The sequence below is a fragment of the Brienomyrus brachyistius genome, chromosome 7 (genome assembly GCF_023856365.1).
Source record: "Brienomyrus brachyistius isolate T26 chromosome 7, BBRACH_0.4, whole genome shotgun sequence".
In the NCBI taxonomy this organism is placed as follows: Eukaryota; Metazoa; Chordata; class Actinopteri; order Osteoglossiformes; family Mormyridae; genus Brienomyrus; species Brienomyrus brachyistius.
The window spans coordinates 13,638,991-13,711,079 of record NC_064539.1 but is presented as its reverse complement, the minus strand read 5'-3'; the positions used below and the strand labels follow the sequence as shown (position 1 = coordinate 13,711,079).

Below are 72,089 nucleotides of genomic sequence, written 5' to 3'. Positions count from 1 at the left end.
ACACATACACAGTCCGTGAATGGCTTTGAGAAACAGGCACCTAGAGGACAAACTGCTATTTTAAATTCACCCTTTTATGTAAGCCACTGCAGCTCTTTGCTGGCCCAGTAAGGTACAAGTTACCCTCCCAGCAGTGACTCCCCTGTACCAGCCTGCCAGGAAGCCTCTCGCTCGCCTCCCCTTCACAGCGAAGCCCTCTACTTATTCCTCCAGAATATGATAAGAATTTGCCTGTTCTTCACAACTTATGCGGCTTAGGCCCTTGTGAAAGCATTTGTTCTGTTCACCCTGGATGCTTCGCAGCTGGCTGCTGGCTGCACCTTCTGCCTCTGCCAGGCGGCGGTTGGCTGTTAATTTCTCGGAACAGGCACTCCCATCCTCTCCTCACTTCGCTGGCAGCCCACATCCCGCTTCAGTCCCTGGCACCAGCTTAGAAGGCAGTAAAAGCCATAGCTTCTGCAGCCTGGAGCTGTAAGCAGACCTTACTCAAGCCTTCAGCAACCTCCCTGATCAGCCACATAGCTATTATCAACAAATAGAACTGCCAAGCCTTCTTTCATTTTAGAGCAATCTAACCTTAAATGACACATATTATGCCATAATTATAAATAATCCATTAAAAAGTTTTTTTTTTTCCTACGGTTGCTTTTTAAAGTTAAGACTTGCGTCATTTTAGGAAACAATGACAATATTGTATATTACGTGAAAGTCGCTGTAAATAGGATATCTTGTACCAAAGATGACATAGTAGGACTCCTGGAAGAGAATATGCATATAAATGCACAATTTGCAGGCAGAATTTGTAAAATGCACATGAAATCATGTTGATCACGGCTGATGGTGACTAGGGTTTGGCTGCAGAAGACTGGATCAGAAGATTGGATCAGGCGAAAGTGTCTGATGTCTCTCTTGATACTGTTGCAGACCAGATGTCTAGATACTGTTGGTGGTCAACTGAGGTCACAACCAGATGGCCGAGAGCAGGAGGCAGAGCAGAAATAGCCGGAAAGAATGACTGACTTTCTTTGGTTTTGCCTTTTATAATAGTATAGGTATTAAATGGATGCTAAACAAGACGGCAAAGATCAATACAAAATAATCCCCACAGACTAATTGATAACAGCATAGTTTTAAAAAATAAAGGGTTAAGAACATTAGGAATGTCGGCATCAAATTATGAAGCTGACCACCTAATAGGTGACAGGGTGAGAAAATTAACTGCTTGTCTCAAAAACAGCTGTATGATCAACTGATGAGCATTATAGCTACTGTATGGGACACATAAATTCATTATTTAGTCCACTAATAAAAAGAACTGAATTCCAAATATAAGCAAAAAGACTATAATTTTCTTGCCAGACTGACAGTATGGACAATCTGCTCTTTTCATGTCGCACAAAAAAATGTGATAATCCAGCACCTTTACATTTACATACAAACTTTTTTTCTTTTCTAATCCACAGGTTTTATAACATTCTATTTGCAATAAAATGACCCTTTTAGTTAATGAAAATACAAGTGGAATCTAAATGTTTTCATTAAATATTGTTTCATTAAATATTTGGAAAGATCGAGCTCCGGTTAAGCAGGTATTTAAGCACTCATACATTCTAATGAATGCATGACCCTATTACGCATAGCACATAGTTAAAACGTATTACCCATATTGCACAGTTATTCATTTTATAAAATATTTAAGCCTGAGAGCCAGGGGGACATGCAGCGCAGCGCAATATTAAGCTACACTTGGCTTTTCGTTTGCAAGTAAAGCAACAGACTAATATGGTCATTTCACAGTTTGGGCTGTTTTGTTTGCTCTTGGTGCCATTGTAGGGCAATATTATTCAGTTAAATAATTCCCATGCCAGATTTCAGTCTCATTTCATGAGCTGAGGCAGAGCTGGCTTGCTGTCATATGTAGACTTACTTTCAGTTTAGGGATTCGAGGAGAAATGCACTTTGTGCTCTGTTTATGAAACACGACGAAGTGCACTCAATATTTCAGAGACGTGCGAACGTCCTTTTAAAGTGCACTTAAAAAGAAATAAACATCCAAAACAAAAACAATAAACCGATGCATTTTAATGTGAAAAAAAGCAATGCTTCTGAAGAACAGAAGCAGTTTGTAGGTTTGTCTTTGTGTGTTTTTTTTCCACATGCCTTCGAACAGCTGGGATGACCGAGTTGTAATAATTAAAACTGCACTGATTTCTAGCTTGTTTGCCCAATACAGCACTGCCTAGGTTAGTATAACTGTAAGAAGCAATATGTAATCAAACATTACAAAAATGCTTAATCCTAAAGGATATGATAGATTAATGGCAAATGCATACTCTGAGCCAATAAAAGCATTTCTCACTTTATTCCAGCAGGCCCCACCCCCTCCTGTCTGTGTTCTTAAATTGGTAGATAAAGGTTCTTAGTTCTGTCCTGTAATGGAAATAGTGGTGGATTGTTTCACTGCACTCACAGTAATCCTGTTTTATGGTATTTAATCGGGATGGATAAAAAAAGCTTATCGTTTAACACAAGGGATGTTGTTATTATGTTTCTTCTATCTTAACTGACATATTTCCAAAACCATTTTGGTCACATTGTAAAAGAGAATGACTGTTTGAAACTGTAATTATAGCATATTCTTTGTGGACATCCTTGCTTTTATTTCAAAAGAAGATTAAAATATCCAAAATGTATGTGAAATCGTTTAAATCTTCACGGATGACCACTGTTTGATCCAGTAATGTAGCAATGGTGCTTTGAAATGCTTTATACTGAAGCATATACTTTTATATGGGAATAATAGTCTGCCACAATAATCTTCTTTTCTAATTCACATATGTACAGTCGTATGTGTTTCATGGGCTCACCACTGACATGGGAGTTTTCTACAGAATGATTTACATGTTAGTTCATACTATTCCATACTTGTTTTAAAACTTTGACTTTACCTAAAATGGAAGTAATCAAATAGAAATAATGTTTTTAATATTTATTTTACATTTTAAAACCATTATCACAGCAGAATGGAGTGAATGAGGAAAAAAGAAGAGTTGAGAAACAAAAGCCAATCAGATTCAAGAATTTAGTCTTTAAAGATGCTTCTGCAGCCTTAGGTTCTCTGCATTTAACATGATGCCAGTAAGTTGCCGTACTTTAATTTAACAAGACATAGTCCAACTGATGAGAACTTCTGTTACATGTTACCAGCATAAATAATTTGAACAAAGAGAGGAAAAGCAGGTGGCTTTTGGAAGCAAGACGTAATCATAGTTGATGTGGAAGATAATGCAAAAGTAGCCATCTGTTCTCCACTGCAGGAAAAACACGCATTACCATATCGTCACAAGCATTATGAAACATAGAGTTAATAATTAACCTATCATGTCATCCTTCTGGAAACTTGTTTAAGGTATACATATCAACAGGGGGGTCTTGTTGTCAAACAAAAACCAACAGTGACTTTGTTTATCTCATTATTATTATTTTAATTTTAATTATTTATTGGCAGAAAAGGTAGCATATTGGTTAAATACTTGAAAGGTTGCCAGAGCAAATCCCAAGAGTATTCCACCCAGAAAAAAATACACTAAAAAGCTTCATTAACAATTTCTAGTGATACAAGTGTAAAATCCATCTATTCAACTTCTAACTGCTTATCCTGGTCAGGGTTATGGGGGCCTGGAAATGATCCCAGGCAGCACAAAGCAGAGGGTTGGCATACACCCTGCATGGGATGCCAGTCCATCATAAGGCACACACACACATACTCACTTCCCCACATACACAGTCATATACACCTACAGTAGGGGTGTGTCTTATGCTGCCTATGATAGGTTTCAGGCAGCAGCGTTCAAAAATTTTGGGCACCAAGCATATCATATTGGCCCCAACCCAGACCAATGCAGTTATGTCACTAGGGGCCATGGAATTATACCCCCCCCCCCCCCATGAATGACACCCCTGCCTCTATGGATGGATGATAATAAGAAGAGTAATAAGTATTTTTAGGGTCTTGTTTCTTTCATGAATATATATTCCATACATTTATTTCTCTATATATCAATATATTTTGTAAAAGCTATTCACTCTTCTCCAAGTGGCTGTATGCAAATTATTTTGAGGAAGGTGGAGAAATCCAAGTTTGCAAGTTAGGGAAAAATACTGGAATGCTTTTCAGTGCTAGAAGACATATTGAAAATTACATTAACAGTGCATTGCCTCAGTGGTGGAGGGAGAGTTCACTACAGGCACAGCCATTACCCAGAACAACCAGTACAGCCAGAACACCCAGACCAGTAAATTTACTTAATAAGTAATGCTTGGGAACAAAAAACTTGTAATATAGGACTTGGTATTCCCTGGATTTTTTTGTGACCATTTTTGGTTAAAAAGTGATTGTGAAAAAACAGTGATACATAAACAGCAACTTCACTAATTAGAGAGAAATAGCTTCTGTCTCTGAAATAATGGAGCAGGGATTTTTTTCAACATGAAAAAAACCCTTAACAATCACAACAAATGCTTGTAATTCCGAGTCATTCCTCAAGGACAGCTATGTTACAGCTGGCTGAAGAGGTTGAGCTTAACATTTACAAAACAAGAATCAAATGGTTTGTGCCAGGTATGTTATTCCAAGGGGTCTTTGATGTTTGTACAGATTTGTCAGTTTCCTGATATATTTATGAAAATATTTCTTTGAAGCGCCTGCACTCATGAACAGCTGCGGTATATCAATGAAGTGGTTTGCCACTTTAGTCTTCCCATTTATATTCTGGTGGCACAATTAGCCACGAGCAAAAGCAGCGCTGCGGAGGTGCGTTCCTAGCTTTGTCAACAAGTTAAAAATTAATTGCACCTTTCTATCTGGACCAGACGTTCATCACAAATAGTTAACCATGGCATAAACACACATTGCAAATATATGATAAAATGCAACTCACATGGCTTACCACACTTAATACATACACAGTGCCTTTTCTTGCTTTATGGAGAAATTCAGTGTGTAGCATGTTTACAGTATTGTTTCAGTTAAAGGTAAAATGTTGCATAGCAATGCAAACAAAAAATGGGTCTGGGTTACTTTATAAGGTTCTGCATATCGAGAAGGAAACATTATTTCAAAGAATATGATAACATACACTGCAGCTCCTTTGAGAATCACTTATGCCGACATGGAAAAAAGCCATTATATCTTGTACGAGAAGATTTAATAGGTGTCATAATTTATCATGTGGACTGAAAAGTGTTTCTTAATTAAGTGTGTGCATTAATGAATTTTTTAATTTGATCCTTGTAAGTACTTTCCAGTGCTAATTGCAATATTCCACACATTAGTTATCCACTATTGCCCTTGGCTATTTTCAACTGTGAGGAACTTTTTTAAGTTAATTAACTCATCCAGGCCCAGCATTCCGAATCTTATCAAAAAGTGCATTTCAGAAGGTAGCAAGAAAATAACTTTGGGTGTATTTTAAAACTTCGGATTTCAAGGTTAATTACACATTACAGCAATTATTACTGTACGCAATTAAGCAATATTAATATTATTTAGTAATATTTATGCTTACCTGTGAAATAATAATTTGTAAAATACATAAACCACACAAAATTAAATTTTAAAATGACAAGAACAAAGCCTAAATCTTATATATTTCTGGAATTAGTGAAGAGAATCATGAGACACAGTAATCTTCATTGGTTTGGAAAAATGCAGAAAAAGGAGAAAAAGGGTCAAATGTGTTATGAACTTATAAGGGACAAATTATTGTGGAAAAAAACTGAAGTATGCTGTAGATGCTAGCATTGTGACGAAATAACCCAATTAAACTCTTACTGGAAATTTAAGAATTATATGGATGGCAAAATATGCAAATCATCCCACAAAAGTCCTCCAGGAGAACAGTTCTCCAGAAGAACTGCTTCAGCCTTAAATCCGAGATTAAGTGTGTAACTAACCATGAACTCAGCGTTAGTTCATGGATTCACCAGTCAGTGGGTACAGCATCTCCTGACAAACCACTTCAGTGCCAACCTGACATGACTGATCAAGTTGTCCAAACAACAGGAGGGAACCACTAACGAAAGACTCATTAATGTAATTTGATTCTAATCAGGTGTTAATGAGACTAATTTTTGCAATAATTTAGGTGATTTGTGTAATGACTGTTCAGTGTACAGATTACTGCAATCAGTCACATATAATAAAAACCTAAAACAGTTTTTTAAAGAAATTTTGCAGTCAAGGTTCACTTAATGACAGGCCATGGATTCATCGTAGGATACAGTAAAAACTCTCTCTTGTTTAAACAAATGTAAAAATTTGAAAACAATGCTGAATTGTTCATTCATATCTAGTGATATGCCTCTTCTGATTTTCCACACTGAGAAATTGCATAATTGCATGCTGACCAAAAGTATAAGGTACTCTCTTCAACTGATAAAAGAATGTTTGCATAGGGTAGATAGTCTAGGCCCCTAGTCAACCTTGAACAAGATTTAGGTTTTCCATTTCCATTCTTGATAACAATGATTTTTAGCATTTAATCTAATTAATTAATCAATCAATTAATTAATCAATCGATTAATTAATTAATTAATTGTGTTAGGGAAAGATGGTGGCACGGGAGGTAGTGCTATTGTTCAGTAACCGGAGGGTCGCAGGTTTCAGCCCTGGTTCCTCCTGACCCCATCAAAGTGTCCTTGAGCAAAACACTGAACCCCAAATAGTTGCCGGTGTGCAGGTCGGCGCCTTGCATGGCAGCTTCTGGTGTGTGGAGGCATGAAATGTAAAGCGCCTTGAGTACTTATAAGAGTAGAAAAGTGGCATATAAATGCATTCCATTTATTCAGCTTCTTACTCAACAGAATCCCTCTTAGAAAATACCACAGTGGTCTTAGGTATAAAATGGAAGAAAAGTACCAAAACAGAGGCATCCATGAATCCAGTCCTGGATACCAGTAAATGAACCAATGAGAATTATTTAAACCAACTAAAACAGTGACACTAATTTGAAACTTTTTTTTTAATTCTGTAATATGAAAAGTCAATTTCACTTACAGTAGAAGGATAGTGTGTATATGTATATGTGTAAACTGGATCAAATAATAAAATTTAATTAAGTCCAGGGTTCAGATTTCATATGAGATAGAACAATGATGGTTCTAACTTGTATGGAATCCCCCTTCAGCACCCTGTCACCCCCCCCCCTACAAAAGCAAAAGTGTGTGTCCATCTTCCACCCTTTACCCTCCACCCCAAGAAAAATTGTGCCGCCATCTCCCACCCTCACTGTCATTTGGAATAATACGAATAAAGAACAATCAAATTTCAAACTAAAAATAAACAAATTAACATTTAGAAACATCAAAAACAAGTAGCATAGACAAATAGAAACAAACTGTGGTATATAAATAAAAAAGAGATTAAAATTATTACACTATTACCCTATAGGCTAACAAACATACTAGTGTTATACTATCCTATTTCATTACATGCGTTACATTATACTCATAATAAGGGCACCTGATTTGACCTTTTCTTATCCATTTGTGTTAATCTGCCACTCGAGCTTCAATACATCACCAATCACCAAACACTGCCCATCAAGAGTCAAAACTAAACAAATTCACCTTGGTGATGTGCTGACTGGCATTATATCATTCTTATATATCTATAACAATTCTGCACAAGCCACAAAAAAGTACGTCTGTTACTTGGAAGTTTTTCATTGTGTGACTGATTTTACTAATTGCATTAAATATGCTGCGTGCTGTTTGATAGATGTCCCCACACCCTCGACCTCGAGTTTCCAGTTTGGCGACCTGGGATGAACTCACCCTCACACTCCTCTCTCTCATACTTCTGAGTGGTAGCCTGCCTAACTCACACACTAGAATCAGGACACACACTCACACCAGGTAAATTGACCCACATGGTGACATAATATGAAGTGCAAATGAACGATAGAAAAATTTTGAATTTTTTGTGTGGGAACTCCTTGAAAGATTGGGATAAGGATTTCATTTACTCGTATTTAACAACACAAAATATTAAATGATTTTCAATATTCAGTTTCATAATGTTTTACTAGCAATTTGATCATTTTTTTACAGTCATTTCAGTTCACAAGAATACAGAATTTAGTGTCCCGTGGGTAAAAAATTAAGCTCTCTCTCCTTGCCCTGAGGCAATGATTACAGTTAAAAATCCATATATTCTACCACGATGTCACCTACTCACCTAAAATACGATCCTTGACTGGAAGTTTAATTGATAACGTCAGCAGATGTTAATATTTAGATCGCATGTATAGTCCGGCCTCGTTGAGGTCCATTTACTACTGGAAGTCATTATCCAGGTATGTCAAGATCTATCTGCAATTTGCCAGCATTTTGAAACATTATTTATCTTCCTCACAAATAAAATTACTTTATACATCAATAGTAATAACAGTAATATAACCAGGCTATGCAATTCTTCTGAGAAAACACATTCATGGCCCTGAGAATTAGAATAGTCGAAATAAACAATGATTATGAAACTCCAAATAGATAGGCTGAAGGGGACCTCGTACTTGGTACATGGCTGGAATATGGATGGATAGACGGATGGATGTATATATATATATATATATCTTATTATATATATAATATATATTATTATATATCCTATATATATGTGCGTGTGTGTGTGTGTGTGTGAGTAAGATTGATGGTCAGTGCTGACTATCAAATGGAGTACCATGTTATTGGGGACTGGTCAACAGAAATATAAAGAACAAATTTGAAATTATTTATTTAAAAAAACAAAGGCATAAAAGTAGAATCCTGCACAGCATTTAGGTTTGTCTGATTTTTTTTTGTATGACAACCTTTGGTATATCAGCGAAATTGCCCCTTAAAATAATTGTGTTGATCAGCAAACCCATTTCAGCTAAAGCCTGATGCTTGATTAAACAAATCAAGGTGGTTAACTTAACTCATAAACCTCCCGTAATCTATATAATTCATAGAGCATCAGCCTATGCTGAATATAAAAACTGCCATACAGAGTCTCATCCTTAAGATTCCTTGCCACCCCCATCTCCATTATGATGCTGTGCCATTATGCAGACTAACAGTTTATCCCTGCCCCACATGTCAAGTGTTGATAGGCTTATATGTGTAGCTGGCCAAGCCTATTCTTAATCAGAGGCTTTAGGAGTGAGGGGTCGCTGCTACTCCCACATAGATACCGATCTCATCTGCTTTATGAGCAGCTGACTTCAAAAGACCTCATGCTAATCAACAGCTGAAAAGACTTCCTTATTAATATATTGCATGTTAAAAGTAATGGTCTAAATGCTATAGTTTACAGCACAGGGTTAATAAGTGTGTGCTTTTTGATATTTTAATCTACACTATTTTGGAGGCCATGCCTGTGATTGGATGGTTCGAATCCTGTTTGGCAGAGTGATTTCACTGTTGGGCCCCTGAGCGAGGCCCTTAACCTCCAGTTGCTCAAGAGACTGTCTGATCCTGTTTTCTCAATCATGCTTTGCTTTTGATAAAAGCTTCTGCTAAACAAATAAAATGTTAATTTATGACAACTTTTATACTTTGCCCAGTGTGGAATGTATAGACAATTATTTGTGTTTACTGTAATTAATTCTCTCATGAATATATGCTTCCACTGCTAATGTTAATGATGGATTAGTTACCCACTAGGAAAATAAGTAGCGTCTGGTACAGAAAGAACAGGAATTGATCTTGTTATCTAGATATGTTTTCTGTCTTTGACCTTATTCAATTCAATGGCAAGTTTAAGACTCATTTCTGGAAGTAAGGCGATGGTGATCTGCATTAGTAAGTTCTCTACTCGGCAGAAACATCTTGTTCATCCTAACGTCAGAAGTAAATTAAATTAAATTCTCTAACTCAAACACCAATGTTATTTATATTTTGTCAGAAATTATGGAGCTTTCCAGAGATAAGTGAATGTCTCTCAACAGCCTATTGAGAGCATTACAGCATATTATATTAGCATTAAACTGCTGGCCCAGAGGACAGCATAAATGACCATGTAAGAATACATATCACCTCTGTGACCTCACTGTTTATTTAATCATGCAACTAAGTTAATAAATGCTTAATTGAAAACTCATATAAAATATATCAGCCTGTGTTGAATGTTGCACATCAATTAAACGTGTTTTCCTCAGTTCTACTAGTTTGCATTAACAAGTTTCACCCGCCATTGTTAATTCTCAGTGGAAATAAATAAGCTTCACATGTCTGCTTTTCTTTTCTGTTACTGTATTATAACGATATTTGTAAACAGAATGAATGAGTCTAATGGTAAGAGAGTCAGTTGAGTGAGCTGTATGCAGGGCAACAATCCACCATGAAGTGTAGTATCATATTTCCAAAGGCATCGTTTGTTTTTGTTTGTGCACATTAAAAAAAACGTCAGTTTCAGAAAATGTATGTATGAATGTATGTATGGATGGATGGATAGATGTGTTTAGGAAAATGTGCCTTATTTTCAGAGTTTTTCAGGATGCTCCACATGCACCAAACTCTGGCTTCTTGGAGGACCCTGGACCAGGAGGCATTGGCAGCTGAGGAAGCACCACCCCCAGTCAGGACAACCAAGGTCAGACGCAGAGGGATGGCATGTGTATTGTTTACTGCAGCTACACTAGCTTCTTTTTCAGCAAGGACGATGGCACCCCGGATAATAAGCTGGAGTACCTCTGACTCATGTTCAAATAAGTCTCTCATCTTTATGAGTTCACTGGCCTGTGTATGTCTGCGCACCTCTATACTTACAGTATATGCTATCAGTTCCACAAGTTAATGTACATTTTTTTAGCCTTTTTTGCTACTAAAATACGAAACTATTAATAAGATTAATAAATAAATATGTAAATCCACAAGTAGTTTTATTTTGTTATTTTATTGAACTTGTGACATTGTGTTTAAAAAGGGTGCTATTGTGACAGTATGACATTTTCTGATAGAGTGACGGTTTTGCTGGGGGCAGAGAGTTAGGGCCAGCTGGGAAGGAGAAAGGGGTAGACACACACTCCAGTGCGGGATAAAACACAAAATGGCAGGCAAGCGAGTCAGTCTGTCCATCATTTTAGGAATTTTAGACTGACAGATTCAAGGTTACAGTGTCTAATGTACTCCAACTACTGGGAAAATATTCCCATCTGTGGAACCCATGTGGTCTCATAAGAAGGTCTCCGCCTGGGAATGACATGACGGGAAATACTTGACAGTCAGGAGTACATAGAAGGGTCAGAGTAACATTTAACTGACTCCTGCCAAAAAGTGTACCACGTTTTGGCAGCCCGCATATTATCGTTGGCTTCACGACCAGAGATTTCTTCTAGAAGATAATAATGTTGCCAAAGTCAATGCTGGAACCAAATGTTTCATTTTGGACACAGTCTCGAAGTATTATGCAAAGATGTGGGCTGGCTACCCAGGTTCAAGCAGCACTGCCATTTGTAAACAAGGCTTTTTTTATGTGGGTGTAACGTCTGTATCCAAGCTGTGTTTGCTCTGCTTTTGCTGAGCCTTGCTGGTAACTTGGGTGTCCTCCCTTTTGGAATGGGAAGTTGGTGGCGAGCAGTCTCTGGAATCCATCATGGCGGAGACCCCGGGATGGAACTCTGCTCCGGTGAAATCAGATTAAGGCGGCCCACTCTATTTCATCCTTTTTTTCAGTTGTGACCTTCTCTTGCTCTCCGAGAGCGGGGTTCTGGAAGCCAGGCAGCATATGACGGAGATTCTCAACCACTTCCCATTCACATGGGAGACCTGCTTTGTGAAGTCAGGGGAGAAGAATGGAAACTGCACACAGCTGTGACTCACATGCTTTGTAGCAGAAGTATGCAGAAGGAATCTGCCTCCTTCCCCAGTATTCTCTCTAATAAACACCACTTAGCGTGTCAACAGTGTAACAGCAAACTTTTTTTTTAACAATTTAGTTGTAATAGTTGGCCAACATATGTTATGCATATCTTCAGCTTGTAAAGCATACATATAATCAGGGGTGACGGTAGGGCTGTTTTAGGGGGGGTTTAGCCTGCCTAGTAAAGGCTTATCCTCCCCCATCACACACACACTTAATAAATTGTTAGTGATGCTCTTGAATGTAGTTAAAAACTTTTCATCAATTACAGGGCGGCAGTCAAATACCGGGATTCTAGACAGAGTAACTTTGCTATTGCCTATTATTTCAGCTGCCCTGTTCTAATCTTATATTCTGTCAATTTTTTACAAGTTATAACTAAGACTCATAAATGCAGATAACACTAAAATACATTTGATTTTAAATGTAATAGATAAAACAGCACACAAAATGTTTATTTTTGCATAAACCAGTTGACAATTCCCAATATGCATATTCTGTTAATATGCATAAATCAGTTATATAATACGAGATAAGCACTTTGTACTATAAGCACTTCTTCATTACTTAGTCTTTGCCAAAGGAATTATTGTGATGCATTTGTTTAATAAATGAAGGAATTAAAGGAATTGAATACATTTGTAACCTCTGAAGTTCTTGAATATTGCTAAAAAGCCACTAGAATCTGTTGTCAGGATAGACAAAATATCAGGCCCAGTCTATCCAGCATTTATTCCATCAAGAAATCAAGTAAACAGCGACACTTTATTGCAGCTTTATTGTTTTATTCCTGATAATGTAAAAACACAAATGCATAATTCTTTACAGAAACACCTAGTTTTGCAACACCAAACTTCAGGAAGGTTTTTTTTTAACCTAAATTGCAAATTTGTGTTTACACTACAGTCTCAAGGAACAACAGTACAGGAAAGAGCAAAGCTAAAAATATTTCTGTGCAGAACATCCATTCATCTTCCCCCTGCTTACACTGCTTGTCCAGTTCAGAGTCAGCCTGGAGCCTCTCTCAAGAAGCACAGGGCACAAGTCAGAGGAAACCCTGGGCTGGATGCCAGGCCGTCATAAGGAACACACACACACACACACACACACACACACACACACACACACACACACACACACACACACATACCACAGGCCAGCTAGGCTCACCTAACAGCATAGTGTTGGACTTTGCAAAAGAACCAGAATACACAGAGAAAACTGACATAAAGATGAGCCAAACATGCGGAGTCCAAACACAGAACCAAAGGTGTGACTCAAACCATCAACCCTGAAGGTGTGTTATACAGAATGAAATGTATTATATATATATATATATATATATATATATATATATATAAATAGTTTTTTAGCTCTCCTTTTAACTACATGTTAAATCATTCAATGTCAGTCCACTCTACTCTGTTGAAATATTGTTTCTTTCACTACACGCTTTATATTACATATATTCAGCGCTTTCTTTTAAAAAATGCATTAGCAAGCGGCATTACAGCCCCATGAATCAAGGTAGCAGCACAGTTCAGCTAAATCTAAGTGTGGAAGCAAAATCTGGCAGCCTTTCCTGGGACAAGAAAGATAAGATGCTTCTGAAAGGTATGATCCTGAATTAATTTAGTACTTTTTTTAATGACATTTTTATGGCAATTCGGCCTACGTAAAAATATAATCATATGCGCTGTAAAAATAGCATGATAAAAAAGAACAACTGGAGTATCAGAATCAGCAAAAAGACTGTAAAAGAGGCAGATGCAGATTGATGAATGAGATAAAAAAAGATATATTTTGGGTGACTGTTCATTGTCCTCTATGACGCCTGTTACATAGCAGGGAAAAGCACAGAAGGATCTTTTCAGTTAAATCCTCATCTGTATTGGCCCAAGATATTATAAACAGCAATATCAGTCACACAATCCATTTAGACAACAAAATAATAAACTCCACAACAAGGTTATATATACATTATAAAAATGGTAGAAGATCTATGTTATATAATATTGAATAATAATTATAGTTTCAGATTTCAGGCTATGATTAGAATGCCTAAAAAATACTTTTAGTCTAAGATGACAAAGGAGGAAAGATTTTTTTTTTTTACTGACTCCTGCATATCCTAATATTTTTACATTTCATATAAGAGCTTGACACCTTACAGAAGAGCTGTTGACAATATAGTAATGGATTGAATTCCTTTCTTCATTATAACTATAGTAAGAGGGTCATGTTGTTAACCTTAAATAAATGGGTTTTCTGAGTGAAATGTCGTAAGAGGTTACTGATTTAACATATTAATATATAATAAGAAGCAGGATGCTCCATCAACTATTAAATAAAAATAATTCAAGGAAATATTTCAGTAATTTTTTTTGTTCTCTTTATATCTGTACATGTACCATACAGTACTTCAAACCTAGCGTTTGTGTGTACACTGAATGCATAATTTCAGTACATAATTTCAGTAAATCCATCAAAATGCATTTGATTGTGATCCTGTATTTTGTGGAATAAGAGACTTAATAAATTCATAATTTATTCAAATATTTCTATTATAATTGCAATTGTGTTTGCATTTCATATCAATTGAAACAGGTAGTTTCATAAAACATAATTAGCAAAATACTATTGAATTTTTAACTGTAGAAACATGTAGAATTTTTTGTCTTTCTTAAATCTAAAATTAATGATATTATAATTTTCTGAACTCAGTTTCAACATGGTTGAAGATGCTAAATCTCAAAACATGTAACATTACTTTATAATTACCTAGTAATACAAATCTAGAACATAATAGTATTTTGTTGATCCTTGTGGGAAAATTCTGGGTTTTCCTACCCCATCCTGCTCTCCATGAGACACACACAGATGAGAGCAGGCTTGGGCATCACAGTGAAGGGCAGCCAAGATGAAGCTGGGGGTTGAGGGCCTTGCTCAAGGGCCCATGGACATGTGACTATTCTGCCAAGGCCAGGCTTGAAGCAGCTACCTTCTGATCTCAGGCACAGAGGCGGAGCCTGCTGAGCCACATACCGCCCACTATAATATGTACAGAAGTTGTACAGAAGTTGAATCCTATGCAAGCCAGAGAAAGTATTTATTATTTCACACATGGTTGCCTTTCTTAATTTGTTTTTAGACAGCGTTCTATTGAAAACAATACCATTGAGGTTGCAATCAAAATTTTATTTGGCTAATGTTTTCCCTTTCTCAAAAAAAGTTAATTAACAATTTTCACACATTTAAATTCCAAATTTTGTTAACAAGGCATATAAATGGTTCTCCTTAAGCTCACGCTTGGTAGCACATGCAAATGGGACCATTCTTTATAGTCACCATGTACTTTCTCAGAAACAGAAATAATTCAATTTTATCTCCTTCATTAGGACAAAGCAGCGGCTATTAAATTCATGGTGTTTAAGATCATCTTTGAACATTAAGTAAAATTTTATCTGGACCAAGGGTTGTGGCAGTATTGTAATATTATAGGGATAGACACATAGAGAGAACATTTTCATTGGTGCCATAAAAGCAAATTAATTTCATGGATAGCCAAATTGTGTGTAGCAATGTACTCATCTTTACATCTTTATTAGAGGGCACTGGTCTTGATTTGCTGATACTGCATACACAGCACAAGTTAGTTTAAAGGGGAATTTCACCTCAAATTTGGAATTTCACAGGCTGCTCCCGTTCATATATTCTTGCTCTATTCTGGGTTGCCACATCATTGAAGGCTAACTGGAAGTAGCTACATACAATTCCCAGTGAATAACTTGACATCCATACAGTTCTGGTCCAAAGCTAGTCCTTATCCATTCATAGCACCAAAGATTCAGGGGACACTGAGAATTAAAAACAAGCTTATGAGAGCCATCTTGCTCATATACATATTACGCATTTTGATATTGAGAAGATAATAGAGCAATAAGAAGGCATATTCTTTATAGCATTGCATTGCAAACTGGAACAAAAATGTTACCTGATTAATTAAGATTCAAATTAATTAAGAGGGTAAAAATCTTTTATATGAAATAAAGTCTGTTGTGTTTGTTTATCTAATACCAATTGTGTATCTATTACCTAGCAATGACAATTAAATAATGCAGCATTAATTTCAGGGTTGCCAAGAAAGTTTTCAAATTAAAGAAAACACATAAAGAAATCTTAAAAAGTTCTGGTTATTGAATATGATTCATCAATAAATTAAAAGTATTTCAATTGACGCTTCAGTCCATAAATGTCATTATGCTGAAGGTTTGTAGATGGGTTTGCTTTGTATCATATCCATCTATCCACCTTTCATAAGCATGTTTCTAGTGTAGTCTTGGTGTTCCTGGATCCTATGCCAGGAACCACAGGGAATGAGGCGGGGTACCACCCCTGATAGGATGCCAGTCTGTCAAATGGGCTGCTCCAATCACACAAAGCAGGCGATTTAGAGACTTCAATTAATATAAGCAGCATGTCTCTGGAATATTGGAGGAAACCGGCTTGAATGGTAGAAGAACATGCAAACTAAACACACAGGGGGCTTCAACCCACAACCCACGAAGGGCACCACATACTGCTACACTGTGTCTGTATAATGACATTATACATACTTCAGCATGAACATGTTTTTCAGCAGGTCCAGACCGTTTACAGTGTGTAGCAGTTGGTTTTCATTCATATTAGGCTTTAATTAATGTGATAAGTTCATCCAACATGAAAATCTGTTATAAAATGCAAACCAAATTGTATCCAGGATATTAAAAAATTAAACATAAGTGACTGCTAATAGTATATGACAAAATATACTACACTACAAAATATATCAAAAGCATGCCAGGATTCAGTGCTTTTTGTCATATGCACAGTAAACAATGAGTTAATGAGCTACAGTATATAGTGAAAATTTGACTTTGAATTTACGGCTACTAGTAAGAAGTAAAATGCTTGTGTTTTGTGTTTAATTTGTGTTTAGCAGTGATATAAAGATAAAAATATAAAGCTGTTTATTCACAAAGCTGACATTGATTTAGCAAATAGGTCATGTAATGTGTGAAAAATAAAGCCATTAATTATTAATACAACCATGCTTTTTACCTGCATTTCTATGTACAGTATTCGTAAATATTATGCCCTGATTTATTTGGTGTGGCTTTCTGGACCTTTGGGGTCGCTTCTTTTGACAGCATACATCATGTTTTCAATAAAAAAAATAATGGTAAAATAAACCTCAAGAGAATTATATAAATTAACTAAATTGGTCTTATCCTGCCTTACATGTATCGGCATGCCTTGCCTTCATTTTTTAAAATTTATTTTGTTTAAATAGAGGTTCCTGACAAATTCAAAACGCCTTGATGTAGTACACAAATTGATGTGGTGCTTTTATGCATCGTAAACTTACAAACGGGTTGGTGCCGACCGTAACAGAACAGCAAGGTTAAGGCTCGTTGTGGATTACGAAGGCTTTCAATACAGAAAGTATGGTTTTGAACTTTTGAAAGTTTATTTCTGAAATATTAGAAATTTAAGGCCATTTTCAGCTTAGGATGTAATAGTTTAATTCTTCCATTAATTCATGTGGGGCTTGTTTGCAGTAAACTGCATAACCTGTTCTGCCTGTTTTCTTCTGAATATTCTTTCTTCATTATTATACAGCTCTCATGTATTGACATGTTAGGATCTGACCTGTGATGTGCCATTTTGTTGTTGTTGTAACACCTACTAAGCAGTTTACATTTAAGAGGAATAATTGATACTTCATTGATCCTCGTGGGGAAATTCTCTTTACGCCTCCCCCAACTTGCTCGCTGTAGGTGAGAGCAAGCTGGCCATGAAGGGCAACCACCTGCTGTGGCACCCGTGATTATGGAGGTTAAGGTTCTGGCTCAAGGACCTGTAGATGTACCAAGGCTGTGCTTTAATCAGCAATCTTCTAACCACAGGCACAGAGGCTTAGCCCATTGAGCCACACATTGAAGCCCATAACATTTATGGTACAACATTGCAATACTGCACCGCCCAGCAGCTTATCTGATTTTAAATCAACTTATATGACTTGAAATGTCATCTTCTCCAGCAGAATAACCAAACTCTTTTCTTTTATATTCTAAGTGCATGCAGCAAACTCTCCAGATTCTATTCAGCACATATTCTCCTGAAAATTTTGGGTATTTTTCAAGGTTGTCACAATGCACTAAAATGCCATGAGTGATTGTGAGGAGGCATTCAATCTATAGCAGATGTTCCCTCAATATTTCATGATTTCAGCTACAGCTGCAAGGAATAGCTTAATATTTCAGGGGATTTCACTCCAAATTGGCCGCGTCAGATATACTAAACACCAGTCGCCATCATGCTGACACAAGATGAGGTTACTCTTTTATTTTCCAAGGTTCTAGCCCGCAGTATAGATGACTGTAGCTCTGTTGACCTTATTGTGTCTTCTTAAACACCAGGCTTTGTTTATACAGTAATTCCCATCACTGTGTACATGTGTGCTGATGTGTATGCATGTCAAGTAAATACATGAAAATCATTATTTATCTTTCTGAACCATAATTATAATATTGACCTGTATTGTATTGCAATATTGTAACTAATCGTCCTATTGCAAAACAGCCTCCGGGTTGGCCATTTTAATAGGAAGGGATGCTACATCGAGCAAGGTAGCATGGTAGGTCAGTGGGTAGCACCATTACCTCCTATCTGTAGTGTTAGGGCTCAAATTCTGTCTCTGCTCTGAATGCACTAGTGTGGACTCTGCCTGCCCTCTCTCTGTTGTTTGACTAATGGGTGTCAATTGCCCATAGTCAGTGCTTAATCTGTAAATCAGAAGGTGCTGGAACATGGAGGACATGTGAGAGCGGGGGGAGTGAGGCGGACGCAGGTCCTGGAACGCATACAAAACACAGTGCTGAAAACATGCTGTGTATTTTTTTTTTAAATCTAAACTAATAAAGTATGAGAAATTGCATGAAAATTGGTCTATAAATTAAAATACGTATTTATTTTATTTTTTTATTTAATGTAACTGTTTTTGTTTGTTTTTCAACCAGATAGCAAGCAGCTCCATGCAAATCATAAACAGAGAAGTCCGAATGGCATAAATGAAGCAATGCCCACAGTACACGCTGAGTGTGGGGGTGTGAACCCCGCAACAGACTGACATACCATCCAGGGTGCAGCCCCGCCTCGTGCCCTAAGCTGTATGGGACAGGCTCCAGCTCCCCACTCCCACTCCCCCGCACCAACCATGACCCTGAGTAGGAAAAGTGTTTGGAAGACGGTTGGATGTAACTATAATTGTGCTTACTGTCGATTTTGTGAACTAGAAAAAAGAAAAGAAAAGAAAGCATTTTCAAAGCCAGGAAGTCTATTAACAAAATTATCTCAAACTGCCAATATCATGTTAAAACGTAACGCAACCTAGTTGCTTCTTTCCCCTATGAAAAGCATAAAGTTAGACACAGTGGTCTTGAGGATAGCTATTTTCATGATGCAATTTTTCATCTTTATGTCCCCATATGGCAATATTTTTTAGCCCACTATGTGACAATGTCAAATAGAGTTTATCCATCCCCATTACCCTAGGTTTGACAATGAAGCATATCAACAGTGAGAAAAATCTATTTTCGTTATTACCTTGAAATTAATACATTATCCCAAACTTAAATAAATGTCATCAGAACAATATATCTTCAAATGGAAATTGAATCAATGTGAAGGACACCGCTTCATTATTCATTAAAGTTATAGCGATGTAGGCAGATCAAATAGTTATTTCAGTGCCATTACCTTCACGAACATTTTAAATAGCCAACGTCCTTGTTACACTGCACATTTATTTTAGGCTAAAGTAGGCAATCTCGACACCTCTCAAGCTGTTCTCAGATGTCTTCATTTTACAATTTCCTTGGTGACGATATCATTTCCTGGTTTCACGTTTAAAGCTATTCAAAGACATATTAAATACAAACAGGACATTAATATGAGTTAGTTATTCATTTACATCATATGGTTAAAGGTAAATTACTCCCAAAACCTGTCTAGGTTCGGAGTTCAAATGCTGGCTCATTGTCTGTGGATTTTTCATGCAATTCCTGTATTATCACAGGTTTTTCCACTACAGTCAAAAAACATGCAGATTACAAGAATCTCAAAATTGCTATTGATGCATGAGTACGTGACCCGCAACACACTGGCATCCCATATGGGGTGTCCCATTCTGCCCTGGGCTTCCAGGGATAGGCACCAAGCTCACTGCAGCCCTGTACTAGATTAGCATGTATGGATGGATAGATTATATGGCTAAACAGTCATGTAGTGACTAGTTTTCTTTAGATTTATGTTGGACATAAGCAGATATTAACCATGATAGGAGCCCAAGTACCATAATATTACGCTTAAAATGTTATTGGAGTGAGTTGAAAATTGACAATTGGCTTTCAACTTATCACAGACTATTATACTGCAACCATTATTAATTTGACATATTTTATTGTAATACATATTGGCTCTGGATGCACACCTTTAGAGTTGGTGATTCATATGTGGTTCCCTGTCCACTGTGTCTATCTGTGTCTGTGTGTGCATGTTCTCCACAAAATGTGGGCTTTTCCAAGTCATTGGTTTTTTACACGTTTATGTATGTTAAATTGTGGGTGTGTACCTTATCTGAAGGTGAACTTATCTCCTGTGCTGCTTGGGATAGACTGCAGGTTCCCTGACACCCTGACCAAGATAAGCAGTTGGAATATGGATGGAGGGACGGATATTTTTAGTACATTACAGTTAAAAAAATTATATATATATATATATATATATATATATATATATATATATTTTTTTTTTTTTTTTTTTTTTTTTTTTGAGGCAACTACTACTTCTGTGCCAACCACACTGATGATTCCTCCAACAATGACTGCTCATTGTTTGCCGTGAGTACAATCAGTACATTAATTTGGTCAGACAACCACATTGTTTTTATTGTTTATTTTTAACTCCTAGATGTGACAAAGAGTTTCTGCACGTGCATCTCTAAACAGGAGGATGTGGTGCTTAGTCTGTAAAGCTAAGTGATTTGCAGTGGCTTTTTCCAAGCTCTTGAAATGTGCTCTTTTATTTGAATGAATGCGCTCGCGTCACAGTTTCCTCCTGGACATCCCGTTAATGTGGAAGTAGCATTAGTGGCTCCTTCCTGATCCGAGTTCTGTTTGTTTGCAAGCTGTACGGGATGACAGTCATGAGCACAGATGCCGAGCATCAACATTTCCACAAGACAGGGGTGTCAATAAATCAACCTTAGAGCAAAAATAGCGACCTTATTAAAGATTCTGGCCAACAAAAGATTAGACCTCAAATTTGAGGCCTTTTACCAGTTGAATAGCATAGGTGGGCATATTGCCAGTGTTGGCAGAGTGTAAGTGAGTATATTGGTAAAGCAAACTCTAAATGGTATGGCTCGTTATTGAGTCCCTCCCAGTGTAACAGGCGGTCCTGGGCCCCAATCTGGTGCCAAGTCCATCTGCCAGGATTCATTCTTCAAGGACTGAAAATCCTTTCTAAATCAAGATTAGGTATAGTGACATATCTATCTGGGTCAACAAATATGACTGTCTGATTATCACATCGGTCAGCTGCTGGTAGTCTTCACTGAACCTTCTTAAGTCCCTCCTCCTCGGAATCTGGACTACTGGGAACGCCAGTTGGAGAGCTCAGCCATTTCTCCAGGTCTTATCGACTTCCCTTTGGCAGATTGATGGATATAGGGCATACAATAAGTACATCTGGTGGGCCAGGTTTACAAGCAGATTTATAATTTACTGTAATAAATAGTGTTAAACACAAAGTAATGAAATATCAGGAAACATTTTCTATGTCAAATGTTTAAAATTAATATGCTACAATAGGAATATTATTTTAAAACTATGCTATAAAAAATAACCTCCAATGAAATTATGAATTACATGCAATAAGGTAATTTTCTAGTTTATAAATGATTTTAAAAAATTAAAGCTAAAGGTCCTTTATATAGCTCGAGTTATAATGTTATAAATTATTTTACATGTCTAGCATCAATGACCATTACTGATAGCACCCACCTTAGCCACCAGAAGCCTTATTTCCACATCTCCTACGAGGTGAGGGTGGGCAACAATCTGTATTCAAGTAAGAATGAAACTGGCAGTAACTAGCTGCTGAACAAAAAAGAATCAGACAACAATGTTTGCTATCGACAAACGTATGCAGTCATTACAAAACCAGGCAGTGGAACAAGTCCGTGGTGGGGGGGGGGGGGGGTCGGCACTGGCACGCATTCACCTGTTCCAGTGATGTGTGCAAGAATGACAAACCTGAAACAAAAACCACTGCTGGATGAGCCTTGTTGGCAGGAGTGAGGGCAGGGCTGAGCACTGGCCAAAACAACGTCGTGTGCAGAAAGAGTTGGTGGGGAGCTGAATGCATTTGGGGAGCTTTATAGCAAAAGCCAAGGAATTTTTACCACACCAACAAGAAAGCTCAAATTATTGGCAATCAATTGCTTCCCATTCTAGTACATAAAGATCCATTAATCCCTAATGTCTAAAAGTATGCTGTAATTTTTTTTACCATGACCTTCTTATAACTTTGATTGTAACCTTTCTGTCCTGAAGGGGTCAGTAGTTAGTAATGTGACCTACAAGTCAGTTCAGTAAAGTGTGGCCATAATTAGCAGCAGGACCTCCAACTGCAAGACTGAATATGGCATGCAAAGCAGACAGTTAATTAGAGTCTCATCTTCAGAAGAAGACTTAATGAATTTCAAATTGCATCAATTACAAGCTAATTCGGTTACATGCCTGGATCTGGGTAGTGGCTGTTGAAGGGTAGCGAGACATCCAGTGATAGTAACACTTTGCCACCCTTCCTTGATTAATAATGCCTTCTTATTAATGTTGCTCAGAATATCCCACATTGTTCTTTTTATTATTCTTACTACTATACTTGAAAGAACAAGGCAATCCTTATCAAAAATGCTTATATGTAACAACATCCAGATTTTTCATCTTTCTAAATTTCAGATGTAAGCACATATATTCTCATACTTTTTTCCATTACTCGACATAAAGAAATAACAATATCTTTCTGTATTTAAACATATTTTTATAAAATCCAAGTGTAAATGGAACACAAATTCTGCACAAAATCTCAGATGTTTTTCTTTGGATTAGGTCTTCAACAATTCCTTTATCTGCCAAAAGGACATACTCAGCAAATTAGTAAATTTACCCATATTATATGTCCTAAATCTATACATCAAAATCTATTACGTAAAGGACACGTAAATTTCACATTAGGAAGAGTGAAACAAAGTATGCCAGTGTCCGAAAGGAAATTTCCTCTTCAACTACAGCATAACAATCAAAAGCATTACATTTGATAAATTGGTAAAAGATTCCCAAATTCCTGCATTGTAAAATGAATTGATCTGTCAAAGCATATGGATTTTCAAGTTATATTAAACTTGCAGAAAGTCCCAACTGTGTGAAATGTTCAACTGAGCAAAGTAGTAGACTTATTAGGTAATGCTGTCGATTCAGCCAGATAATGTGTGAAAGATTGTGGATACCATAGAGACCATAAAGAACAACTAAACAAAAACCAACACAACCATCTGGCATATTCTGAAAGATGCTTTTATTTTTCTAACATTGCATGATTGATAGTAAGCAATACCAAAAATACAAAACAGTGTTATGGTAAGGAATAAAAGCATTTTTAAAAGCTCATAAGGCACTAAAGTCACAGAGAACCCAAAACACCGTCTGTACTTGTACTCAAACACTGTTCACTGTAAAGTATGACTCAGACATTTGAAATTCTGTATGTTGCAATATATAATAATTTCAGCACCACTGGCTTGTTCAATCAACAATATGGTTGGCGATGCTACCCAGGGTGCACTGATTAAATCCTAGGACCTCAGTCATTCTGGAAAGCCTACTGTATCTGAAGCTCATCTGTTGGCCCCAAAATGGATGCTTGGATAAATCATGCCAAGAAATAACTTTCTTGGGTTAAATACATCATGCCGGATGTGATCCATCTGCTCAAGGCATGCAGACAATGACAAAACAGTAGATGCACAATTACTTTTAAAAATGGGAAGCTAGGAATTAGCAGAATATTATTTGGTCCACATGTTCAGCACTACACCTCGATACGAAATCTATCCGAACACATCAAACACTCAATGTTTAATGAACAAACACAGAAGTAGTAAACACACTAATAAACAATGTCGGTCTAACAACGTGAAATTAATGGAGAAAACAAAATTTTACTTTTCCAAAATGTGTGCATGTTTATAGTAATAGTTACTATACAATAGTTTAGCATGTTTAGATTTACCATGTTGAAGTGAAAAGCAAACTTCTGTGTACACTTTTTGGCCCCATCCAAGTGTGTTCAAGAACTTAAAGAAAAAAGGAAATGTGACTGAGCATAACCCATTGTAATAATATAAAGCTATAAACTGCTTCTTTTATTATTTGTAATTAATGGCTGCTTATTGTAGTCATTTATTACATCAATTAACCTGAAATTCTCATGAGCCATGAGTAGAAGACTAACAGACAGGAATCTGTATAGACAAAATATCCTTATGAAAACTCCACATTAAGGCATCTGTAAACACTCAGACCTGACTATCTAGAGATTACCATACTTCCCAATAATAAGCGTACAAGACACAATAAAACCAGACACACAAGAAGTCATCAGGAAAATAAGCATTCTGGCCTCTTTGGTATCCGTAACATTTCAAAATATTTTTTCTCCTTCAGAATTGCATCAGTGTTATACTGTGCCAGAATATAATTGAAAATGCATTCCTATGAGGAAAAGGTGCAAGTCAAATGGTGTCTTTGGTGGGTCTTTAACTAATGGCAGTATGGGCACCTACTACAGGTGTACTAAATGCTTGCAAGATTCCCAAAGCCTTAAGCCTCATATCCACTTTCATGCTATTTTGATTCTTTTCGTGTACACTTCTTGAACCCATCCAAGTGTGTTCAAACTTTACAAATAACAGTAAAGTAAATGTGACTGAGCATAACCATTTGTAGTAATAAAAAGCTATAAAACCATAAACAGTGCATAAAGTGCGAAATAAAATTAAAATACCTGGTTTAATGCTGAGAAAACAAATCTGAAAAACGAAAAAAAGTCTCATCTGATTGAATTACGAATATAACAGTTTCTACCTTGTGAATGGAAAAACACAAATAAAAAGACAAAAAGCACGGTCTGATATATAAATATTGTTGCAAATACTATGATAGACTCATTTTCACAATAGTTTTCATTTAGGGATTTTAACACTGCTGTTGACTTGTCCCATTACAGTCAATACTTCTGCAGGTAACGAACTATAAACCTTACTTCAGAATTACATAATTTACAGTGCAAGGAATCTATCATGTCTCAATTTAGTCTAATTTTCCCCCAATCCTGAGCATGTTTGTCCAGTTACATGCAATTGTTTTTACTTATTTAGAAAACAAGCAATAACCAGCAAAGTTTTTCCAATCAATATATAGTCAATATTTTTGTTGTTCACAATGTCATACAGACTTTTCTTTCTTTTTCTTATGCCCCTTAATTGTACTGCAAAGGCACAGTGGTCATCAAAGTCTCAGACAGTAACAGGTCTCCCTATGAGAAAAGGCTAGAAAAAACTGAAGATCTTCACAGGCTACTGCTTATTGTAGTCATTAATTACATTAATTAACCTGAAATTCTCATGAGCCATGAGTGGATGACTATAAGACAGAAATCTGTATAGACAAAATATCCTTATGAAAACTCCATATTAAGGCATTTGCAAACACTTAAATAGTCAGGTCTATCTACAGATTACCATACTTCAATAATAAAAGTATAGGACACAATACAACCAGGCACACAAAAAGTCATCAGGAAAATAAGCATTCTGGCCTCTTTGGTATCTAACATTTCAAAATATCCTTTCTCCTTCTGAATTGGATCAGTGTTACACTGTGCCAGAAGATAATTAAAAAAAAAAAAAACAGTCCTATGAGGAAAAGGTGCAAGTCAACTGGTGTATCTAACTGATGGCAGCATGAGCACCTCCCACAGGTGTACTGGGTGAATGCCAAAGTCTTAAGCCTCATATCCATATTTTTATGCTACTTTTCAATAAACAAGGCCTGAATGAAAGTTAACACATTTCAAAGAATAATACATTAAGGCATAAGTGCTTAAGAGGAAAACCAACTATGAGGCATGAACACATCGCATTAAAATTCAATTTTCTTCAAAATTGTACACCAAAAAAAAAAAATAAAAAATCCTCCTCAAATTAACTGATATAAAGATCAAAAGCCTAAAATATTTCACTATTGAAAAAAAACACTCTACATTATTGGGTAAGGTGGGAAACTTAAGTGCATATAAATTATGAATTGAACACAAGACGATAGTGGTTGTGGGATTCAGCTGTGAGGTCTTCCAGGGTAGCCTTTCTTCCATTGTCCTCAGTAGGTAGTTCCCCATGTATTTCAAAGGCCATCCTGTTTTCAGTCTAATAGGTTTGGATTCTATTAAAATTAATACAACGACCCTGAAAGACAAAATCAACAGATATTGATGCAGTGCTGAATGTTGAAGAACAGGGTAGAGCACATAAGGCATGTTGGAGATTCTAAGGCTTCTAATACTCAGGCTATAAGGCTTTTGAGCTCAAACCAAATTTTTTTTTTGCAAAACTTCAGAGCCATGCATTTCAGTCTAAATACAAGGACTTCTGTAGGTAGAAACTCAATCATCAGTAAAGCCTTTACAGCAACCAGAATTTACAAGTTCATTAACCATTCAGAATCCCATCGGGGTTAATTCCTTGCCTTGTGTCCTCTAATTCCTGGGATAGATACCAGGCTCTCCACAACTCTGTACTGGATGGATGGATGGTATAAATTCAACAAAGCTTATTTCAATGCCCATTATGGGCCTACAAAAATACATTAATGACTATCAAATCTGCAACAATAATGAAAAGTTAAAAACTTTTGTAGGTACAAAGCAGCAAAAAAAAAAAAAAAAAAAAGAACAAAAATAAATAGTGGTTTCTGCCTAACATGCTAGAAGGATGTCACACCAAAGATATGAGAAAGGGTACGAAGTGAAGAAACCATGGAAGTGATCAACAGCACACGGTTCACAAGGTGTGAGGCATGGACATTTAATCTGGCTGTCTGCAACATCCAGTCTTCCAGTTCTACCCAACATGACATTCATTTGACTGCACTTGCTGACCATTCAACAGTGTCTTTTATTTTCACCAGATATAAAAGAAATAATGTCAAGCTGCAGGATCATGAGTTGTGCGTGTGGTAAGATATGACAATGTATATCTGTAAATAAAACGTAAGACAAGCTTCTCTAATTTAATACACAAATATTTGAAACTAGACTTTATTGCTTTTTCCCCAACAATCTGACAGCCTATATTCACTATAATACATTTCTTTTCCCATATTACCTATATCTTTTTACAAAGCTTTAATGAGAAGTAATTTGATAAAGCTGGATATAAAGAATACTGCAACTAATTTATGACAACATCAAAGTGAGAATAGAACCCAAGGATAATCAAGCCATTATAAACTCTTCTTACGACCAATGGCATATGCAGCCATGTCTCCGGTTACCCCCTAAGGAATGCTAACCAAATTAAAAGTTATAACTAATCAGGGAAAGAAAAAAATGACAACTCCAGCTAAACATGCAGAACATGTCAACATGTGTTTGCAAGCAGGTCTACACTTATGCACAAGCAATTCGTACCCGCAGTCCACAGCCTGCGTATGACCAACACACCACAGCCATCTGTTTTGCTTGACAGCAAAATCAGAGTCCGCAAGCTCAACTGATAGGCTGGAGCATGTGTTCTTCAAAAGGGGGTCAGCGGATCACGTTCATGAAAAGAAGCATGCATTATTGGAGACTGTGGAAAATGCAGAGTATTTAAGAAACAAAAACCTCCCAAGCTTTTCTCAGCACTAATGATATTACAAAATTCTGAAATCAAATCCCAATGTAGTTACTTGCACAGTTTAAGAAACTTGGAACTAGAACTAGGGATTCAGAAATCAAAATGCCACAGCTAATAACTTGATTTAAGATGTCGAACATTATATAAATTTTTCTTCAGATTTGTAGCACGGACTAAAATTCTGGTCCGTATGGAATTATCTTCTGTGCACACAGAGAAATCATCACAGTACCAAGACAGAACCTGTCTGAGGATGAACAAACAGCACCTCCATACGTCAGATAATAATTATTTTCTCATTTTACATGTCACCAAAAGAAACCTTATGTCCTACAGAATATGGGAAGGCCGTCGGGCACAAAATTAGTATTTTCTCCTGTGCATTTGGGAGAGTCCTACTCAGACAGACAGACAGACACACTGATTTAGCCATCGTTTATTTGTGACACATGGGCTAAAAATATGCACGGGCTGCCAATAGCTCGGCGCAGATGTATACAGCCGCAGCTGCTTCCCGCAGAGCACCCCGCATATCCCCCAACCCCCCCCCCGCCCATCCCCAGTTTTGTCAAAGCGAGTCCACATCAATTCCAGCTAAGAGCTCCGGGCACCATCCATGGCCATTCCGGAAAGGAAAATGCCAGCCTCCCTGGCGGCGGCCAGCTCACAGACGGCAACAGGGACGGCGCAGATGGCGGCGAAGGCTCGGGAGGAATCCTGGAGAGGGCCGGAGCGCAGACACAAAAGGCCAGCTTCCAAATAACGGCAGAGCATCCAGTCCGGCTCATCCAGTAATACCAAAGTTAATATTTCCATGCTGGAGCAGGGCGGATTTAAAGTCGGAGGAAAATATATACATGCAGCAGAGAGGAGAGCACTAGCCGGAAAGGGAAGGCAGCTGCAGCTGGGCGGAGGGGCAAGCGCTCCTTTGGCGGATAGAAGAGCAACCATCCACTCAACTATGAAGAGCACGTTTAGCAGTGATTCATTTTTGGTGGTTGGCTCCCTGCCACATCTAAACACAGGAGAAGGGAATCTGGTATCGAGCCAATGTGCCATAGCCACTATGGCTAACTGCTTACTCAGTGTTTATGAGAAGATAAAAAGTAAATGAGGAATAAACAGCAGCCCCATAGGCCCAATGAGTAGCGCCCGCTTCAGATGCTCAACATCAGCAGACCTCTGCCATATGTTAGTGCTCTTTGCCTTCTGTTTGATGGATGCTTCACTTAAAGGCAGCAGAATTAAGCAGCCCTTGGGTGGCATCACATTTTTTTTTTTGAGTGCATGCTTCAGACTTCCTCATAAATGTAAACCCTCGCCTTCCTGTGCAACTGTTTACATTCACTTGGATTCTCTTTCGGAAACCATGCTCAAAGCTGACAGCTGATACCATAGTATAGATGCACAAAAGGAGCAAGGGATACTTGATCCATGGGACAAAAAAAACAAAAAAAAAGTATATACCAGTACGGAATGTGTTTTTATAATATGGCATTTCTGAAAGACTGTTGGAGTTTTTTTTAAGTAGGAAGTCTTACACACAAACAAATCTCCACACATTAGGCCTGCATTCAAGCTTCATTACTGTACCAGTAGGGGTCAGCTGAGGGTTACATTGGTTCACAGAAAACTAGTATAACTATGCCATAGTGAACAACAATCTGAAGTCCTGTTGTTGCTATCAGTGGCCATATGGACAGACTGCTATTACAGGAACCAGTTCATTTGTTCTTTTCATATCAATCCACTCACTCCACTGTGATCATTGATTATAAATATTTTGAGAAGTGAAATGGTTTATACATGCAAGTTTAAGTAGAGGGGGAAGGTAATGTTAGGGCCAGTATCATGCATCTCAAAAGCTACTATGAATACGCCATAGAAACTGCAAATACTATGCTTCCTATTAGGATTGTCAAAGAAATCGGTACACGGACACTAATCGATACTAAAAATTAACGGATTAGATACTCATTTGTAGATACTCATCAATAGTACTGATACCAACAGTGCCTTCTTCGCCTCCTTCAGTTGACACAGAACTTAAAGCACCGCTCCAGACAGGCAGGCGCATAGCCCACCACTCAATACAAGCTCAACATATAAATACTCACTGACGTGGTAGCGATGAAGTAGAGTAGCACCCGGGTCCTTTGAGGAATTTCGAAAGGTCAGTATAGCTTCTGTTTCGACAACAATGAAGTATTAAATGGGGGCACTTTTCCACCGAACCAAGTATGGTACTTTTGCTTTTCCACTCACTTCCAGTCGAGTACTAGTACCAAAAGTACCAAACCAATTGTGGTACTTCTTTGGTACTTCAGTACTTCGGGGTGGGACTTTCTTTGTCAACTGGTTATGCAAATAGGCACTGAATAGCCACTGAAATACAATACAAACGCCACCTTGAAAACTGTTTATCATTTTCAAGTTCATAACTAAGTAAAAAAAATATATATATTAATTGCGATCTGCATGTTGTCCTGGCGATGTGATTTTGTTGCAACAAATACTGCGGTATTTATAAAGCAAAATGGGAGTTTCTCACAAACCCGTCTAGGAATGCTTTAAACAGCAAGGATAAAAATTATTACAATTGTCTCAGAGAACGCAAGCAGCATTTATGCAGAATCAGCGGAGATAAACTTTAAACTGATTTTTAAACATATAACAATCTATAAAAGGAATAATTATTAAAATTGCAAAGCTTGCCAAGTTATTTGACAAAGAGTAAAAATATTTTTGCAAAACTTTAACCCCCTGTGCTATAATGGCCATACAAAATTGAAAGTAAGCCTTATTTTAATACAGCTGATTAGCTATGTAAGAAGTGGATGTGCTTAACATGCGATTAACATTGCACATCGCCAAGCCCTAAAATATACTACAGCCATTTTTCAAATTCAGTACAAAATACACTGCCTTGCCTTGTGATGTCATTCAGTACCGGTACCAGCTTTTATGCCAGTGAAAAATCAACACCTTGAAGTACTGTTTCTCAAAGTACTAAAGGCATGGTGCCTTGTGCGGTGGAAAAGCTCCCATAAATGTTAACCTGGCCAGCGCACATGTTAACATCAGCCTCTTACCAAACTGGCTGATAGTCACATTAACCATCTGTTAAGTTATGAATGAGATTCTGGCTACGGCTAATAATTAAATGACAGACTACCTAAAATAAGTCCTGCCATTGTTGTTTCTTGACATTTGTTTTTTGGGGTATTTTTTTTGGAAATACCCTCAGACAGCCTAAATAAATTCTTGTTCACTCACACTCACACTCTCTCTCTCTCTCTCTCACACACACACACACACACACACACGCCCCATCGCCACAAAATGAGTCTTAAGTCGCACTGGTAGAATTTCACCCATAAGACTTATTTCGTGGTGATAAATCACACACACACACACATATATATACACACACACCTTAATGGTATGTTACTGTATTTTTTTGCACTATGCCACACACATTATCGTGTGTATTGCTCTAATCTTTTTTATCTATATATTTTTTTATTTCTGCCTCCTAATTGTTACAAATTGTGACAAAAATATGACTTAACATGCTTACTAAATATCACAGAAAAAGACTCAAAGGGGGAAAAAATGCAATTTATAAAAACACGTTTAATAAAAAAAAAAAATAAATAAAAAAATCTGCCAAAAAATATCTATATAAAAAAGATTTAAAAAAAGATTTTTTTTGGAATTTCTTGTTCCATTATTTAATTACAGGTTTATAGTAAATCTAATTTCTGGTTGTAGGACCATATTCACCTCCACTCTAAACCAATCATTCACTTTGCAATTTGTAAATATTTTCCATAAATTGATATTCCTCATTGCATTTATAAAGAAGTGTACACAGCGGCGTATATTTAGCCAGTTTAATTAAAAATAAGCCAATGTATTAACGCCTTGTTAAAATCCTAAGACCCTTGTCCAGAAAAAAATCCATAAGGATATCCAATAATAGACATATGACATCAAGTTGGTAGTAATAATGTAAAACGGGCTTCGTTCTTCCACAGCCTTTGTTGTGCCTCTTCAGCATGTACACGCCAGCCTTCCTCCTCATCCGCCCCTGAGACGCCGTCCAAACGGCCCCAGCGACAGACACCCGCTCCACTGAGAGCGTGACGCGAGTGGCCACACTGTTTCTACGTCCTGGCCAGCGGTTTTCTCCGCGAGGCCCGGCCTATGAAATGGGAGCTGACAGGGAGTAATTATTCTAATGCGATACATCCTAAACTAAATGGGAGTGGCTGTGATGAGGTGTCAAACGCAAGTAATTTGTGTTGACAAGGGCTAGATGTAGCCTGGGCAGCTGGTCCATCCCCCCCTTACCCAAACCCCTGTGAATCGCTGGGTGCTGGCAGAGCCTGTTTGGCCCCAGTTCCTGCAGCTCGACAGGCTTTTGTCGGATTATAAGGGCCGCAGTCTTAAAACCTCTCAATTAACATAAATGGTGTGCTGCTTTGACTTATTTATAAAAGAAACTGAGGTTAAACTGACGATTAATATTACAGGTGAATTAATACTATAAATCACTTCATATTAAGAATTTTGGATAATTTGTTACAATTACCCAAACCTCTTTATTATATCAACAAAATGATTTGCATGTTTTATTATAACTATAAATATAAAACAGCTCAATTTCCTCCATGTCTGCACATACTGGAGGGCATGTAAAATAGAGAAGCATTTCATGCACATTATAAAATGACCTGCAAGTTAAGGGATGAGCCCTGTAAAACTTCCATAAGCCATGAAGCAGCCCATCTTATGCAGCAATTCCACCAGAATTAAATTTCTTTGTGTTACATTTTTTAATTAATTATCCCTCACCCACTACCACATGATGCAATAAAATATGTGATGGGAAAATGTCATGTTATTGGCCACCAGGTGAACAGCACAGTGCTCTTGGCGATAGAGTGGCAAACTTCCAACCCATGTGAATCACTCGCATAGACTGTGCATAGAGTGTTTGCATTACTTGTCTCTCAACCTCAGACATTAAGTTTATTCTTTACTACCATTTGTGAGATCAACAGTTTGACTGGGAAACCTGCTGCTCCCAACTGAACGTCTTAATTAGCATCACTGCTGGGAGAAGACGCTCATGTGTACAAGAAGGCACAGACACAAAGGGAGATGCCAGCACATTTACTAGTACTGTTAATTCTATACTAGTGTTGGTAATTGCCACCCTATAGCAGTACTGCTAATTCTGTACTAGTGTTGGTAATTGCCACCCTATAGCAGTACTGTTAATTCTGTAGTTGCATTAATTCTCACCGTATATTACTATTGTTAGTTCTGTAGTTGTATTAATTCCCATCCTATAGTAGTATTAATTCCGTAGGGGTAATTCCCACCTCATCGCAGTATTCATTCTGTAGCTGTCGTTAATTCCCACCCTACAGTAGTATTAATTCTGTAGTAGTGTTAATTCCTGCCCTAAAATAGTATTCATTTTGGTGTTGCATTGATTCTCTCCCTATAGAAAAATTGTAAATTCTGTATTGTGTTAATTCCTGCCCTATAATAGTACTGTTAATTCTGTGGTAGTGGTAATTCTTCTCATTGAGTAGTACTGTTAATTATGTAGTAATTTGGTTCGTTCCAGCCCTATGGTAGTATAGTTAATTCATTTGTGGTATGAATAACTCAAGCTCTTTTATAACACTTAATTTGTTTGGGGTATTGCTAATTAAGGTCCTTTATCAGTATTTGTGCTGTCAATTCATTAATAACCCATTAAAAATGTCTTGACTGCACTCAAAAGAACACCAACACCACTAACCAGGTGATCATGAAAACGTATATTCATTTCCAGCTATTATAGGTCTTACCTGCATCTACTCCATATACAGGCAGATCACAATGACATCTAGGCAATTTTCATTTCTTTTTCAGGTCTAACCTAAAGGTGACTTGCAAATGCTACTGCAAACATACCTTTTTCTTTTTTACATACATATAATTTATTAGGACAAGATGCTGTATATCTAAGATAACCTTCAACAAGCTCATAGACACCAGAAGGAAAGCTACATCCTCTGTATATTTATCCATCTTCATAATTAACAGAAGTCAAATGTGTTTCTCCCATTAGCTGAAGAGGGCCCACAAATATTTTCTATTTAAGCGGGTAATAAATGCTTCTCTCTAAATAAATAAATAAAATACACTCAATGACAAGTAGTAAGGAAATATGTTATAAATGTTCTAACACTGTTGTAGCATCTTCATTTAAAGGCATTTGAATAAGTGATATTATAATATCATTATTTAAAATGTGGGTTTTGGTACATAAATATGCATCATCTGGCAATTCAGGATACATATATCTTTTATACTGTAAACAGTACTTAAATTATCACACTTTCAATTATCCCTCTCTTACTGGACAAAACAGCAAAAGGGAATTATACACTTTTTACACATATTATGCATATATAAAGTTTCAGTGATACCTGGAAAAATCCTTTTAATAATGCTCCATAAAGTGGACATGAAAACACAATTAAACCAAATCGGTACCCATTTTCAGTGCCAAGAATTCTTATATCAGTACCTAACGAATACACAAAAGACACTGTGTCAGACAGTCCAATAACAAGCCCCTAGATGAACACCAAGCGTGATTCAATCAGTAACTGACGAACAGGAAAAAAAAAAAAAAAACACTGCATTGCAAATGGCCAGAGTCACAGGGCTGGTACCAGACTTCCTGAGCAACAGCAGGAAAGCGGGACATAGCTAAAACAATAAATGCCAGGTTTACTGCAACAGAAGTAACAACCGAAGGCTGATGCGGTGACACCAAAAAAAAATGAATAAACTACTATATGTACAAAAAAGTGTGTCATTGTGAAAGATTGGAAAGGAGCAACTTCCTTTATGAAAACCTATTTCATAATTTAAATTCACTGAAAGACACACACAAATTACACATTTTCCATAAACACAACAACATGCACTGACATATACTGTAGAAAATGACAGTAAATATAATCTACTTGTCAATTCAACGAGAAAAGTGTTGGGTGTTTAAGAGAAAATGGACACTATGGCCCTGCCCCTGCCACGGTTCCCCCCTGCCTTCCGTAACCATACCACCATGTCCTGACTACTGAAAGACTAGAGGGTCCTAAAAAAAGAAATCCTGTTAAGCGGGCCTGGCTGCTCAAGCATCCTCCCAGATAGACATGGCAGACATTAGAGAATTTACAACCAGTCGCACGGACATCTGCCCCACTTTCCGCGGTTATTGTAAAAGTAGCTAATCTGGTTAAGAGAGAGGAGGCCGTTTCATAAATTCATGCACCAGCAACTGCAGAAACCACCGGGTCTCTTCTGAGGAGTGCCGGCTGAATTGAACTGTCAGCCTTCTTCTTACGGCTTGTTAGGCGTAACAGGCATGTCCGCTGATATTGCTAATGAGGTTTAAAGGGTTACGGAAAAGCCCCATGGAGAGACGCTGATTTAGGCCCGACCTGCTGATTTCTAGCATATCCCCATCTGCCCCCAATTTGCCCCTTTTTGTCGAAACAGGTGGACCATCATGTGACACCAAGGTAAATTCTAGCTACACCCATTCAACAGCTCCCATCAACGCTAAATGAGCTACTGTGAAACATCAAGTATTTATCATCGATTTTCATACTTCCATTGAAAATAAAATGCCTGATGCCACTAAAAATGCAACCGTCTTCAGTCAAACTTTAGTTTTTAGTCTACAAAACTCTCCAATTACTCGGTTGTGAAGAGTTCATGTAAGCTTCATTTCCCACCAGTTACTCTCATATACATTAACAGAATAAAACAAAGGATTTCAAAATTAAAAAAAAAATTATATATATATATATATATATATATATATATATATATATATATATATATATATATATATATATATATATATATATATGCCATGCACTTTTAACCCATAAAATCAAGTGATATGACATTGATTTATTTCATGGTGACTTTATTGTGTAAAACAGAACAGCAACTGCACAAGTCATTGAACTGAAGAGCAGCTTGCATCTGGCCAAACATATTTATCAAGAAGAGGTCAGGAAACGGCGACAAGTCCTTTCCTGTGCTATATGCAATCTGCATTATTCCATAAAAAAAAAATAAAAAAATCATTTGGCGCGTATTTTTCTACATGGAAAAAGCAAGATAATGTGGCTTGTCATTGTACACGGCGACAGCAAAGGACAATGAAACGCGGCATGTAGTGCTTGAGCTATTCCACCTCTCAATTCCGATCGGAAAACACTCAGGAAATGAGTTGATGAAATGACAAATGATTCAATTTAAGTCTGGGGAGGGACGACGGCTGAGTGCCTCTGGGAGGCATCGCAGGAAACCCAGAACACAACAGAAAATTTCAGTTTCAGCAACATTTGCTGGGTTAGATTTTCTTTTCTTCTCCAAGTGAGCCCTGCTCCTATCAGAGTTCCCTTTAATTTCCCGCACATGTGCAAGATGTGTAAGCCTTGTGCAAAAGGGCCGGCATCACCAGGTCCCTGAGGTTCTGGCATAGAACTGGGGGCACGCAGCATTCCTCCAGGGAAGTTTGCCCTCCTCCCAGTTTATCATGACCCAGCCCTAGGCACAAGCGATATGATCTGGCTTCCTGAGGTCACAAGGCTGTTATGGTGGGGTCTGCCACCACCACCCAATGAATAAATAATCTAGCTGTAAAATTCAGACACCCCCGCTCAGTGCTACCAGTGGACTGTCTTCCTTGCAATGTCATTATTTAAGAGAAAATTAATGAACAGGCCCCATCTGGTTAAGTCCCTATACAGCACTGGCACTGTACGCAGAAACAGCAAATTTACAAAGTACAAATAATCTTGGGGGACAATCTCAAGATAGTTTGTTTTTAAAGGTCTTGGGGATGGAATTTTCACTATTTACAAGAATATTCATACATCTGCCCTAATTCACATAGAGTTATAAAATTAATATGGCTTCTAATAATAATTAATAAAAAATCTGCCTAACCAGGACCTACCATAAAAGTCAATACCTCCACATGATCCACAAAATATCAAGCTGTGCGCATAAGGTCAACTCTTATATCTGACATTCCCCATAGGTATGTTTAACCACACAGATCTGTCATTTAAAGCTCAACTCCTGCCTTGTGTACATGAACATGCTCTGCTCCGCCATAAACAAATGGCTCCCGAGAGAAACCACACACGGAACCACACACCACCAAGCTCCTCCATCTAGTACGCGCTGCCATGCATGTGGAAATGAGGCTCCGGCATCAATGGTAGAGGGACAGTGTCGGATCACGGCGGCGGCATGCATACATGGACGCCAAGCACGGGAAGGCCTCGCATGAAGCCACCTGTGTGCTGATATCGGTGCTAACGTGCTGCTTTTTCTCATTCCACCTCTGTGCACACCCAGACGACTCAGCGCCTGCTAATTATGCTAATTTATGTGCCACTTATAAATGAGCTTTTTAGTACACTTTGCAGCCTGCTGCTTTGTAACAAAATACACAAATCCTGCTGAGCGCATCTCTGGGTTGCAATGAGGGGCCATTCAAAAGAGCTCCAGCCCCTTTAATAAGGCCTGTCAACTTGCCGCCACCTTCCCTACCTGCTGTCCCCCGGCGCTCCGCAGAAACTCGGTGGCAGATGTTGCTCCGCTAAGTTGGCTCTGAAGTGCCTCTGTTGCTCCCCCGTCTCCCCAACAACACAGCCGGGCTACTTTGGATCTCTGTATTTGTGCCTCAGGCAAGTTTAGGAGTGCAGCTGTGTCCACCCCCACGCTACCTTTGGTGTCAGAGCCCCCTCGGGCGAAAAAGGGGGAGAGTGGGGGCCGCCATGCTCCCCTAGACTGCATCTTCTGACGATCCGGCAGTGTGGCGGACCGGCCGATGGGGACGGTGGGCCCCTCGCGAGGAACAGATGTCCGTGACAACCTGCCTCTCTGCACCTGTACGAGTCCTCGCGGTGCCACGGCTGCCGTACATGAAAAATTCATGACCCCGGAGGGTTTCCACCCGACATCAAAGGCCGCGCGTGTGAGTATGTGTGTGCTACTCCTGCCCCGTGCGTGGCTTGCAGGCAACGGGAAGCCCTGCAGCCGGACTTGCCAGCACTTCAGGTGAGCATCAAGTAGGCTTCATTTAACATCCGCATATCCTTTTCAATTGTACCTTTAATGCACATATATATATATATATATATATGTGTAAATAAATAAATAATAGACATAGCACACTATATTTAGCTAACGAGACAAAAACAAATCAAAGGCTAGCGTTTCATTTACACGAGTGCGGATTCTCTGTTGCCTCTTTGTGCACTGATAAGACGACGGACGGGAGTCGAATTTTAACTGCCATATTGGGCCTTGTCATATCCTGTTTGCAAAGCCCTAACCCTGTTTGCCACTAACCGCAGAGAACGGAAATGAAAGTTCAGAGCAGCTATCAAACGCATGTTAGAAAAACACACTGCACTCTTCGTAAATCACACTGTGTTACAGAATTAATGTCTGCCATCCAAAAGCACTTCTGCTAGCCTGAGATCGAGAGAGGCCTTTGCCTGTAGATCTTAGTAAATATCAGCAATGGGCTTGTGCTCAGTTACTAGTTCGATTGGTGTGATTTGAGTCTGGGAGGAAGCTTGGTTTGCCGCCAGTGGCTTACCTTGTCTTCTCCCGTTGGTCTCATTAGAGAAACTCGGTCATATTGCCTCCGCAGCAGAGCCCACAGGGCATCTAGGCGCCCCTGGAAAAATGAAATAAAGAAAAAAAAACAATCATGAAGTAACCACAAGGCTACAAAAAGAGGAAAGCCTAAGGCAGAACTTTGGCACTTGACACCCAGTGAAATATAAGAGAGAAGATGTTTAACATGACTGTTAAAGGTACCCATACCTTTATAGGGGTGTACCACTTAGATTCGTGGTGCTGGTAGGTGGTGGCTGGTCTCGGGGGTGGGTTTCTTATCACTGGTTCTTCGACTTCCTCTGGGATGGACACCACAGCATTTTTGGCTTTCTCGAGTCTTGCCCCCTCTTCTGTGGAGCCTCTCTCCCCCCAACGAACCTGAAGTCACAATGGGCTACTGAGTTCAAAAGTCTTTAACATTGCTTTTAATCAGCATGCATAGTTTTACTTACACTTCTCATATATGCACACAAGTACATTTTTATAAAAAATAAACATGTATTCTGAAATTCAGGATAACATTATTAAATACTGAAATGTCTAACATAAAATGAGGGAAAAGAACAGCATATTACACTGTTTATAATTACACTGCAACTGGGAATACAATGAGGTTCTCTATCACAGAATAAACATGATGAGAACATTAGGACACCAAACTTCAGTAGATCACTAGAATGAAGGACATGAAGATAATGTTTAAACATAGTTTATTACAGCACTACTGGCAACCATCAGATAAGGACTAACAAACTTTTGAACCTAGGAACTGCACAGTTCTGTTTTTATCCACTGTAACCTCAACGCCTAAACTGCTGTGCTACAGCCCTACAACCTTCCACAGGAAGACTGCATTTCACAGTACAATGTATCTCATGCAGCCTGACTGACATAGCGTCAGTATTAAGGCTTTTTGGTTGCTCGTTTAAGCATAACCTAACTACAGTAGACTGAGCCAACATTCTGTTTTTTTGTGAAGTTTCTAGCAATATTTTATTTGCACACAATTTGACAAGCTGAAACCCGCAACAAACTCAAAACCAGAAAATCAAATAAAAAAATTTGTCAAGACACATGACAACTTCATGGCACATAGAACACATATACATTTAAATGCTGCTCATTTTTATTTTTCTGCAAGTAGCTGTTAGTGCAAGGAACTGCTGCATAGTCTGCGGACCTCCATGCGTTTGATTCCTCCAGCTCCTCTTCCCCCATAGTAAGATGCATCTACAGTGGGCCATTTTTTCTTGGGAGATAGATCTGGCTCAGGCTCCTTGAGGAACGAATACAAACAGAATTACGTGTCATTGTCAGACCAGTACCTTCGTTATCTGGGTATAACTGCACTTGATTCCTTCTATTCAGGTGCACTACTGGAAAACGATAAAAATGTACAGGTCTAATATGGGAATCTGCATTTCAGAATGGGGTTAAACAAGATCTCCAACACCATATGTCTCATCAGAATATGTTCTAAAGACTAAAAATAATGGCTGACCTGAGAAACAAGTTATTGTCTGTCCTCGGCAACAAATGTAAATGATCCATGATGCTTTTCTGATTGGGAGTTTCCTACAGTATCTTCCCCAAAACAAAGCAGAACAACAAAGATTTTGTGTTGTGTTTGAAGATTAGAGCTATAATCTACTCACGGGTTTGGGGGCAGGTGGGGGCGGTGGAGGAGGATCCTTGATGACCTATAATAAAAAATTGCAACACACACACACATATTATAAATGTCCCAAGACACCAACAATAAGGGATAGTTTCATAACACATGTAGCCTAAACTTTTTAACTGCCATATTTTTTAAATAAACCTGAGGATGGTATTACAAATAAAATAATTTCCTAAATTACAAATGTATTCTGACTGTGCTTCTCTGAATGGGCACCACAATCTCATCAGGAAAAACCAGTTTGCTATAAACCAACGAACATAACAAGCATCCACTGTATATGTTCTTAAACATAAGAGTTTTACCACTATAAAGACTAAGATCTGAGAACTTCTGTTCTTTTAAGCACAACTGGTCCTTCAGTCAGCAGGTTCAACAAACATTGGATGGAAAATATTTTTTTAAAAATCCTACAAGTTGGAAAAAGCAAAACTTGAACTTGCTGCACGCCAAGCACTACGCTGAATCCACGCAAATGAAAAAAGAATTTTTTTTTCCTGCACTGAACATATACTGTATTATATATGTATGTACAACAACTATTTACATGGCATTTAAATTGTATTACGAATTATAAGTAATCTAGAGATCATTTAAAGTATACAGGAGCATGCACACAGGTTATATGCAAACACTGTGCCAATGCATACAAGGGACTTGAGCATCTGCGGATTTTGTCATCCACAGGGGGTCCTGGAACCAATCCCCGTGGATACCGAGAGCCGACCGCATACATCACTATAAACCCACTGCCAGTTAATTCCCTGTTTGAAAGGGAATCGGGGGAATGAAGATATAAGACGCAAACTAAACACTTACTAAAGAAGTAAACATCCTTCAATCCATCCCTCCATCATCCCATCAACCCCCCCACCCAACCCCACCCCACCCCCCACTTATGTCTTTTAGGATCCTCAGGTGAAGAAATCAAATTTGTCCTGGGGAGGGGAAATAAAATATATTGTACCTCCAGGAACATATAGTATTTAAAATTATACACAGTTACCTCCGCATAAACCTCCCCTAAAGTTTTCAGTACAAGTTTCAAGGGGAACACTTTGTTTATTCCGTTTTCATTACCAACAAACAAAGAGATGGATGTGTGACAATTCAGGCACAGAGAAGTCCTTCGGGGAATTTACTTTTTCCTTGTTTAGTTAGTTTTCAAAATACAGGTTTTTCCATTTACCAATTTAGCTTCAGGAAAAAAAAAAAAAAAAAAAAAAAAAAAAAAAGAGCTATTTTGCTAATAGCTGTCACACGTTAGATTTATCAAAGGCATTACTGCAATGTAAAAATCAAATAATTACTTTGCCCTTTTGAGTTCATGTGAATCTGAGCACTGTATATTATGTACAAATATGCAGACATAATTTAACTACAAATCTTCCAGACTTATTGGGTAACATGTAAATTATTACAAAAATTAAGTGACTGTTAGTATAGATTCTGACGCACAGTAATAGGTCATAATTGGTGAAATTGCCCTCTAGATTATCACTCTTCAAAAGAAAAAAATGCAAGAGTTCTATTTTCTTTAGTGCATCATACATTAGGTTCTTGGTATATATGTCCAGGCCTGTGCCCTTACACACACACACATACACACACACACACACTCTTTTGATGTTATGAAACAAAGTCAAAGTGAACTTTGTCATCTCAGCTACATACATTACATATACAGTGAGACGAGACGATGCAAGTAAACCTGGAGATATTGTATTTTAGAAATATCATTAGTATTAATATATTGTTTCTTTTTTGCTATTATTTGTGCCACTTCTGTGGCACAATGACAGCATTTAACTACCAAAATCGTCCACCTATACAAAGAATGTTAACACATTTTCATGCATGTTAAAATTTCATTTTAGTCTTTTATAGAGCAATAAAAAGCTAAACTTATGTATGTGGTTACCCTGGCAGATATAACTTTTTCCCCTGGATTATTCGGATTTATGAACACACTTCATTTGATCTTTAATTATATATGTCACAAGAAATGTATTTTGCAGATTCAGCAGGCAATACATGTATGTTTGCTTAATTGCACATAACACAGCTGGGCCTAATATCTGCACTGACACCATGCAAACCAAACCGAAAGAATGACATCACCTGGTTACCTTGTTCTAAATAAATCTCTGTCACTAGGAAACAAACGCTTTTGTTGCACTATACATCTCTATGCCCTTTGAGCACAGTTTTGATCATGCACACAATCTACAGGTAGTTCATTTTATACTACATTAAAGTTTGCTGCTATTTTTGTCATGCTTCTGGTAACATTTCCAGAACAGTAGACAAACAATAACAAATATGCTAAAATAAATAGTATCCTGTAGGGTTGTGCGATGACTAAAATCTCATACCCCGATACAAAGCATCTCATATCCTGATAACGATATATCACAGCTGATTTTTTTTTCTACATATCAGCTGCTGGAGGAATTGGGACAAAAATCTGCAATAAAAAGGAGCGAGGTCACAAATGCAATGAGATTCAGAAACAGACGGGAAGTAATCCACAAATATGCAGAACTCTTTTCACACGTACAACTTGCTCCGTATTTCTGCGGATATGATTTTACACAACACAAATAAAAATACATATTTGTGGTAAGTGATGTATTTGTGACTTCTTTCTACAGATCAGCTGCAGTATAGAGAGCCCCTAAGAGGTTTGGGTAGGAAAATTTTTTCTGAAATAGTTTTGTGTACCCTTGCAATACTTTCCCATTGCTAATGATAACTATATTGTGTCTGTTTAAAAGTACAAAAAAAAAAGAATTATTGGACCAATAACCTAAATGATACAGACATGTCCAGTTTAAGGCTGAAAGCACATTTAACTATATAGGACAATGGCCACAATGCAATTTTCATTTACGTGTTTTTAAAGATATTTAACATGAAGCACACACACACACACACACACACACACACACACACACACACACACAAACATAAAAATATTAATTGTTAATATTAATTAAAATTCACCCATAAAGAAATCTGGAAAACTAAGGAATATTGTTTGTTTTTGTAGAAAGATATTGCAGCTTGAAAACTGAATATAAAGCCAACTTTACCATAGTGTCATAGTTAAGGTTTAAACCCAAATCCACTTTCGGATATACCTCCCTTGTATTGTAACTTGATGATGTATGTGGGGATATGCGGATCTTTTCTGAAATATTCCAGGAAGCAGGTTCAAGTTTAAATCTTAACACCAAGATATCGATAAAGTTAACTTTGGATGCAGTTTTCCAGCTGTAATATCTTTCAGTGTTTGTACTATATTTCAAGTCTGCACTTCACACTGTCTTGCTTAAAGTCGCTGGTGGTGAATAGACACAGTACGAATATTAATAAATATGTATAAAAACACATTATATTAAAGTTACATGGCGTACATTGTCCCCGATAGTTTAATGCTTAAAGCACACTTTACATGTTTATTATTTAGGTTAATCCATGCTGTCACATTGCAGCAAATAGCAAGTGGGCAAGTGTAGTGGGACTGCAAAACTATTGTGATTAAACAAAACAATTTAAAAAAATATTTTTACACCCAGACCTCTTAGGGGGCTCTGTAGCATTAAGAGCTAGAGAAAAATCCACAAATCAATAGGAGGGATGTCACAAACGTAACGCGATCCACAAAAACATAGGACGAGATCCAGAAATGTACAAAACACGTTTCACATTTACAAAATCGCTCCATATTATCATGGATATGATTTTACAGAATACAAAATTATATTTTTGGAGAGCCAAATATTTATGGATCATGGTACATATTTCTGGATTGTCTTCTGTGGGTCACAAATAATAAAGTCTAATAAGAACCTCCACACATGTGCCACATGATGAAAAATGTTGCCATAAATAGTGTATTTAGCGACACCACGGAATAAATGATAGAGCATAATATGAAACAATAGAGGTTATCTTGCCATCCGATATATATCGTCATATCGCACAGCCCTAGTATCCTGTACAGTCAAGTACAGTCAAACCTCGAATTGCGAGTAAGTTGGTTTGCAAGTGTTTTGGAAGACGAGCAAAAATTGATCACAACTGAACCAATGGTTCTTCTCTCTCTCTTTCTTGCTGCAGGATTGTGGGTAATTATCTCCCATGCTTGGTCTCAGTCAGCGTGCCTCACTCGTATAGTCAAAATTTAGTAGAAAAGCACCACGCAAATAAGGGCGTAGCAGTATATATATATATATATATATATATATATATATATATATATATATATATATATATATATACTGCTACGCCCTTATTTGCGTGGTGCTTTTCTACTAAATTTTGACTATACGAGTGAGGCACGCTGACTGATGGAGATGCAGAGATGCAATGCAGAAAATCATGAGGTCAGGTTTTTCTGTGTCTTTTCCTGTGTGAAGTCCTGTTCCTCTGTGAGCACAGAAACCATTAAAGGCAGACCCAGTGCCAGTTCACACACGATGGTCCCAAGCCAGCAGCATAGCAAAAAAATGCTATTAAAACTACTCCTTGCATCTAAAAACATTAATTACAGAAGTATGTTATGAGTTATAGCAGTACATGAGCAGGTGTATCGCTTAGTGTAACAGGTACAGGAGAATGGGCAGAGCTGCCAACCACATGACGACGCACTGTTCATATCCAACTAGTAATAGGAGGTATACACTAAAGTATATGTGGACAGCTACAATAAGTAGATATGTATAGATATGAGGCCGTACCTATTGTGCTATTTCGTCACAAATGAAAAATAACTCACTTTATTGTACTAGAAAAAAATTTCACAACAATTTCATGCACCGTTCTCTCAGCTCCCACTGTGTCCTACTGCGTACATCTTTTGATTTTGTAGTGCCATTCGTACCTTTTCGCGAAATTTAAGTGCTATTTTATTATAACTAAGTGTTATGATTTTATATTTACATTATTTGCTATAGAGTGCTGAGTGTATAACAATACTGTATTTAATGTGCCTCTCCCAGATGATTATCGAGATATGTCCAAAATCGATTTGCATCTGGCGGTCCTGGTCCCAAATGCAGACACACATCAACAGATACCTATAAATTGACCACATTGCCATTGTAAAATGGATACTAAGGGACAATGTAACAGAAATTCTAAAGAAACTATCACAAAAAAGGAAAGTTTTGAAATGGTCAGAAATGACCAAATTTGAACAAAGTCAATATAATCAATATAAAATAGGGAAAATACTAATAAACAAACCATATGTAAGCAAACTCGGCTGTGCAAGTCTGTCACTTACCACAGTGCAGCAAAGAGGCCAGAACCACCACATCGCAGCCAGGGCCGCAAGCAGAAGCAGCACCAGGAAGAAGATGAGCACCCCTATGCCGCTGGACTAAGGTAGCAAAAGAGGCTGCAGTTACTTACCATGAACATCCTACAGAAACACAGAGGGAAAACCCAAGCAACTCCAATCACTTACACATGTTGTGGCAGAGATGATTTCATTTGCAATGAAGGACTGGCCCCTGTTCAGACTGATCTGTACAGTCATCTTTCTGTTAAGAGAGAGAGAAAAAATATGTATATATATATATATATATATATAAAATATTCCTGTTTATGCAGTGTGTGTGTGTGCAGTCACATAAACATATACACAGTGGTATCTTGGAACACGAAGTTCATTCGTTCTAAAAGGCTGGTCGAGTTGTGATTTGGTTGAGGTCCAAATCGCATTTCCCCACAAGAAATAAATGTAAATGACTTTAATCCGTTCCAGACCCCCAAATGATTGCCTACTGACTAATGATAAAAAGCATTGACAATCAATATAAAACTGATACACACATTTAAAAAAAATCACACATAACAAAAGCAATAAAAATTAAATAGAAGAGAGAGACGACACACATGCAGCACCTTCAAGTCTCAGTATCATTTCCTTTTTAAGTTCTTCAGTTACTCTCACTTTTACTCTTTGGTTTGCTGCTATCACTGCTCACTTTCTTAGGGGCCATAATTATTGTATCACTAAATGTTCTGTAGATAGAGTACAAAAAATTCACACTGAACACAGGAACACAGCTTTTACATGTCGAACTCAGTGGAGAGGTACTGCGAGACAGAGCGATTCATAGGCATCAGCAGCCCAGTAGGTACATTTGCCTTTGTATCACCCCATCAGAGACGCATTTCGATCTGTACAAGTTATTTTGTTTTGCTGTGTTCCAAGTTTTTGGTCGAGTTGCGGTTAGATTTTTCTCCACCGACCCATTTGAGGTCTGAATTGGTAGAGCATCTCACCCAGTACAAGTTTCAGCAGGAACGGTACAGTTCCAAGAGGTACAAGTCGAAAAAAATCCAACAGATCCATTCGATGTCACAGTTGTTCGAGTTCCAAAGTTCCACTGTATATACAAAAACACACACGCACACACATACATGAATACATATATAATCTCCTGCTTCCAATATGAAAATAGCACCACTATGCCACAAAGCTCATGTGATGCATCTTACGATCCTAAAACTGCCTAATTTCTTAGGGGACTGGAAACAGAGGAACTATAAACAATGACAAATTATACATAATCATCATCAGGTATAATCTTTTGGGTTTCTCGATTTCATGCATACTCTTCATTAAACTGGATTGCAAATGATAATTACTGGTGGCTTACTGGGAATTCATTTACATATAATTTCTTGAGCAAATATAACCAACAATAAAAGGAAAGGAAAATATTCTTGTCCAGTACTTGATCATTCTATTGCATGGTGCAGTAGAAATCTCTGTGTTGCTGAAATGACAACTGCAAAGGTAGCCGCCTTGGTTTCAGCCCTAGGCTTTGCCTTGGGCCAGGTGTACTTTGGAGGGTCAAACGCAGAATAGCAATTGTTCCTTTAATGCAAACTGATTTCCTGATCATTACTGCTCATGGCAACCACCTTGGGATTTTTTTAAGACATGAAATGTCAAAAGTTCAATCTGTCCTTTACTTTTTTTTTTTCTTGGCTTAGCTAATGCTTTGATCCCAAGAGCCTAACGATGCTGCATGGAGTATTTTACTGAAGGAATCCAACTGGCTCCAACAGCAGTGCACCTCACCAGCCTGAAGCTGAAACCCAGCGCTCTTCACTATTCTATTACAATGCAAACGGTGAGCATCTGCTTTACCTGAACTGTCTTTGTTTCTTTTATATGACACTGACATTCAATCACCTAGCCAATGCTTAAAAACACCAACAACATTTTTCCAGGCAACTGAATATTCTGCTGGAGAAACAGAGGTAAACATATTCAAGGGACTTTAGCTAGCAGCATTCAAGCTGAAAAACTATTTTTAATCACGGCACTATATGTACTTAATTCCGTTGTGTCGTGCCACGTAAAGTATGGTTCTGTATATGCATATCTACAGTCCTATTTGTTAAAAAATCTGAATACTATGGTATGCTTCATAAAAAAAGCGAACAGATGAGGCTTTCAGCTAATTTCCTTCATCACAGATACAGTCATAACAATTGTCAGAGCTGAAAACAGTACTCTATCTGTGCAGTGCCCCTGGTTATCTCCTCTAGCCAAGCATTGATTCCTGTACACAAAGTAAAAGATCCCTCTGAATGGTTGAGAGGAGCAGCTAATTTAGTGGACATCTTGTGCGGACCACTACAGAGGGCCGATTGTTAATCAAGATAGGGTTGTCCAGCTGGACGAGAATCTCTCAGCTAGTTATGCTGTCAAACACAGGCTTGCATTTAGCTCCTGCCAGACATTCTTCACAATCTAGGATGCCAGGTTCTGTAAAAGCCTTTTTAACAAAATCAAAAAATGTGCCTTATTTCATTTATCTCTTATTGTACAACATTGCCGTCAGTTGGAAACAATAAAAATCTGTTACGTGAAGGCTAAAAAAGTCAGCGCACAGTTCAGCACGCATGGCGTCCGTGCAACGTGTGACTTTCTGGTTGTAAATTGTGCCTCTGAATACTGAGGCTGGCCTGTCTTCAAAACCCTAATGCTGGATGGGAGATTTGGCAACAGAGGCTCCCCCGACTATGACCAAACAAGCACTGATAAGCCAGAGGTTACATAAATAATGAAACACAGATTTCAGACGTCGAAATTGCAACGTTAGGTGTAGTTTTAGGTTCGCAGGATACGAACTGTGAGGGACAACATCGTTCTTGGGACCTTCAAACAATACCACAAGAAACATATGATTCAATTGGTGTTCGCTAAGTTTGGACAGCCAAAATAAAAATAAACATTCCTGTGTATGTTATAGCAAGTGTAATCAGTAACAGTTTGCCTTAGCAGTACAAAAAAGGGGGGAATGTCATATATGACAGAGGAACATTTCCAAGATCATCTGCCCAGGCTATCAATGTAAATGCAAATAGGTAGTTAAACTTAAGTAATTAAACACAGCCTTCATAATTTTCCATCACCATTAAACAAAACATCAGTAGTAATTTCTCCTTGAGTTGAACCCACCAAGACCAGCAGCTCTCTCCATGTACCTTTTTATAAAAGCTTTCTCCATACCTACTAACGCCTCAAAGATTCAAGAGTACAACCCCTTCACCCTCAATCTGCTCTACTTTATTACAGGAAAGGAAGAAGAAACGCGTGTTTTTTTCCTACTTTACCCACCACTTTGCATTAATTGATAAGCTGATAATTGCATAAAATATAAATATCACAAAGTCAATGCTACAATCAGAGAGAACCAGTAAATAGTAATAAATAGTAATTAGAAGGCAAATTCATAAGTCACAAACATGTATTCAACATAGGATTATAGTCTTTTTGCAGTATCACGAAATCCATTTTTGCAACAAGTTGATAAAATGTTGAAAGCATGTAGAGAATTGAAGGCAGGAAAGAAAACATTTTGTTTATATATTATACACACACACACACACACACACACACACACATATTATATATAAGGGAGAGAGAAACTCCGAACAAAAATAAATGTGCCCAGAAAACAAAAAAAAACTTTCTAATAATGTAATAAAAATCTACTAAAAATGTAGCCGTGGGTCAGTGAAGGACAGTGAAATAAAACAGGAAAATCATCCAAAGCAATCAGTCACCATAAGCCTTTCAGTCCCACTCTCCTGCTATTAGGTCAGAAACAAAAGAATCTTGAATAATACTGATTTCAAAAGGACAGCCTTTAAGTGGGTCAGCTTCAAAATAATTGTGTTTTTGGCAAAGATTTCCAAGCTTAGGGAAATACTGTATGCTATGCAAACAGCCATGCTGCAGACTGAGAGGATCACAGGGAAGGCTTCTAAATAAAATCTCTATAGCCTTCCATCTTTCACTGTTGAATCGGTGCCACTTTAAAAAGATGAGCATGAAAGGGCAACTTTATTCTACCACTGTGACGGATTCCGGATGCTGTGTAACACGAAATAAAATTAAAATAAAAACAAAACCCACGTGTTTCTGAGGATGGAGAAAAAAAAAGAAAAAAGGGGAGATTTCTGGAACATTTGAGCACGACTACTTTCCGTCGCTCAAGATTCAGGCCCGGAAACTGAACACATGGAAAGCTAAGAAAGCAGCCAGATGACACCGTGGGACCTTGCTGAACCGTGGCCCCTGTAAGCACCGAGACAAGCATGTTCGGATAAAAGCTCATAAAGCTCTCATTGGATACTTACTCTCCGACTTCGTGCAGCTTGTGTGTGGGACAAAGGATATAATAGTCGTACGCTTCGGTTGGCTTCTCATCTGGAAAATGAGACACTGCGTGAGCTCCCCCCCATAACTGCCTGCTTGGTGAACTGGTGAGCCCCATCTATTTTTGGGCATAGGGAGTGTGCAGGCCGCTCGCTGGCAAAATCACAGCCTGGTTCACCAAGCGGTACTGGGTCCAAGGTCCAGAACACGGTGGTTCGACGTGTTTTAGGGAACTACATGCACACTCCTATCTCTGCAGTGTCCTGGGAAGCCATGTCACCTAATGGCTCCAAGGAGCCCTGAAAAGGCATGTGTCACCCATCTGTGAAGATGCTTTAAAGCTGCGATTATGGGCATCCACAATTATACGATGCCCTCTCTCTGAGGCACAGGGCGGAAGTTTCTGCCTCATCTGGCATAACCAGGAAACAGCATTATGGACAGACATCCAACCCCTTATACTTCAAAGCACAGGAACCAAAACTGGTAAATATAACCAGGCCACAGTCTGACATGAAACTTATTTTAGTTCTAAATATTACACTCTGTACTTAAATGGAGCAGGTTTCTTCAGTAAATGAGATCAAATCAAAGGAAATGAAATACTAACAAAATGGCTTACTAGTACTGCCAATCAGTGTGAGGGTTTGTCTATACTAACTCATACTCAAAACACAGTTTGCAGGCAATGAGAAAATGAAGTTTGGGGGGGTTTTCTCAAAACCAGTAGTCCAAGATTTCTTGCATCCTGTAACTGGTACCTGGCAGGAAAATCCACATTACAGTTGGAAATGTTTATATTTCCATATATGCATCAACATTTGCAAATACATTTAAAACATGAAGTTAATGGCCCACAACATATAGTGTTACCTGGTTAAAATCATTAACCACAGATATTTGCCCAGTTTAGTTCCCAAACAGTAGATGTTTGCCCAACAGCACTTCAGCACAAACAAACCATCAGTACTGGCACAACAAGAACAACATTAATCCTGCTACATGTTATAAGATACCACTATTAGGTCAAATTACCAACGATTTCCTTAGATCTGTGCACATTTCTCATCTGCACATACACAGTAACAGTACCATGTCTTTAAAGCTATGACCACAGTACAACTTCTAAGGGCATTGTACATCCCAGAATTAGGGGGCAATAGTATATACCCCTATTATTCAAATCACGGCCCTCGAGGTCTGAGCACTGCTGGTTTTCCAGCCTTCCTTTACCTGTGAGCCAGGTGTGAAGCCTCTGACCAATCAGAATCAGTAATTATTAAACTAACTACCTGGGAAAACTGAAAACAAGGGCTGGATTTGGATTCGAGGGGCAGATATGAAGAACCCTGGTATATACAATAATTATTTATGAAGGTAACAGGGCTATGCAACACTAACTATTTATTTAGACAAACCGCAGTTCAGATAACTTGTACTACACAGCAACTACATTAAAAGTTCTTGTGTCCGGCATGGTTGGGACTGAGGCACTGGCAGGTAGGTGCCATATATTATTGCTTTATATTTAAATTGTAGAGAATTTCTTACCTTCATTATTTTTATTTTTATTTTTACAGGATTTTTACATGATTATGATACTGTTATGTTAACACACTGCAATGACCCCTCCTTAATCTGATTACTAAAAAAGCATGCCGCTCGCTATGTGCACGAATTTACATTGGTACTGCACATTTTTATGTAAATTTTTAACGGCGCTATTATTTTTTCATTTTCGTACTGGTATTTTAGAATTTTGTGACAGGTACTTGTGCGAGCTGGTTATTTGAATGACATAGTTTTTGTGTCATTCTTCAATGTGTACCACAGTGTTTACCACTTCACAACTTCCCGTCTTGCGCTGCGAAATGCTCACCATAGATCTGGCCGTTGATTGTGTATCTGCAGAGTGCTCCTTCCGTGCCTTTTCCCAGCCCGAAACCATTTCCTCTCACCACAACAGTGAAGGATTCTATAGGATGTAAAACACAGGACAGTGAGCAGAGGCCTGGCATGAGCAGAAACGCAGGGCAGCTTTACTGCGCACCATTCACGCAGACGCTGGTTGGTTCCACTGAAAACACCTCTATACAGGACCGCTTCAAAATCTGCAAAAAAAAAAAAAAAAAAAAAATCAGAAATCAGTCAAATGTAATTGAAGCGAGAATGCTGTTTGCCACAGGAAAATTTAAGGGGTGGCCAAAGGTGTCTACTGTCATACCCAGTAAATACATGGCACCACTGCTTTTTGCACTGTGCACACACACTAAATATGTGTATATGCGCATATATATACACACACACACATACATACATATACATACACATACATATATATACATACACATACACATACATATATATACATACACATACACATACATATATATATACATACATATATACATACACATACATACACATACATACATATATACATACACATACATACACATACATACATATATACATACACATACATACACATACATATATACATACATACACACACACACACACACACACACACACACACACACACACACACACACACACACACACACACACACACACACACAAAACCAGGAACCAGTAATAAAGCACCGAGTTGAGCATCTATTGATAGCAAGCAAAATGCCCCTTACTCGCATAATTAATGATGGATCATTTAGACTACTTAAATCAGCGCAAACAGTAAGCTGGAAATACTCACAATGATGAGGAAACTGATCTTTCTATTAACTGGCCTTACTGATCTTAACACTAATTGTTGTCTGTTGTTTACATGTGTTGGATGCTGCAACCCTCATTTGATTTGCACCCACTGCATCATGCACTGAGGCGGCATTTACCCAAAAATCTGAGAAAATACTACAGGTCTAATGTAAATATTCTTAATTCTTTATTGTGGAAAAGAAGCAATGTTCGTTCAATAATTTTACCATTTATCTAAGCAAAAATGTAAATATTGTCTGTTTTTACTAAACACTAGTTGTAAGCTTAAAAAAATTAAATATTACAAAGAATCATGCATCACAAATACAAAATAAACGGATATCATCTAAAAAAGGGCACCACCTATATTGAAATTTAAAGCCCATCCAGTCTCCAGAGACAACAAGCTTAGCCTTAAGAATTTTAATAAAGGGCTGCAGAAAAAAAGGGGGGGCAAAAAGACCATAGAGGGTTTGCGAATTTGCTTCTCAAAGTCTCCGTAGCCAACTCCCAATAAACAACCCTTGTCTCTTTCAAGACTCCAACTGCTGATGTACGAGGCCGGCAATGACTTCATTGTCAGCCTGCCAAGGCACAGACAAGACAGCGTAGCTGACTTAAGAAGACGGAATGCAAAAGAGAAAAGCTTCTCCACAGGGCCAGTTCATAAAAACGCACATATCTGTTCGGGTCAGCCTTTTTTTTTTGTCATTGTTGGACAAAAACACAGCCGTCAGGTACACACAAAATGAGCATGTCAAAGTCTTTTCAAAGCAGTTCAAAAAAATGGAAAGAATCACATCCAGGACTGGAAAGTGTTTAATTTTTTTTTTTTACTGGTCTGGCAAGTCATGTATAAGCAATACTGGGCCTTAATCCTTCCATCCCCAACGCTGCTGCAGAGGCTGCCCTATAGCCCTAAATGGTGATCCCGAGTTACTCCCAATGTCAAATCCTATGCAATTTGCAGGTCTCTCTTTTAAGGGCAGAGGAAATGAGAAATAGTCATGACAATGCCAACCCTTGGAGCAGCTGGCATCGAGTAAAGGCTTTTCCCTGAATGAAACCAGTCAGAAGGCTCACCTAAATATGTTACTTCTCCTTCCCTCTTCATTCCTTCCTGGAAACAACTACTTAATGTTGGTCCAACTAAAAGATTTTTTCCCCATACATCTGACCACCATTTACATGGAATTGTGATACAGGGCTAAATGCATGAGGCCCCCATATGCAAAATTTGACAATCTAAAATCAAAGATGCAAAAAATCTACTGACGAGACAATATCAGCAGAAACATTTAATGCTAATCATAAAACTACATGCTACATGCTTTTAATTTCATTTGTGTCATAAAATATATATTGGCTATGCTTGACATACCACTTCTTGCTTGCATGTCAAACCCCACGCCAATACATTTTCTGTTTTATATCCATTATCCAGTCATTAGTTGTTCATACTTAAGATGTTAGGTCATTTTAAGGCAAGACCTCATTACAAGAAATAAAACACCAACAGTGATGCAATGTTATGACATTCTACAAGATGACTGCAAAGATTTGCAGATCTGCAAAAGAGTTTTAGCTTAAAACACCACTGGGGGAAAAAAAGAGAGGTTTGGAACCCGCGCATTTAGGGAATTAAATTTAACCATTTCTTATGCATTAGACAATAAAGCTACACAGCCCAGGTTTGGGTTTCCCTGTAACTGATGGGAAAAGGGAAACCACATCATAATCTGAGCTGCTATTTTGACTCGGTATACAGTAACACTTAAGGGAGTTTCAGATAAACAATAGCTGGTGACTGAAATATGAGAAGAGATGTACAGTGAAACAGCACACATCTGATGGGGAAACATAACGGCACTTACCGAATTCACAATGCCTCTGAGTGCCTGAAAGCCATCTCTAACAGGGAAAACCTGCTGTTTCGAGTCAGCCACATCTACAAGCTATTGGGAAATAAAAACAACAGCAACATGATTTTTGTAGGTCAGACTTCCAGCAATTTCAAGTGTACTTTCCCTCCGACTTATTCCTGCTTATTCTGAAATGTCTGTGAACAGAACAGGAACCACAGAAAGACTATTAAAAAAACAATACGACATGCACTCAGTACTATAAAGGCTTCGCTGCAGAGCATGCTTACTTAAAGATCATGCTTCCAGCTTTGCAGTGCAGCATGATGTGTGGTTGTTAAAGATGTTAACGTCACAGGAATCCTTCTTTTAATCTCATTATACTATATAAACCCAGAAAGCTATAAATAAAGAAACAGCAATCAAATATAAAGTATCTCATCCTATTTTTTCTGATCCTTGGCTAAAATAAAAATTGTACTTATCAGAAAGAATGTGAATGTCACGAAAGTCACTGCTTTTCAGTGAAATTAGGTTAGTATTTAAAATAACCATCACACTGCCACACACACACACACACACACACACACACACACACACACACACACACACACACACACAATTATAAGTTTCCTATTCGCCCAGCTGCATCTCTTTGGACTGCAGGAAAAACCCAGATGCTTTTAAATAAATAGCTTCTATTTTTTTTTTTTTTATTATTATTATTTTTTAAATAAGCGGATCCTTCAGAAACACCCTCACCTGATTCTCATCGAAATCCTTCACGCCAACGCAGTAAACTCTCGCACCATAGTCGCGTGCAATATTTGCCTGTGGTATCAAAAAGAGCATCCGTATCAAAGAGTCATTTACTAAGGGACTATAGATATTATACACACAAAGACAATATTCAATATTAATTTTGAACAGCAATAGCACTGATCTTAATTTTACTGGCACATGATCGCACCTCTTTCACTGTCATTTGGTAGAGAAAGGGATCCAGCTTCCCATCAGTTAAGCCAATAATAATGCTGGAAGACTTTGATTTCTGATCCTTCATCTGTTCTGTCACCTAGGCAAAAAAAAGCAGGAATGCAATTTCCATTAAGATACGCATTTTGATTATAGAGCATCTTCTGCATACTGCTATGTTGACTGCTGCACAATTCCACAAGGTACAAGATTTTTGTCTTGTAATAACATGTCATCATATTATACTAACTAAACTAAACTATTAGATGATGACTCTGCTGGACACATTCCAGGAAATGCGGTTTACTGTAATGAAACAACTTCTCAAAAGGAAGGCCATGGAAAAAACTGCCCTATGTGGGGAATAAAATGATGTTTCCCCACAAGTAGCAGAGAGAGCACGACCAGTCACATTACAAAGGAAACAAGATACCTGCCACTGAGATGCATGCAACACATAAGTGTAGCACAATCATAGTGAATGTGGCAAAAATCTCAGATACAAAAGCATGGTCAAAAATCAACTGCTGATAATTACAGTATATTTCAAGCGCTGTACACAGGACAAGTTTATATCCCAGTTTTACATACCTATGAATGAAATCTAAGGAGTTTAAAGCACACTTGTGAAACTTAAATTCGGGTGACCCACCTTCTGAAATCCTTCATGCATATATGTTTCACCTGACGGCTTCACTTCACTTAATCGCAGTAGGCCTTGTTCTATTTCATAGCTAAATAAAAAAAAAGAAACATCTGTTCATTGCTAAAGCTGTTGCTATTATTACATACAATAGTGTATATCATTCAGAGCTACCCATATATCCAACATGCACAAATTACATTATTGTAATGTATTTTATTGCTATAAATAATAATAATAATAATAATAATAATAATAATAATAGCACCTGTTTCCAGTGAGTGGCAACATTACTTCAGCCTTAGAAGAGAACACAATGAATGACACTCTTGTCCTTGGGCTGAAAAATAAAATAAAATAAATATTGATTACCGATATCCCTAAGAACAAAAACAGTAGGTGTAAGTCTAGTGGAGCAATTCAACCTTTGTGGCTGTTGTATTATTACCCCTGATTAATAGAAACATGATTATAATTAATATTAATAATAATCACATATTAATGTTGCATTTTCATAATCAATATAGTTACCTATATTATCAAAAGGCACCATTTTCAAATTAAAGTTCTTAATAAATAGAAGTCGGGCTCTTCCACCAGGCTTTGCAGGACTGACCTCAAGCATTCTGCATTGCAGCATAAGGTACTGTTTATCTTCACATCACAAAAGTGCCATTTATCGTCACCCACAAGACACATGGCACCTTCGCCCACAATATTAGCACTCCAAAGTACCAAAGGCAGGTTTTGCATAGGACTAAATAGGCTTTGTTATATCAAAGTACTTTCTGTGATTTCCAGGCATCTACACATCTCTTTTTAATGAATGTCACTAATGTCCAAACAGATATTTTTTTTCAGTTGCAACTTCACCATTACATCACACATTAAGAATTTAAGTTTGTAGCAAGGACACCCTGCCAGAACACACTTAATCAGAAAATGTGCTTGCAGGTGACAAATCAACCACATAGTTCATTGCTTCATGGATTCTTAGTCTGACAGCTGAGAGAACAGAATACAAAGAGACTCCCGACAACAGAACTGATTAACAATGGTGGCACAATCAACCCTTTTGAAATGAAAGGGTGTAGAGCAGAGCCGAGAACCTGATTATTCAGTATTTGGCTTCGCAAATCTGTTGCTAACATTACTTGTCCATCACCAATAGCTAGAATATGTGTGGTACTGGATCCATCAGTCCAAATGGCCATCCTCACAGTCCAGAAGTCTAATCCTCTGCCACCCACTCCCACCTGGCCCCTTGGCTAATTTCAACAGTAAATCATTTTATTTTGAATTGGCCATCGTCATCAGTAATTCCCATAAACTGAGGTAACACTGCATAAGTTAACGTCAATCACAAATATGAAAACAGATGACTTTTTAATGAAGAGGCTGTTTTGACATTTCTCAGAAGAATGTGTTAATTCTACTTTATTTATTTCCTTCATTTAATATACGCTATTGTCCAAAGTGATATTAAGTAGGCAGGCCCACTTTAAGTTTCATTGGCTTCATTAAAGAAAGCCAAAAATCTGCTTTTGGATATAAAGCAAGCTAAAATAGCTCTACTAAACAATTAGACTTCAGAGATACGGGTCTTTGTAGACAGCTTTAGGGTTCCTTTAGCTTACGAAACCTCTACTTTGGCAGGTCTAAATGCCAGGAATCATTTGTAATACTCCAATGTATTCATTCACCGCAATTGTAAGACAATACCTACCTCACAAATTTATGGGTGAGCTGCTCTACAAATCCATAAATCTCATGCCAGTTATGTGCCACACTTCCAGACCTAGAAGAGGAGGATGAAAACCATAATTATGTGCACTTATTACCCGTAAATACAGAGTACTGTATATAGTTACACACAGGCACCTTTTGATGAAAACTGGTTTACTTTGGTATGATTCAAACCAAATCAGTAATGAATATTGTAGGTAATATTTCACACTGTTTGGCAACCACTTCCTGAGAGATAGTTAATCAACAATGACAATGTTACTTGATAAATGGTGTGCATAATTCAATAGTAAATTAAGGAAAATATGAATATACAAAACACTAAGCATTTCTAGGTCTGTTAGTAAAAGTAAAAATCCCATTAAAATACAGTATATCAATTTCTATTACACTGCACATTGCTGATGCTTTCATTCAAAGCAACTCGCAGTTTTGTTTTCTGGGATCAATTCAGGTTTCAGCTAACCACAAGGTTACTGTGGCACTACCCCTCCAGGACAACCTTCACCATGCCAATCCATGCTCTTAACAGATACTTCCCTATCTGTCGCATCGGTATTAATGTAATAGTTTTCAGGTGAAAAGACAAATATATTCAAAGACAGGATGTTTCCAGGCACAAGAAGTAAATCATCATATTATAATTGGCAAGACCGATGACAGACTAAAAATGACAGGAGCGAAGATAACACTGGAATGTCCCCACTGAGGACTAACAATAGATTTGGCATACTCAGAACTCAATTAGTTACTGCAGGCCTACATTGTGTGTACAATATGACCTTCAGGTAATGACTACAGTAAGTACTTAATTAAATTAATAATTATGGCTCAATGTATATGCAGAGGACATAAAAGTGTACTAACTAGACAATATTTCTTCTGTTCTCATTCTGTCTCCCCTTCTGGTCATGAAAGGAAAATCAAGACCTGATTTGTGAGTATCAAGAGGTGACATGAAAGCGCATGCAGGAAGTCAGTCTGTCTGACATGTTCTCTATAGCAGGCAGAAGATTTGGCACCTCCCATGCATAACGGGAAGTTGCCACAGCAAATAACTGCCTAGCATTTCTCAGCCATCGATCAAAATGTACTCCAAGTAGTCTTGGTTACAATAGTATGGAGTAGTCACAGTACTTGTCTATGCAGAATGACCAATGTGACCAGTCATTATACTTCCTGGGACATATACTATTTAACAATTTAATAAACGTTTTTTAACTGGTGCCAACAATTTAACTTTTTTTTTCTCGTAACACCCAACTGGATTCAAACACTTTGGCATTCCACAATATACAGTTGAACAAGAAAAAAAGGGGGCAAGTCAAAAACTAAAAAAGCTCAATTGTAAGATCAAAGATTTAATATTAAAAATAAAAATAAAAATCTCTACATAGTATTAAATAATTATGATCTGTAAAGTCGCGAGGAAGATAGACCTTACTAACAAGATGCTAAACTTTACCCCTGACTTATTACATATAAACATAATAGGTTCGAAGACATCACTGACATCGAGTATGCATCGAAATTCTTGTTACGGTAAAGGCCGTAACAAATATAAATGTATTTCAAGCAATTTTACATAAAATATGATGTTTTAGCCAGTCTCTAAATGTATATTATTAATTAACATATTTCCTTTCTGCATGATGTTTATGAATACAAATAGGTGAATTAACAACAATTGTTGGATTAATCGGCAGCTTACTGTGCTATCTGAACCTTCTCGCAGTTGTGTGGTTGATAACACACAGATGAAAATAATACACTGATAACGTGCTACACCCATTTCGATATGGCGAAGACACACTGTATACTCACCTATCTAACACGAAGTAGAGATCAAAAACGCCGCTACAGGACGCCTCATCGGCGTTACACATCGAGCCGCATACTGAGATTAGAAGCAGTAACACTGCAGTCGCTGAAATACAACCATTCTCTGTGCTTTTTTTTCCCCCGTCCATGATTGTCGTTAACGTCCACTTTCGGATCCGGGTAGCAGCAACAACAGCAGCGCGTAATTCAATTAACTAAACAATACAAAAATACGACCCGAGGCCTTTAAAAGCTGCAAAAGTACAAGGAGCGTCTTGGGACAGACCGCCTACGTCCCGGTTTCGTGCATTTCAATGTTGTACTGACAACTCAAAAAAAAGTAATTTTGGAGCGGTTTTGCAATAAAGACTTGGCGTCAGCGCAACGATTACTTCACCGACCGTGTTTGCGTAAAGTCGCCGTCCTGTTACGGGGCACAGATGCGGCGCTGTTAGCTTAGCTAGCTAGCTGCTCTTTCCGCGTAGCGTGGACTTCAAACCCTTTGAGTAACGCGATTGGCCCAACGGCAAACAGATGTGCAGCTGCGGGGAGTGTTGCTGCAGATTTCCTGGGTCACGCGTAAAGGCTCTTTTCCTCAACAAAAATTACATATACTACTTATTACAGCTTATAGCATGGAAGAGAAACTTAAAACCGGACAGTTTTTTTAAATATCCCTAGCATGTTTTAAATACTTTCCATCAACTTTGGAAAGCATCTTAAGTATACTCCAAGAAATGTTAATTATTTTTCTCAAAATGTAAATAGACAAAAAATTAAAAATAACACCATTAAACAAACTGCATCCAAAATCATACCACAAGGTATCAAAACAATGTCTATAATCCGATCGATGCTATTATGTTAGTTATATGTTTATTACAGCAAATAAGTCTGAAATGGAGAGTCATATTTTATCTTTAAATAGATCACAGGAGCATTAGGTCTACTTTAACAATGATTCTTCAGGACTGCAGTTGTATAGTTCTTTTTAAACATAGAGCCTTTGTATGTCTAAATGGTTTTCTATAGTATTTACAATTCACAGCTTTGAAGCACATTTGAGCAATTTAACGTATTCAAGATTTTGATATTGCGCCAAATGGCAGCTTTAGGTATTTAATCAACACTGCCATAAAATAATAGCACAATGTTTACACTAGTCATATTGTCAGAAGCAAGATATAGACCTATGTCTGGCAATCATGTAGGTGGGTAGGTAGACCAGTAGTGAGGTTTTTCCATGTGTCCTCCATTTATGAAAGTGATTCACTGTAAGGCCTTAAGGAGTGTGAGAACTTTGCAAAGGAAGTGGATGATATAAAAATCATATTAATGACTTTTTAAAACATGTTGCTGTCTCAAAAAGACAAGGAAATTAAAGTTATTCTTCTATTTACATATATGTTACATGTTTCTGAATCTCTTGAGATCCCCTTAATCAAACCCCTACTGTAAAAGCCTCCCTTTCATTCTGGGCAGCAACAGGCCTGCCTCAGTCTTTCCAAAGTTTTTGAGAAACATGTTGCTTAGTAGCCACCCAATAACTATGATATATACAAATACCATAGCACTGAAATGGCTTTTGTGAAAGTACTGAATAGCTTCTCTGCAGAGTGTGTAAAAGTGTCTCTGTCTTTCCACTTTTCTGAGCACCACTTGTGACACTGTGCATCCAGATTAAGGTCAAGAACTTTTGACTGAGCCAAGTGTTCAGTGCTTTCACCCAAACATCACATGAGATCTCCAGTATTAGCAGTGCTGCACTACAAATTAGCATCGATTAGGGCTTTCTTACACTTCCCTTGCTCATGGACATTTGTACCTCTATATCATCCAGACTATTTAAAAGTGAAATTGTTAAGCATTCTTTTTGCCTTTTTCACCCCCCATCAACATATATTGCCAAAAGCAAGATCCCGACGGTTCAATATCATTCTGCCAACTAACAGGCATGTGCATGAAACTTAGCGCTTAGTGTTTTGTTTCCAGCATTCAGATCATTTGACCCTTATCATTATGAAGACATTCACGTGTTCTTTACTATTGTATATGTAGGGCTGCATCTGTACATATTTAGATATTATTTTCCAGTACTAACACTTGATTTTCATGTTTATAGGGCATCAGGAAATAATTTTATTCCCCTAGAAAATGTACTATAAAGCATTTTTTACTTCCAACTTGCATGTGGAAACAAGCTATTACATACAAATTAAGTGAATTTGACTGACATCACTTGAAATAGGTTCTGTCATGGGCATTGCTGATACAGAGAGCTCACTGAGATTAAGTAGGAAAAAACATTCAAACACAATTGTTTGTCAAATGAGTCAGTCTACAAATGGCACTGGGTTGATCTAGTAGGACAATGGTCTCAGAAAACAATTGTTATCAGGTTTTACTTTCATTCTAAATTACATTGAATAAAAATGTAAATTTGCATTTATACATTTCCTGAGAAGTGATGTCAAAGTAACGTGCTTCACTGGATGACTTTGTGATTCACATGATATACTCACATCCTGCTGATTGCATTTTCAGGAAATTCCCGCCAATGTTTATATTGATGAGTGTCTTAGTCATTGAAGTTGTTTCATGTCTTTTGATATTGCGCAAGCACTAGGTAGACACTCAGTAGGTGTCTTTCATTTTATATGAATTATATACTTTAAAAAGAACATACATGGACAAAAATACATAAAACGAATGAATGATTAGGCCATGCCCCCCATCTATATCAGAGCATTAAATCAAAAAGTTGTCATGTTTGTTAAAATGACATTTATTTCAATGCAATTTATAATTTATAATAATTATCTATAAGCTATTCTATAAAATAAACATAACAATCACAAGATGTGATCAAATGATTTTGTATTTAATAGTTATATAAAAACAAGAACAAAAAGTCAGCAAGAAAAGAAAATGAATGAAAGAGTGTCACTGTGGCACATGGCAAGTTTGTTCCATAACCGTATCAAATATTATGTTAAAATTATACCCATGAAGGTTATTAACAAGAAATCTAAATGAATGTGAAAACCAAAATATATATGTATATTCATAGGTGAAATACTTCAGTAGTTCAGAAAATAACAAAATTTAAATTAAAGAGCAAGACTAATTGTCTTGGTGAACCACTTCATAACCATTTATATTAAGTTGTGTATTTCCTAGGGCAACAGTGTAGTTAGCTTGAACAGTTTACATTTAAATAATGGATTATGGGAATATATTTGAATATGCAGTAGATTGCAAATAAGTTTAATTTAGCTAATTTGCTACACACAGATGACTAATAGTGTTAATTAAAAGTGACAATTGAAACAACAAAACTAATTGTAAAAGACACTTGGGTGATAACAGTGTACAGAATTAGATATTAAATAACCTCAACTTTTGTTTCAGTCAATAACCAACTGATAATGGCAGTAAAAACAAACAGCTTGAAATTTTAAATTTTTTGGTTCCTTGTCTAATTTGTTGACTCTGTAGACATGACTACACTTGGGAATGTTTGCAATATTTATATATCTATCCATCCATCAATCCATCTATTCATACATCCATCCATCTTCTAAACACTTGAGAAAAAACCCCTGGATAGGGTATCGGCCATACGTGAGCAATCCAGGTCCTATACTTACTTATTTAGTTTTTGGGAGTCCCTAAAAAGCTAGCTCCTATTTTGTGTTAAATCTGTTTGTACAATAAATCGCACGACAGCTCTTTCCCATTTTAGATGTATATTTTGCAGCATTGAAACTGAAGGCTAAGGGTTTCTTGCTACTCAGTGGGTGTGAGCGAAGTGACTTCTGCCTGCTGTGACGTCATGCGCATACCCTTTGCAGTAAAAGGAGCTTGAGAACATCAGATAAGGAGGTGAAGATGTGGTATTTTACGCTTTTAACTGCAACTAGTAGCACAGCGATCTGCAGTCTTTGTAAGTTTTGAGAGGTGGAGGTAGCGTTTAGTTCAATATCCCACTAAACAAAACGCACGCAATTGTGCGAGATAACGCGATTAATATGAAAAAAGCAATGGATATTTTGGGAGTCGGTGTCTGGGCACTCGCTACAGCTTGTGATACACGAGGGGCTGCGATCGCAGTGAAGTGCAAGTGACGCTGTTGCCAAAGGGAGAAAACTGTGGGGCATTTTAAGCATTCGTCACTTGCGTCTTCGCTTGGAGGACTTCAAACTGAACTGCAAAATGTCTCAAAAACGCTTAAAACAAGTTGTACGAACGAGGTGGAACAGTACGTTATGTATGTTTCTAGTATAGTAATTATAGATATTTTGGCATACATTTATTGATCAGTATTTACTAGTTTAAAAATATAAATAATATATAAAGTATAAATGTATATTATATATTTATTATATTAATATATTAAAGTAAAAAGAGCTGTTGTTTTGGAATCTGTATCGGTATGGGAAGTAGTGTATCGGAAATGGTTCGGAACTGAAAAAATGTGGATTGGCCCATTCCTACTGGTCTTGTACCTTGTTCAAGGGCTTAATTATCCTTTTTAATATTTAGGGTCAATTTATAAATATTTAGAAATATTCATTGGTGATAGTAAAAAGTAGGCCTATTCGCTATTAGAAGGAAATGTCTTGCAACTGTGAAATTAAAGGTATGAAAATACCACACAGAAAGAGTAAAATCATATAGTATATTTTCCAGTTGGTGGAATTCTGAATAACATTGATGGTATTATATAATTGCATAAAATGAAACTGACATACATACACAGTCTTCCTATTCCAGGAATAAGTCTACACACCTGTTAGTACACAGCTTTTGTGAGTGGTTTTTTTCGTGAATATAATTTTTTTTAATGCTGTGTCCATTCAAACAATAGTCACCCCACTGTGTAATGACTTAAATGCCTATTGGTTCTATAATACAATTGATTATCATAAATACTGATCACTTATTTTTAATGTATGACCTTTTCAGTATTGGGAGGGATACTTTTTAAAATGAAATAATTTTTTAATAGTGAAATGGGGAATTCACTTTGCTATGTGTTTACAAAAATAAATAGTTTCATGAATTCCTTCATCCATTTTCTTAATGCTTTTCTAGTCACAGACACATTTATTTATTTTTAATATAATCTCTTGAAAAGGCAAAAAACTCATTATTCAAAAGCATTTTCACTGTATCTATTGTTACAATAACTGTAATGAAAAAAAATATTTTGAGGGATGCAACCCTTTGTTTTTTTGACGGAATGCATTTTTTTCCATCAAGTTTGTTAAATGTATTCATAAAAATGATAAACACATTAAACTAAAAACTGAAAAAGTTGCTAAGAGCCATGGTAATTTTTTAATTCGATCAATCTTAATGGGTCTCTACCCAATCCACTGACATAGTTAAGTTCCCATCGGCGGCATTTTGACTAAAGGTATGTTAAAAGCTTAAGAACGGGCAGCTCTCCCAGTCCATTTGGAACCCCATGTCACCTCTCCTCACTCTTCCTCCAGCACACCCACAACAGAAATAATCTGTACTGAATGGAGTTAATCGTTGCTTTTTCCAAGCCTGTCAACTTAATGAGAACACTTCGAGAAGAGTCCCCCGACCAACGTCCCTGCAAGAACACCACTGACACCGACGGCTCTCCAGTGAGTGGGACAGGCCTGCTGGAAATCAAAGCAGACAGTGATGCATTTTTGAAGATTGACCTGCAATGGGAGGGGGGGTGGCTCAATCGGGCCATTTAAGACAGTCCTTCTCTGAGTGGCTATGTGGCAGCCTGCTTTACACAGACCACCGTGAAGGGGAGTAGAGAGAGATCCATTTATGCTCTAATTCACTCCACAGGAGAGGCCTATCTGATAGGAGCGGCACTCCATCTTAAGCCTATTCACGTATTAAATAAGACCCATCACCTTGCCATGTCCATTTAAAGTCCAGCCGTAACTATTTGCTTTTATAGCTAGTCCTTATAGAGGGTGAAGCATTTATCACCTCTGATGGTCTGACTGAAGCATCAGCTCTTCTGCCTTATTTTGTTTGGCGTTGCTCATGAATGGATTTAGAGAATTATTATGGAAAACACCAGGTAACATACAAAGACACCACACATGTGCCCAGATGATCTATACACTTACAGAAAACCCTTTTAATACCAGCCCATCCACTGGCTTTTCTTAATAGCCATTAACTCTGATTTCCTCCTTGAGGAGTCTGATGTGGCATGAAATGGCTAAAGCGTTTTGTTTCCAGGTTATTGATCATTACATACTGCTCCATTCCCATGGGGAACAGGCACTCTGAAGCCTATTGTTACTTAGAGCACAACAATTAACAAAAGAGAGCTGTGACTTGCTTTCCCCTTGCTGCTATTTCTCAGATAAATTAGCAAAGAGCAGTGAAAAAGTCCTTCTTACAGTCATTTTCCTTAAAGTCACATTTAGTACACATTTCAAACTGTAACTTACTACATGAAAGAATGATGTTTTCCAAATGAATGACACATATTTTAGTTTTATTTTTAATGATACCAAACAATACTTTGAATCATATCCTACTACAGGGTAATGGTGCCTTGTAAAATTATGTAAAATGTATTTGCAGTCGGTTAAATCGGCATAAAATACGCTACACAAGGGGGCACTGTAATTTGCAAAGCTGTTGAATAATGTGGTAGTCTCACTAGGTGTACAATGTATTTTAACACCAGGACTCAAGTATCTTCTTTGAAGTATAGTGATAAAGGAGATACAAATGGCCAAGTAGCATGTAAAGTGTAGTACTATACATAAAAGTAATTTATGGGGGCAGGATTCTTAAAAATATAAACAACCTCACACCCTTACAAGGCAGTGGTTGGGGAAGCATGCTTGTGATTGAAAGGTTGCTGGTTTGAATCCCTGACAAGCAAGGCACCACTGAGGTACACTGAGCAAGGTTCTGCTCCCTGGGTGCTAAATAATAGCTGCTCCTTGCTATGTTACATATGCATTAAATGCAGAGGACACATTTCATTGTGGTGTCACTTATTTTAAGAACCATATATGAAGACTTAAAATGATTCATTTCGATTATTATTATTTTTCATGTTACAGTAAATATTGAAGCTTTATTTTGTAATCCAGTGATGTGATTTTTCAAGGATCTAACTACTATTGCAAGGATCTTACAAGGGAATATCAGCGTCAAATTCTCATCACTCCATTATTTCCCCCTTATTTCGTGTTTTTTTTTCCTTGTGTTGTCAGCAGGGTTGAAGCCATTCCAGAATGCTTTCATCAATTCCAGTCCAAATCAGGAAATTGAACTGGAGTTGGAACTTAAATCTCCCTGATATTCGAATTCAATTCCAGTTCTGTTCCCCATAGGTTTTTTTCCAATCCCAACTCCAGTTCCATTCCCTGATTTGGACTGGAACTGATGAATGCATTCTGGAATAGCCCCAACCCTAGTTGTCGGTGACATAAAGATTTTGCAGTGTGTTGAGGTAAGCATACATTGCAGAAATTCTAATTTTCAGATTTTTGAACAACACAAATTTTGAAGCTCACAGCTGTTGTCACCCAGTTCATTAGTGCAAAACTACTAATTATCCTATAACTGGCAAGTGGGCAAAAATATCAGTCTTCAGACCACTTATCCTGATTAGGGTCACAGGGGGCATGGAGCTTATCCCAGGCAGCACAGGGCACAAGGCAGGGGCACACCCTGGACGGGATGGCAGTCCAGCACAGTGCACATTCACACATTCTACAGGCAAATTAGAGACACCAGTGAGTCTAATTGCATGTCTTTGACAGCAGTGCAGGGAGGGCATATACACTCCATACACTGAGCCAAGGTGGGATCTGAATCCATAGCTCAGTAAGTGTGAAGCACCAGTGAGACCCACTGAAACTATAAAGTGAATAAAACAAGCAAGTAAAAGTGATCATTAATGGCAGGAAAAACTATTGTCTGTGTGTGTATGTGTGTGTAAGAACATTTGTCACAAAAATATTTTATAATATTTTATGAGAATGCCATGTCTATAAGAATCTATGATGCAGTCAAAGTATTATAAATGTGGCTATAAATATTAATAAAAAGGCATGGCATATTATAGCCATGCATTATGAATGTTTTATAAAACTGTAATCTATAACACATTATAGATACCTTCATAATGCAGTACAAAGCATCCTTATTTCTTATACTGAATATCACAATGCATCATCAAGGTATATATTATGCATTAGAGATGAGAGCTTCATTGGAGCTTATAAAGTATCACATTACTATATTGCCATATGGCTGTCAATAGAGGATGCAGTAATGCATTATTAATTCTTATATCAGCTGTTATAATGCATTATGAAGGCATCTATAATGCATCATTGATGTTGTGGTAAAGTGTTACCAAAAATACTTCTAAATATTAACTCATAATATTGAGAAGAATGATAGTACTGTTGTCTCACACTCTCTGTTTTTCTGTTGGCTTCTGTCAGACGCTTCACTTTCCTTCCCTAGTCCACAAACATGCAGGATTTAGTGGACTGGTGACTCTAAATTGCCCATACTGTATCATGTGACTGTGTGCATGTCCTGCAATGGATTGGCTTCCTGTCCCCTGTCATGTGCTCCATGCTTCCTGGGGTAGGCTCCAGGCTCTCAGTGACCTTGATAAGGGGTTGAAAGATGGGTGGATGAATATTTATATGTATAAAGCATTTACTAATGACTAGCTATTTGATAAAGCAAAATAATTTGTGCAGCAACATAATATACTTTCTGTTCTCTGCAAAAATTATAATCTGTGGAGCCTTTGAATGGAAATTGCATGGGGAGGATTTAGATGAGCATTTTTCAGTGCATTACATTACATTAGAATACTGCCTTTTTGTTTTTATAATGTGAAGTTCTGGTGACTTAGAAATAAATGGAACAATTAAGGACTCCATCCTCTTTTCACACAGTAATTGAACTCAGACATTTGGCGGGAGCCATTATGGCGGGAGTTTCAATTTCTTGTGAAGCCACATGGACATCGACAATAAGAATACAGTCAAATTGGTGAGTGTACCCCCAAAAGAGAGTACTTAAAAAACATAACTAATTTATTGTAAAGGCGCAAATATCTCTACTTTACTTTTATTTGTCATTGTCATTGTCATTTGGCCCTGACTCATTGTCTAAAACTCAGGAAAAGTTAAGCGTACTCTTTTGCCGCGGATTAGCTTGATTATTACAGAGCTAATTCAACCCTGTTAACTTTAAAATCATGTTTCATTTTCCAGGCACTATTAAAACATCACTTTCCCATTTTTTTTCTTTTGATCCAGGATGACATGATTTCCAATAATGTGTCTTCTAAAGCAAGCTGCAGAGATACAGATAGACACTGGGCACTGTCCTGGATAGTCTCAGATCCTAGTGCTCCCAGTGTCTTTAGGGACTAGTCTCATCATCTCAGAACAATGGTTGTTTTTTCAATATTAAAAGGCTTTGACAGTAATGAGTGAAGCTGACATGCATTTAAGGGATAAATGTGTGTGTTCCTGACAGCAGCACACTATTAGGCAATCTAAGCAATATTTTCCAGGAAGCAGAGGTGTAGGGCATAGCATTCAGGCCATATTAAATTCACTTGTGATGAGAAGTTAAAGAACCCCCATGTTACAAGTTTATCCAAGCTATGCTAAACACAGTCCACTGGCAAACACTTGCAACAGTACGTGCTTGATTTGGAAATTGAACATTTGGTGCTTGAGACCATTTCTCATCTCACTCACCATTCTTTGATTTTTTATTTTTTTTTGTCAAACCAAGGCTCCCTCAAAGCCAAATTTATGGGATCAGTTATAAAGACTGAACCTGGCATCACTTCCGGTGAACTTGGCAACGCAAGTTTCATTTCTTGTCCAGATGTTTACACCATAAGAGCATTATTAAGACCACATTTTAAAACTTAAATGGGTGTGTGATGATGTTTCTGAAAGTTAAAAAATAGACAATTAATTATGATCAGGTCACTGAAATTTTGAGGGAATATGATTAAAGAACAGAATGATTCAGTTCTTCAGTATTCTTTGCTAAAACAAAGGACATTATCTTTAATCCGGTTGAGCAATGCCGACACTCTAAGCTGTTAGCAAATAATTTCTAAGAGGCTGAAATGAAATATCTTCCAGGTTGTGATTAACAGCCTAACAAGTGGTAACAGATTTTGAATGTCATTGACAGCAATCTAATCCTAATAAAACACCTAGTCAAATATGCAAGGTGGCTTGATTATTTGAAAGGATTTCAGAGTTTATGTAGTACCTCACAAAGTGTTATGTTTCAGTATAACTGATTCAACTTAAAATATGATGTACTAGGAAAAAATATTTTTGAAATGTACAAGATTACAGATTACTAGTTACCCTGTTAAAAGTGTAATAAGTTTTGTAATTATTTTGATTACTTTATCAAAGTAATGTAACTTCTTACATTTGATCACTTCTTGATTACTTTTCAAAAAAATGTTGTAAACTGGGCAAGAAAGCGGAACCATCCGAGAAGCTTTCATGATATGTGTTGTCTGGAAATATGTCAGAAGAAAACATTTCTGCAGAGCAAAAAGATGAAAAGCATCAAAATTAATGGTATATTAACGGCTTTTTACAGAAAATAATATATGTGGATGTAACCCACATTTCAATTACTAACTGCAACTACATTTTCCCTCTCAGTAACTGTAACAAATTACATTTATTTTGTAATTTAATTATGTAACAGCGTTACATGTAACTAGTTGCTCCCCAACACTGCTTATAATGATCCATTCAGAAGACCATCCAAGTTTTGAAATACACTCTTTCCTTGGAACTACATTCCTTCACTGGTTAAGATGCCATATCCACACATGGATTTAGCAATCGTTTGATAAATGTACTGTTTGGCACTATTGCCAATGTGATATGTAATATTACTAAAATTACGGTTTTTGATTAGACTGGGAACAGTCCCACCTAACAGAAACTGTGTGTAATATTCATTTGTTATCAGGCACTGGTCTCTTATATAATTCCACAGAAACTGATAAAGGACAAAGCAATTTTATTTCAGAAAATAAGAGGCCATATTGCTGAGGGTCTTAACGCTTGACACGGTTTTCTTTGTACTGTTTGTACTGTGTAATGTGCTTCTTGCAACTTTTCCCAGGGAAGATGAGTCAGTGTGCATCCACATGTATCATACTACTAGATTGATGTTGTTGCTGAAATCCATTCTGAGAACCATTACAACACCCCCCCCCCCCCCCCCCGCCCCCACTCGATTAGCGAACTTCATGATGGTATGTTTTAAAATGTTTCTTTTACAGACCTCTACATTTTTCATGAAGTAATTAAAAACATACCCTTAGGTATTAGTGAGTGCGAATCTAATAATATGTGAACTTTCTGTCTTTATATCACAATTTTGGCGGGTGACTGTTTAATTTTGTTTTAACATTTCACTTTAGTTTCTTGTGGTGTCTCAAGCATCAGGACATATAAGCAACTCTGGCAGAACCACATCCGCAATTCAAACAAAAACATCAGTATTAAAATAAAAATTAATCATTTGCATTTTTACTATAGCTGTGCATTCAGACTATCACTTTTCTCAATATGATTAGCTGACTAAAAAAAATAAGGATGCAGAAATTAATTTGTATTCAAAAATAAATACTCATGTTGGTCTTTAATGGGACATAAACTTTAAAGGATAGGACATGAAGAATAGCATCATGGTCAAGATGTTTTAGCCAAATTTAGTCAAAATATTGAGATACATATCAATAAATTGTGTTTTTTAATTGAAAAAAGGAACTTGGGCAGGTCACAGAAATGCGATTGCATTTCATAAAATAAGAAAACAATATAAAGAATATATAAATGTTGTTATGAAATGCATTTATATGCATAATATTTGTAAAAATGTTTTAAAGAGTATTAACATTTATCCGTGGTTTCAAAAGAAATACACTTAAAATGTATTATATTTCTCTTGTCTTCCAAATTGCTTTTTCCTCAAATAAAGAGAATGGTAAAATTTGCATGATGTGTGACAAATCCTATTCATGTTGTGTAGATCCAAACGCAGATCAGCCTTCACTGTGTATCACGCTGATGTGTTCATCCCCTACTGACTAGCTGAACTCAATACAGGTGAGAGAACTGAGTATTATCTCAATGATCAGGTGCTTGAAAAACATAAATTCAACAAGTCATAAGAATCCTTATCCATT

General features: G+C 37.5%; 1 protein-coding gene across 1 annotated transcript; it reads right to left on the bottom strand.

The window, feature by feature from the left end:
• Positions 1–23,565: 23,565 nt before the first annotated feature.
• On the bottom strand, positions 23,566–60,351 carry antxr2a (ANTXR cell adhesion molecule 2a). Its single transcript, XM_049020423.1, has 17 exons — positions 59,843–60,351; positions 57,999–58,070; positions 56,541–56,612; positions 56,282–56,363; positions 55,625–55,729; positions 55,417–55,485; positions 54,667–54,747; positions 52,125–52,185; positions 51,954–52,049; positions 50,056–50,125; positions 45,854–45,929; positions 45,671–45,766; positions 40,352–40,396; positions 39,877–39,972; positions 38,904–39,074; positions 38,674–38,754; positions 23,566–26,531 (listed from the first exon to the last, which is right to left on the bottom strand). The coding sequence occupies exons 1-17, from the start codon at positions 59,986–59,988 to the stop codon at positions 26,493–26,495; spliced, it is 1,458 nt and encodes a 485-aa protein (XP_048876380.1). The 5' UTR covers positions 59,989–60,351; the 3' UTR covers positions 23,566–26,492.
• Between the last annotated feature and the right edge of the window lie 11,738 nt (positions 60,352–72,089).

Excerpts from the sequence above, each read along its gene's own strand:
- antxr2a (XM_049020423.1), bottom strand. The coding sequence starts at position 59,988 with ATGGACGGGGGAAAAAAAAGCACAGAGAATGGTTGTATTTCAGCGACT. Across the intron at positions 58,071-59,842 it reads CTCTACTTCGTGTTAGATAG|GTCTGGAAGTGTGGCACATA; the intron begins GTGAGTATACAG and ends CTCCTCTTCTAG. Across the intron at positions 45,767-45,853 it reads TCATCTCTGCCACAACATGT|TCCAGCGGCATAGGGGTGCT; the intron begins GTAAGTGATTGG and ends TTGCTACCTTAG.